At 36.3% G+C, this 72,089-nt stretch overlaps 6 protein-coding genes across 12 annotated transcripts in view; 2 read left to right on the forward strand and 4 right to left on the reverse strand.

Annotated features, from left to right (window-relative positions):
- Positions 1-15,998: 15,998 nt before the first annotated feature.
- Positions 15,999-16,481, reverse strand: LOC140860928 (uncharacterized). Its single transcript, XM_073263926.1, has one exon. It carries the CDS (start codon positions 16,479-16,481, stop codon positions 15,999-16,001), a length of 483 nt encoding a protein of 160 aa, XP_073120027.1.
- An 8,452-nt stretch (positions 16,482-24,933) lies between these two features.
- Positions 24,934-25,589, reverse strand: LOC140860929 (uncharacterized). The gene is made up of 2 exons (XM_073263927.1): positions 25,484-25,589; positions 24,934-25,361 (listed from the first exon to the last, which is right to left on the reverse strand). The coding sequence occupies exons 1-2, from the start codon at positions 25,587-25,589 to the stop codon at positions 24,934-24,936; spliced, it is 534 nt and encodes a 177-aa protein (XP_073120028.1).
- A 5,992-nt stretch (positions 25,590-31,581) lies between these two features.
- On the forward strand, positions 31,582-37,601 carry LOC140860215 (mitochondrial hydrolase YKR070W-like). Of its 3 annotated transcripts, XM_073263102.1 has the most exons (12): positions 31,582-31,674; positions 31,790-31,893; positions 32,297-32,332; positions 32,754-32,827; positions 32,917-32,957; positions 33,410-33,481; positions 33,637-33,838; positions 34,892-34,987; positions 35,579-35,646; positions 36,393-36,600; positions 36,696-36,779; positions 37,207-37,601. In XM_073263102.1, the coding sequence occupies exons 1-12, from the start codon at positions 31,589-31,591 to the stop codon at positions 37,261-37,263; spliced, it is 1,128 nt and encodes a 375-aa protein (XP_073119203.1). In that variant the 5' UTR covers positions 31,582-31,588; the 3' UTR covers positions 37,264-37,601. The 3 variants fall into 3 exon arrangements, with proteins under 3 accessions (XP_073119203.1, XP_073119201.1, XP_073119202.1); XM_073263100.1 differs by lacking the exon at positions 32,917-32,957 and having other exon boundaries at positions 33,444-33,481; XM_073263101.1 differs by lacking the exons at positions 31,582-31,674; positions 31,790-31,893; positions 32,297-32,332; positions 32,917-32,957 and adding an exon at positions 32,344-32,502 and having other exon boundaries at positions 32,698-32,827; positions 33,444-33,481.
- Positions 37,602-38,636: 1,035 nt separating this feature from the next.
- On the forward strand, positions 38,637-41,874 carry LOC140864978 (uncharacterized). 2 transcript variants are annotated; one of them, XM_073269440.1, is made up of 3 exons: positions 38,637-38,768; positions 39,510-40,445; positions 41,058-41,873. In XM_073269440.1, the coding sequence occupies exons 2-3, from the start codon at positions 39,525-39,527 to the stop codon at positions 41,577-41,579; spliced, it is 1,443 nt and encodes a 480-aa protein (XP_073125541.1). In that variant the 5' UTR covers positions 38,637-38,768; positions 39,510-39,524; the 3' UTR covers positions 41,580-41,873. The 2 variants fall into 2 exon arrangements, with proteins under 2 accessions (XP_073125541.1, XP_073125542.1); XM_073269441.1 differs by having other exon boundaries at positions 38,724-38,768; positions 39,499-40,445; positions 41,058-41,874.
- Positions 41,875-42,319: 445 nt separating this feature from the next.
- On the reverse strand, positions 42,320-45,509 carry LOC140864674 (leucine aminopeptidase). The gene is made up of 4 exons (XM_073268969.1): positions 44,433-45,509; positions 43,583-43,816; positions 43,157-43,483; positions 42,320-43,001 (listed from the first exon to the last, which is right to left on the reverse strand). Exons 1-4 carry the CDS (start codon positions 45,414-45,416, stop codon positions 42,705-42,707), a joined length of 1,842 nt encoding a protein of 613 aa, XP_073125070.1. The 5' UTR covers positions 45,417-45,509; the 3' UTR covers positions 42,320-42,704.
- Positions 45,510-69,060: 23,551 nt separating this feature from the next.
- The window catches only part of LOC140864463 (elongator complex protein 6), a 4,248-nt gene continuing 1,219 nt past the window's right edge, over positions 69,061-72,089 (reverse strand). For 2 of the 4 annotated variants that reach the window (XM_073268661.1, XM_073268659.1), the window contains exons 3-7: positions 71,675-71,960; positions 71,370-71,433; positions 70,879-71,087; positions 70,619-70,765; positions 69,061-69,402 (exon numbers count right to left, since the gene is read on the reverse strand). In XM_073268661.1, coding sequence (XP_073124762.1) covers positions 69,280-69,402; positions 70,619-70,765; positions 70,879-71,087; positions 71,370-71,433; positions 71,675-71,926 — 795 coding nt within the window. In that variant the 5' untranslated portion in view covers positions 71,927-71,960 and the 3' untranslated portion in view covers positions 69,061-69,279. Of the gene's footprint in view, positions 69,403-70,618; positions 70,766-70,878; positions 71,088-71,369; positions 71,434-71,674; positions 72,024-72,089 lie in introns of all 4 variants that reach the window. The other 2 variants (XM_073268660.1, XM_073268658.1) reach the window with 1 other exon arrangement.

A 72,089-nucleotide genomic window follows, 5' to 3' on the forward strand; every position in this document is an offset into this window, starting at 1 on the left:
GAGAAGTGTGCATTTTCAATATTTCACAGGGGTGGTTGGTGCAAATAACTCTCTCTCTCTCTCTCTATATATATATATATATATATATATATATATATATATATATATATATATATATATATATATGGGAGTTGATATTTATACTTCATTTTGTGTTATCCACACTCCACTTCATGTGTAAAATATTTGTCCAATTTACTCACAAGTGAAGTGCAAATAACAAAAAATGGAGTGTAAATGTCAATTATATATATATATATATATGTTAACGTTTTTATAAATTGTTGTTCATAGAAGTTTTACGAGATGTAAGGTATTTTATTTATTATATTTTTTTGGATAAAATAAAATATATAATAGGAGTTAAAAATATTAATATTTTTGTTATCAAAATATTTTTTTATTATCATAATTATAAAATAAGTTGAAACTGTGTAAATAACAAAAATATTGTTGTTGTGTAATAACTTTTCCTATTAAAAAAAACGATAGATACACATAACAATTCAATATCGAGTTTTTGCCGTTTTATCTAAATTAAAAATAATTTTAATATCTAGATGCTGAAAATAATGCAACCCAAATATTTTAAATTATATCACGACCTAAAGATCACATGTTGATCATTCATCGTTATCCTAAATAGGAACAAGTACTATATCCAAAAAATATCTCACCTAAGAATCGCACTTTTTTCAATCCAAAGAAATGAAAAATTCACTTTGGCTTCAACACAAATTATCAAGCGTTTGAAATTTCACAGAAAAAATCATAACTAGTGATAGAAACAATAAACGGTTTATCTTATAAAAATGTTTTTTGATACGTTTTTGGAAACTATGAAATCGAGGAAGTATTTGGGGTACGATAAGGCAATGGATATTTTTTGTTGTTTTAAAATGTTAAAATAAAATTAATATCTTGAAAAATATGTTGGAGTGACGCATTGATGGGTATACCTCATTTTAATTCGTTAATTTAATTATGATTTAATTAAATTTAAACAGGAAAAGCTCACTAAAGAAATGCTTTAGCTCTAAAAGGGCTCAATTACTTCTAAGTCCATTAATAAGTATCTTGCATTTCTCTTTATTAATTATATATTGAAGTTAAGTGAATTTTAGAATTCCAGAATCTCTTTGCTCTTTGTTATATTTTTTAGGTGATCATTGATCGTCAAAAGACTAAATAGATGACCACCCACAAAAAAAACCTATCAATTGGATATCAATTGTTGCTAGATGATCATTTGGATCATAAATTCATTCAGCTATCTGACCCCTTGATTCAACATACCACTTTAATCCCTTCTTTTCACATAGTCATACATTTTTTAGCACCTTATTTTGATATCTTGTAAGCACCTTCTTCATACCTTATTGTTATGATTGTCATACATTGAATAAGAAAACTAACAAAAAGTGAGTTATAAATCTTCGAGGTAACCCTACCAATAGGCAAGCCTTTTGAGATGGATATCTCATGAGTTTATAACTTAACATTGGTGCTCTCGTTGAGAGTCGGCGTAGCGGAAGGAGCGACCTAGGAAAGGGCTACTATCGGAATCAGCGTCGATAATTGGAAAAATTATAGGCCGAATTAAGTTGTATGGATGCATGCACTGAATATTGAAATGTGAGTGAAAGTCGTCTAGAGTAGGCCCGTCGCGGACGTCGGTTTCTCAAGAGGTCAGCAATGTTATAAGTGTCCAACGTAATGCTCGGTCTTACATTTGTTGAAATTTTCGGTGAAAGATCAATAAAAAAAACTTATAAGGATTGAAGAAATTTGTTGAACATGTATTAGCAATTAAATTGATAGAGCAATTGAGAGAAAAAAATATTAGAATTGTGGGAAAGGTTAGTGAGAAGGTGGCTTAGTTTGTTGAGAATTAGATAGCAAAATTACAATATAGCCTTGAATAGTAATTCACCATGTTATTTATGAGGGTTATATTTATAAAGTACAACAAAATACCAAATTCAATTTTTCTACCACCCTCTTGTATTATTAAATAGTAAAAGATATATTTGAAATTAATGTGTATCGACGATTTTTTTTAAAAAAAATGTTGGCAAAAAATATTTTTAAAAATTGCGTCACAATCTTTTACGATCGAAACCAACTATTCGTTTTTTTTAGAGTTATAAAAATCGAAATATAAATTAAAGAAAGTTCTAGATCAGTAGAAATTATCAGAAAATGATTTTTAAAAGGGACAGGAACCTTTAAGGGGAAGATGAAAACAAATGAATTAATCCAACCAAATAATATACAAAGTATATATATAGAAATAATATAAAGCATTTATCTAAAAAAACATGTATTTTTTAAATTTGCATGACATAAACTATTCACAATCTCGCATGTGAATAAATTTAAAACCAAATTAAATCTTAAAAGGATTAATTAATGTTTATATATAATTTTCAATTAAATTTAATCGAAAAGATTTCAAATTCACTATCACTTCAAATTGGTAGTAAATGTTGGTATCATTTGAAACATTATCTATCATTTTTTTACAACATACTAACACTATGATGAAATATAACTAACATTGCAAAAAATGAAAATATTGCAGTAAGAGCTTCAAAAATTAAAAATTAAAAATTAAAAAAACATACGAATTGCACAGAATTTTTTTCCTGCCCACCTCTAACATAATCACTATGTTCCCACATTTTACCCCATCACAAAGATATTTTTGATTATCGAATCTGATCGAATCGAATTTGATGGTGATACAATCTACATGTATATAAATCCCATCTCCCCCCCCCCCCCCCCCTCCCCCCCCCAATTTTTTTGAGACATGTATATAAATCCCCTTAATTTCATAAAGAGGGAATACAACATAAATTTACGAGAATTTAAAATGGGAGATATGGTACATCCGGAAAATACTCCCAATATATTATACAAAATATTTGTCTGAATATCTCTCATACAAAAAATATGAATAAATCGATAATTTTTTTCTGTTGATATAATATAGAATCACCCGTGTAAAAATTAAAATGTTATTTGGCCCAAAAAGATAACACTCATGTGGTTCGTGGAAAACAATGAACAGAACCAAACAAAAGAAACTTTTTATATTATTTCGTAGCATGTTCTGATGTTAGAAACCATAAATTAATTGCTTGTTCAGACGAGGTGGAATTAATAAACAATTAATAAACTGTTGAAAAAAATGAGTTGTGTACTTATTTAAAGTTGATAAATAATTCGAACAAGTTACGAACGAATTTTATATCGCGAGTAAAATTCGTAAGAAAATTATTTCTCGATAGGATGAATGAAAAATTAATTTAGTTTGAATTTTATCGATTTAAATATTTGATGAAAAACGAGATATATAATATATATTACATTATATTATATTATAATATATTTTGTAATATATGTATATAATATAATATAAGTAAACCACCCGGCCACATGGCCGAGTGATTCAAATTAGTCACACGGCCTTTTGGTCGTCTGATTGAGAAGAGGTGCACCACTTCATGTGGTGCTTGGGAAGAGTTATGTCTTTCCATCAAGACTTTTCAACATCTATAAATAAGACCCCTTATTTGCATTCAAAGCACACCATTTTCTCTTATCTCTTGTTTAATAATTCTTTTGCGAATTTTTTTAAGCTTTTAGCGCTTAAGATTCGAATTACAAGACATAAAATCTTGGTTCGGATTTTCTAAACTTTTTGCGCTTAGATTCGATCTTTAGAATTAAATTCGAGAGGTGTTTCGAATTTTAATCAAAACACTTAGATTCAAATTTTATAAGACATAAAATCTTGGGTTTGGATTTTTAAGTTGAACGAGTAAATTCGAATTCATAGCGTTCTGAACATTTCAAAGTTCGTGTGACTTTAAAATTTGTAGTGCTACTATTTTAAAGTCGATAGTCGTTGTATCTTGGGAAACGTTTTGCCAATAGCCGTAAGCACCGGGGCGGGGCAATAATGTTTTAAGGAAAAAAAGTCAAACTCTTGCCTCGACTAATTTTCCTATAGCCATTTTTGTTCACCCGCATATACTCAATATATCCCAATATTACTAGTATTTTACCCAACAATCTTAAAACATTATTTGAACCAGTTATGGCCCAAGTGCAAGAATTACAAGTGATCTTGCAAGAAATTCATGCGGAGGGAATGACTCTTAGTGACTCATTCTATGTAGCGGCCATGATCGAAAAGTTGTCTCCTGTGTGGAAAGACTTTAAGAATTATCTCAAGCATAAACGCAAAGAGATGAGTCTTGAAGACTTGATCGTGCGCCTGCGAATAGAGGAGGACAACAGGGCATCCGAAAGGAAGGCCGAAACAAGGATTGAGGCAAGGGCAAATTTGGTGGAACAAAATACCAGCAAAAAGAGAAAGCACCAAGAAAATGGTCCAAAGAAGGGAAAAGCCAAAAAGTTCAAGGGAAATTATTACAACTGTGGCAAACCCAACCAATTGGCTCGAGATTGCCAAGAAAATAAAGGTAATCGAAAGAAATCAAGGGACCAAGTGAACATCCCCGAAGACGATAAATTGTCAACTGACATGTCTGATCTCATGTTGTCTGCGGTTGTGTTTGAAGCCAATCTAGTGGATAATCCAAAATAATGGTTTATTGATACTGGAGCAACAAGACATGTATGTGCAGAAAAAGATATGTTCTCTACTTACACCCCGATTAGTGGACGTAAACTCTTTATGGGTAACTCAACTACGTCAAACATTGTGGGTCTAGGTAAAGTGGTGCTAAAACTGACATCCGGCAAAGTACTAACCCTTATTGATGTGCTGCATGTTCTGGACATTCGAAAGAACCTAGTATCTGGATCAGCACTTGTCAAAGCTGGATTTATACTAGTGTTTCATTCTAACAAGTTTGTATTGTCTAAGAATGATATGTTTGTAGGAAAAGGCTATATGGAGAAAAGCCTTTTCAAATTAAACGCGATGAATGTACTTCGTAATATTTGAAAGCAATAAAAGATATGCTTCTATTTACTTGGTTGAGTCGTGTGATTTATGGCATGATCGTTTGGGTCATGTAAATTATAATTCATTACGTAAACTAGTAAAATTAAATTTATTGCCTTAAATTGATGTTAACAAGAAACACAAATGCGAGATTTGTGTGAAAGCTAAATTAACAAAGGCCTCATTTCCATCTGTGGAAAGAAGCATGTTGCTTTTAGAATTAATTCACACCGATTTATGTGATTTAAAGTTTGTGCAAACTAGAGGTGAAAAAAAGTATTTCATTAATTTTATTGATGATTACACAAGGTATTGTTATGTATATCTGCTGCGAAGTAAAGATGAAGCTCTTGAAGTGTTTAAACACTATAAGAATGAGGTTGAAAATCGATTGAACAAACAAATAAAAATTATTCGTAGTGATAGACGTGGAGAATATGGAGCACCATTTGATCAATTCTGCTGCGAATGTGGTGTTATTCATCAAACTACTGCGCCTTATTCACCACAATCTAATGGTGTTGCTGAAAGGAAAAATTTCTCTCTTAAAGAAATGATGAACACAATGTTATTGAGTTTAGGATTACCACAGAACTTGTGGGGGGAAGAGATCCTTTCAGCCAACTACATTCTTAATAAAGTACCACACAGGAGTAAGGATGAAAATCCATACGAGTTGTGGAAAGGTCACAAGCCTTCATACAAATATTTAAAATTGTGGGGGTGCTTGGCAAAGGTGGAAGTGCCAAAACCAAAGCAAGTAAAAATTGGACCAAAACAATTGATTGCATATTTATTGGATATGCAAATAATAGTAGTGCATTTTTGGTACATAAGTCTGAAATAAGTGATGTGCACGAAGGACTATTATTGAATCAAGGAATGTTGTCTTCTTTGAAGAAAAGTTTCCTTGTAAGGAAAAGAAAGAGGTAAGTTCTAAAAAAAAAAAAGGACTTATGAAGATAAGAGTGAGTGGTCAAATCACGGAAGATCCACAAGAACTAAGACGTAGCAAAAGGATTAAACTTGCTAAATATTTTGGCCCTGATTTTCTAACATATATATTGAAGCACTATCAAGTCCTGAAGCCTCTTTTTGGAAAGAGGCAATGAACAATGAGATTGAATCCATTATGCAAAATCACACATGAGAATTGGTTGATCTTCCTCCGGGAAATAAACAATTGGAATGCAAATGGATTCTCAAACGAAAATATAAGACTGATGGATCTATTGAAAAATAAAAAGCTAGATTAGTAGTTAAAAGTTATAAACAAATGAAAGGTCTTGATTATTTTGATACATACTCGCCAGTGACTAGAATAACATCCATTCGAGTATTGATATCAATTACAACATTGCATAACTAGAAATACATCAAATGAATGTAAAAATAACATTTCTCAATGGAAAACTTGAGGAAAAAAATATATATAGAACAACCCGAAGGGTATGTGGTTCCCAGGCGTTAAGTCATTATATGGGCTTAAACAAGCACCAAAACAATGACATGATAAATTTGACAAAAATATGTTATCAAATGGTTTCAAAATTAACGAGTGTGATAAATGTATTTACATTAAAGTCACACCCGAAGAAATGTTTTAGTTTGCCTATATGTTGATGATATATGCTAATTGTGGGAAGTAATATTAACATCATCAAAGCTACTAAGAAAATGTTGACAAAGAATTTTGATATGAAAGATATGGGAGAAGTAGATGTCATTTTGGGAATTAAAGTTACCAAGACATCGAAAGGACGTGTGTTGTCGCAATCTCACTATGCGGAGAAAATATTAGAAAAATATAATGTGAATGACATGTCTTTAATTAAAATACATGTAGATCCAAATCTACATCTTGCCAAAAATAAAGGTGAACCTGTATCTAAATTAGAATATTCAAGGATAATTGGCAGTTTAATGTATATCATGAACTGCACTCGTCCGGATATTGCATATGTTGTCAACAAATTAAGTAGATTTATGAGTAATCCTAGTAATAACCATTGGAAGGCATTGATAAGGGTACTTAGATATCTAAGATACACTTTGAACTATGGATTACCTTATATGAGATATCCTGTAGTGCTAGAAGGTTATAGTGACGTAAATTGGATATCGGATACAAGGGATTCAAAATTCACAAGTGGTTACGTATTTACCATTAGTGGTGGTTCCATATCATGGAAGTCTTCTAAGCAAACTTGTATTGTTCGGTCCACAATGGAATCAGAATTCATTGCTTTGGACAAAGCAGGAGAAGAAGCAGAATGACTTCGAAATTGCTTAGAAAAAATCCTTTGTTGGAATAGGCCCGTGTCCTCAATAATAAATCATTGCGATAGTCAATATGCAATTGGAAGGGCACAAAGCAGCATGTATAATGGTAAGTCTTGACATATACATCGTAGACATAATACTATACGGCAGTTGATCTCTAATGGCATTATCTCCATTGATTATGTAAAATCAAAGGAAAATCTCGTGGATCCACTAACAAAAAGGTATACCGAGAGATCAAATGAATTGCCTATCAAGGGGAATGGGATTAAAAAACCCAAAATTAAATCTTGTAGTGGATACCCAACCTAGTTGACTGGAGATCCCAAGATCTAGGTTCAAAAGGGACAACTAAATTACAAGATTAAAGATACACCTTGGAGAAATCTCCTACCCATTCCTGTGATAACAGGTGTTGTTCGAGATAGGGGTATAAGGATAGGTCTATACCTTTAATGATTCCTAAGACATACAAACTGGTATGTTAGAGTATTGCGGAATACTCTCTTAGGAGATCACCTACGTAAGTGCGAAGTGTGGCCGCTTCAAATATGTAAAGCACTCGCGAAACCAAGCGGTGTCCAAAGCTGAAATGGACACAACAGTGAGAACCAAATGAAATGTTAGAAAGGTTATTGTGTGAGCATAATTGTCTTGGTTTACACAAAACGGCGAATAGTTCAAGGCATCACGTCCACTAATTGCCAAGTAAATCCGATTATGTTTCACTAAGAAAGGTTCAAAGCCAAAAGCTACCTATCCTAATACAATAATTTTTTGCTAGAACGCTATTTGTCAAGTCAGCATAGTCACATGCATTAATTTTTATTCATGTGGGGGATTGTTGGAAAAAATGAGTTGTGTACTCATTTAAAGTTGATAAATAATTCGAACAAGTTACGAACGAATTTTATATCGCGAGTAAAATTCGTAAGAAAATTATTTCTCGATAGGGTGAATGAGAAATTAATTTAGTTTGAATTTTATCGATTTAAATATTTGATGAAAAGCGAGATATATAATATATATTATATTATATTATATTATAATATATTTTGTAATATATGTAAATAATATAACATAAGTAAACCACCCGGCCACATGGCCGAGTGATTCAAATTAGTCACACGGCCTTTTGGTCGTGTGATTGAGAAGAGGTGCACCACTTCATGTGAAGTGGTGCTTGGGAAGAGTTATGTCTCTCCATCAAGGCTTTTCAACATCTATAAATAAGACCCCTTATTTGCATTCAAAGCACACCATTTTCTCTTATCTCTTGTTTAATAATTCTTCTGCGAATTTTTTTAAGCTTTTAGCGCTTAAGATTCGAATTACAAGACATAAAATCTTGGTTCGGATTTTTAAGCTTTTTGCGCTTAGATAGTTAGATTCGATCTTTAGAATTAAATTCGAGAGGTGTTTCGAATTTTAATCAAAACACTTAGATTCAAATTTTACAAGACATAAAATCTTGGGTTTGGATTTTTAAGTTGAACGAGTAAAATTCGAATTCATAGCGTTCTGAACATTTCAAAGTTCGTGTGACTTTAAAATTTGTAGTGCTACTATTTTAAAGTTGATAGTCGTTGTATCTTGGGAAACGTTTTGCCAATAGCCGTAAGCACCGGGGCGGGGCAATAATGTTTTAAGGAAAAAAAGTCAAACTCTTGCCTCGACTAATTTTCCTATAGCCATTTTTGTTCACCCGCATATACTCAATATATCCCAAGATTACTAGTATTTTACCCAACATAAACTAACTAGTTGTCAGTTGACATTAACTACTAGCTGACTCATTTCACCAATGATAAAAACTATATAACAAACCACAAATTTGGTCTATTTTCAGGTCCCTAATCAGTCACTTGAATAAGCAATCTCACTTCCCCATCTCAAACTTTCAATTTTTGGCAGCAATGTATAATAACACAGAAAAGAATTCAAAGAAAAAAGAAGAAAAAAACATGCTCCCACCAAGGAGAGGACAGATCAAGGAAAAAATATTCGAGGGATTGAAGGATACAATGATGTGTACCGTTAGAAAGGCTGGCTTCAAGCGTTCAAACAACACTAGCCCGCGAACCTATGAGAAGAGCTAAGGAATATATATGTAATCTTTTACTAGAATATGTGGGAAAAATTGACAATGTGGTCATTTAGTTAAGTTGATCATATGCTTCGACATTTGGACGTATGAGAAGTTAAAAATATAATATTCGTCGTGTGAATAAAGTTGTTTCTAATTTTATTTCATTCGAGTGATAATGTGGAATGTGTAATTTGGTGTTGTGTTAGCATTATTGGTGTCATCTTAGCAGATGACATATTTTGACTACTTAGATAACTAAAATTCTAACTCGGTCTCTCATGTTGAGTGACTTAATGATATGTGTGATTTTTAAGTACTTTTTCTCACGTATGTCTATTATCCTTGTCTCATGTGAATTAAAGGTCTAATTGAATTATTTGAATTACATCTAAAAGTATATTTTTCATTTGTTTATTTACGTATTCTTAACTTTTCTTTCTTTCTTTTTTTTTTTTTTTTTGAGAAAATCATGATACATATAAATCAAAGGTTTTTAGATACGTACATATTCTTGACTTGGTAATATTAATGAGTGGTAAATATGTGTGCTCATTTTGTTTTTAAAATAGGTTATAGGACTATCAACAAACTCGAAAAATCAATACAAATTAAATTGGTCGGATTAAAATTTTCATTTGATAAAATCTGATTTATTCGCAGGGGGTTCTTTCATATTCTGGTAATTGATCGTCCGACTCTTAAAACCAAAAAATATAGTAGGTAATTCATGAAAATGTTCTGTTTTTTTTAAAATAATATTTTATATCATTTTATTTCAATACTTATTTAAATATTAGTTGGGTTAACAGAAGAACTTCTAAAATCGAGGCTAGAGTTTAATTCTATATCTATAAGACGATTTTTACCACGCACTGTTGTTTATGGTTGTGGTCCCGTGGAAAACGTCTCTCAAGATACAACTCATTATATTATGCATTTACTCAGTGTCACATCCATGAACCAAGTAATCTCCCAAAATGTAAAGAGGGTCAAACAAAATAACTCCGAAATAAATTGTACAATCAAACACTTATCGTTTTAATGAAAGATAAAATATCTGTGTATTCCCAAATACCATGGGATTCGCTCCATACAACAAGCATCTAAGGGACGTTACCGAGATGGGTTGGGCGCTGCTCTATGAGTTTAAAAAGGCGGTGTTTGACTTGTCCATTCAAAGGTCTCGGGTGCTGTCTGTGTCTCCATCGAATTGGAAGTTGCCTCCGACAGGTCACTTGGGGATGGATGTCGATGCGAGTTTTAATGAAGTGGCAAATTGATGTGGTATTGGAGGAGTGGTACGAAATCATGCGGGTCAACCAATTGTCGCGTTTGGTAAATCTATCTTTTTTTTTGTGACGTGGGAACCCGCAGCCGCTACCTTCAGTGCGCACTGGATAAACCCCCAGACTAACGCAATAGCCTGCAAACTACGTTAGCCAGATAAACCACACTAGACAAGCCCTGTATAACATGCTAGTCCAGGAAGATATTGGTAGGGGGAATCGAACTCCTGATATCTGGCCAAGAGTTCACCTACTCCACTAACTTGGACACCCTCTTGGGGGCTTGGTAAATCTATCTTATTGCCGAGCTCAGTGGTGCTGGGGGAATTATTGGTGATTCAAGAGGGACTCGGGATTATTCAAGAGAGGGATTATAAACAGGTGACTATTACCTCAGATTCACTTTTGGCGATGCAAGCTGTCACTCAGCCTCATGGGAATTTTAGTTATGTGGGTCTTTGTGCTTTAGATATTAATTCTCAAATATTGGATCTCGACATTGTGTCACTTTTCCATGTTCGGAGATCAGCTAATGAGGTAGCTAATGCATTAGCGAAATTTTCTTGTTCATCCCCTACATTTTTTTGTTGGGTGTCTAGGTTTTTTTCTAATTGGCTTATAAATCTTGTAATGATTGATATTTCTTAATAAAAGTACAAGATTTTTTTTGTAAAATAAAAGAAAAAAAAAGGGGGAAAAACGCTTTTCGAATGAGATGATATAAGAAGAATTACGAAGAAATAAACAAAAACCTAAAATAATGGTATACTTGGCAGCACGTTATTAGATATTTAAATTAAAATCCATAATTTGTGTTCAAACGACGTGGAATTAATTCATAATGTGCATCAGCGTGACATCACAACGGACCCACGGCTTACATCATGCTGACATACACATCCAAATTTCAACCAATCGAGCACCTATATTAATCCCATGGCCCGGCCAATTCTTGTTCAGTTTTTCAAGCCTATTTCTTCAAGTCACTTGAAACATTCCACACTCCCTTCTAAAATTTTTCATCTCGAATTTTCTTGCCAGCCATGGATAACACAAGAAACAACACAAAGAAGAAAGGGGAAAACAACATGCTCCCACCAAAGAGGGGAAATAATATCAAGGCAAAGATACTCGCGGAGTGCAAAGAAACACTACTGAATTCAATAAGAGGTGGTTCTGAACATGCGGACAATATTAACCAAGAAAATTATGGATACTATGATGTGTCGGGTCATAATTTTTACCCAAGGTAGTTGTTTTAAAGTATTTTAAGACGAGACCTCTTTTGAAATACAGAGGTCCACCATATACTACGTATCTTGTTGTATGGATCGTTGATTGTCTACCGGGTGAAGCTCACTCAATGCTCTTAGAATGTCCCCAAGAAAGCTACGTGAAGAACTAGCACAAGTATTAATCTTGTATTTCGATTTTGTCTACTAATATCCTGCGTCTATGCAACAAAGGCTTTGGTAGCAAATAAATAATTTGTGCGTTATGCATAATATGTATGTATGTATATATAATGTTTTCTGTCTTATGTAAATTCAAGGTTTGATTCAATGCCATCTCTTCTCAATCTTTTTCTTTTTGTTATGTGTCTCAATTGAAACTCGAAATTTTGGTCCAAATCGATCGGATTAAATCCGGTTCCATGAAACCCGATTTCTTTCCTAAGGGTTTCTTTTCTAATTATTCCAGGCTATTAATTGATCCAACTTTTGACTTGATAATAAGTTCAGATGTTTTGACACTTTTTCAAAATTAATTAATTCATGTACCTACAAATAAAATTACTTATTTAGTTCTTTATCCTATAAATTTTCTAGTTTTGAAGGGCGTTGATTATTTTTATATGTCAACTAAGTCATAAGCATATCGTGCTAGTCGAAATGTTACTTGATTTCGAATATTTTTTGTTTATAATCTCGTTTTAAGACTCCTTTTAAAAAAAATTAACAGCTATATTTTTCACTAATCTATCAAAAACTAAAACCAGTTCTAATTGTCGTTTGATAAAATACTTTTCAAACTAGATCGATATTTCTCTATCGAAAAGGAGTAAAGTATCTCAATAAAAAAAAAAAAAAAAAAAAGGAGCAAAGGGTTAGTTATGCTACATCGGGAGTGCTTCTCCCCCTATTTTAATACCATTAGATTACGTGGAACCCATATATTTTTATGAAAATTGACATATGTTTTAATGATCCAATGGTACATATTTGACCACATCTTAAAGGAGAAGTACTTCATATGTAGCATATAATAATCCGTAAAGGACCCTATTGTTGTTGAAAAACGAAACGGCAACTTGCGTTAACCAAGCTCCACGTGGTAGTCAAATCATCATTTAATAATTTTAAAATATTTAAAAATTATATCATTATCATTTAAATTATTCAGACGTGCAAATGGAATACTTTTCTTTCGGCCCTTGAGTGGGGTTAAAAACACAAATGTTTTAGTTTCTTAAAAAAAAAAAAAACAAATGTATTATACTATAATAACTAGTATAGCCGCACACGCGTTGCGTATGTATGAAATAATACAATATACTTATTATATATGTTATATATAAATATTATCTTATTTTAAATAATTTTTAAAATTATGTTTTTTCATTTCTAAAATAATATAAAAATAAATTTAAAAATTATTTATCATTCTATCCTATCTATAATGGTTAGTTGAAAAAAATATGTAAATATATAAATAAAATCTATTTTACTTATGTATATAGTTTAAATAGTAATTTTGAAAAAAAAAATAAGACGGTGTCCTTTCACTAAGGTGCTCAACTGTCAGATTGACCCGTCTTGCCATACAAAATTGGTGGGTTGAGTTGACAATTTCTCAATCCGCCTAAAAGGTGGGCCGTCTCGACCCGCCTAATGGTGGGTTGCGAGTTGGCCTATTAAAACCAGGGGCGGATAGAGGGGGTGGCAGGCCTGGGCGGCCCATATTGGATATATACTTTATTTTTTAAAAAAAATCTTTTATATCTCCAACCCAAATTGATTAAGCCCAGCCCATATTTATGTATTACTTTTGATATATTCTACGAATTTTATTGATACATTGATTTTTTTCAAAAATCTTAACCACCAATTTCTATGAATTTTAATGATACATTGATTTTTCAAAAATCTTAGCCATTCCTTCATTTATTTCTGGCTCCGCCCCTGGTTAAAACCCGATAATTTACACGTGAGCCCGTCGGGTTGGCCCGCCCGCCACCTAAAATAAATGAGTTGAGTTGAGTTGAGTTGATGTTTTCTCAACCCATAGAAAGGTGGGCCGACTTGCTCCATCTCACTTAATGGTGGGTTGCGAGGGTTGTGAGGCGACCCGTCCTACTAGCTCGTTTCGACACCTCTACCAAGACCACCATTTTCCAATAAAAATATTTTCTAGGACAACATCATAAATAATAATGATAATAATATATAAAACACGTCACTCTCGTCATAGTTTCGATCTCTCCACCACAATCAATAGATATTCTAATTTTTTTAAGTAGTGTTGACAAATTTTAAAAATGAATAGTTATGAATGTTTTCTTATCAAAGATTATCTTGCTCGTGTTCATTCAGATCGACCCGAATCGAAAATTCGATTAACCGAAAATTCGATTAACCGAATCGAATTTCATCGAAAATTCGAACCGAAATCCGAACCAAATTTTACGGTTCGGTTCGGTTAAAAACCGAAATATTTTCGGTTATCAGTTTAACCGAATTTTTATTTATTTTATTTTTAATTAATTTATATTTATTTATCGAACGAAAAAAATCGAACCGAAAACCCAAAAAACTGAAAACTGAAAACCAAACCAAAAATGAATTTTTGATTTCGGTTCGGTTTGGACGAGGAATCACAAGAAATAAACCTTTATTTGGGGTTAATTTGACAGAATAAAACTTGTCTCAATATATAGGGGAAATAGCCATTTTGGTCCTATAAGTTGCATCTTTTTGGTTTTTGGTCATGTATCTATTGAAAGTAGGATAGCAGTCCTGTAACTTTACTTTTCATGCTATTTTGGTCCAATTTACACTAGAGTAAATTATTTTGACTTTGAATTGCTGACTAGGCGCTGAGTTGTTTGACATGGCATTATTTTAAATGTGTTGGCTGCCATGTAGACTAACTAATTAATTAATTTAATTAATTAACTTTCCAAATGGATTAGTAAAAAAATATGAATAATAATAATAATAATATCAAATGGATTAGTAAAAAAACATGAATAATAATAATAATAATAATAATAATAATAATAATAATAATATACATGCGGTCAAAAACATTTTCACATGGGCCACTTGGAACCATTTTATGAGATGCTGACCTAATTTGGCACAACTCAATATTAAATTGATAAAAAAATTTAAACTAATATAACCAAAATAGTGAAAATACCATCATTTCAGATTTAATCAAAGTATAATCACAAAACATCAACTTAAATTAATTCACTATTCATGTTCAAATTAACTAAATTGTCATCACAACAACTGAACTTTAAAAGATGTCTTGACACTGGTCTAAAAAGCAAAATCATAAAAATATTTCATCACAGTAATTCAAATCATTGCTCCTTGCCCAGTCCTTTCTTCTTTGACTTCTCTGTTCCATCTCTAACTCCAGATCTTGTTGAAGGAAGACTGGACAGATCCAAAAACCTCTTTCCACCTTCACTTATGATTGGTTTAAAGGTAGTACAAGATTGTGTGATACATCTCTCATTACTCGGAATGAAACAACCACCAATAAAAGGTCCAGGGGGCCTTAAATTCACCATTGAACTCCCGGTTTGGCATTCAATGTATTGCTCAAACATTGATGGCGTAGCTACTCTCAATGTTTGATCATGTTCAAACTGAGAAAAAAAATAATCAAACCAAAGCAAAACAGCACCAACATTTTAAACTAGTACCACTAACACATTAAACAGTTGTACATAGACACTTACACTTGCTCCACTACATGATGAATTGAATGCAGCCTTCTTACTTTGTTTTGTGGACTCTCCAATATTATCTCCTTCGTCTTCCCGATGTGACACTTTTCTCCTTACCTGCGACCCGAAAAAAAATATCATAGGATTATAACATGTATTACATTACATACTTGAAAGAAAATAATTTATATTACATGTAACTTTATGGGCTTTTGACTATCCAGCTCCTGTGTAAGTCGGCTCAATGGTCGATCCTTTGAAACATTCACTTCATCGAGTTGAACACGACCATTTGTGCATGATTTCTTGTTGTGGCCAGTAACACCACATTGATTGCACCTTAGTTCTCTTTTCTGTCTTTTCATCTTATTTTCTATTGAATTCACTTTCGCCTTACCCTTGTTTTTTTTTGTTCTTCTCTTGTTCACCTTCATCTCTTTCTCTCTTCCTTGCCTTTTTGGGCCTACCAACAGGTCTATCAGGGTTCGGTGGCAATGGAGGAATCATGTTAGTATGCTTCCATTCATTCCTTCCATTTACGGGCATAATAGCAAAGGCATACACCAACTTATACGTATCCAACCTGTAACAATTCTGGGTATAGTTGTAGTAGTCAAAACCTTGTGCATCGATGGCACTTAAGGCATGCCTACAAGGGATTCCGCTCAACTCCCATTTTCTACACCCATACGTCTGCTTTTCTAAATCAACAGAATATTGGGTGAGATCGAAACCAGAAATTTGATAATGATAGTCATCAGCTTTAATGGGAATATAATCTCCAATCTTCTCAAAGGTTTTATCGATAATTTTCTGGATTTTGGGACAAAAGGATCCTACCCAACGATTTTCGGCTCTATCTCTATTCGTCTGCATTCTTTTCATAAAATATTCCAATATCCTTTCCAACATACTCAATACTGGCTTGTCCCTTGTAGTAGCCCGGTTCCATTTTATAAGATTAGGTGATTTTAAACATGTTAGAAAATGACATATAATTTTAAAAGTGTCAAAACATGTTTAAGGAGTCCTTATTTGGTTAAAATAAGTGGAAAATCAGATCCAAAACGTCCGAAAATGATAGGATAGGTCCCGGGGGTCCAAAACCAGTTCGGAAGCACCCGAAAACAGTTCGGAAGAAGCGGTTCGATCGGAGCTTCCGAACTAGTTCGGAGCTTCCGATCAGTTTGGAGCTTCCGATCCCTGTCCAGTGCCAAGTGTCTTCAAGGATTGAACATGTAGCTGCAGGTGGAGATCGGAGCTTCCAATCCTACGATCGGAGCTTCCGATCGTGGCCTATAAATATGGGTTCCGAGGGTCACATTTCTCACACCATTTGCTCAGTTTCTCTCTCGGTTTCAGCCTAGTTTTAGGAGTTTTGGGGTGATTCTAGCCTTCCTAGGCTTGGTCCGGAGGTTGGCGAGGCGCTCCAGGGTTGTTGCGGAGTAGTGCCCAAGTTCTGGGGCAATCGTCATCAGCGGGCTAACGACGGACGCAGGTATAGCTTTGACTCCTTATAGTAAATAGGGAGTATGCTATAGCGCAGTTAAAGCTTTTATAATATTGTTATAATGCATGAGTATTTTGCATTGTAGTGTGGATTATAGGCTTGGACTTTAGAGCTGGTATAGCTTGCCTAGTAGAACTAAGGTACGTAAGTACAGACTGAGATAGTCAGCTGAATATACATGTTTATGTGTTGCATTATTATCCGTCATAATATGCATGATTTACTGTTCATGATTTGTATGCGGCATTTGCATACCATGTTGAGCCTGTTATCCTTTTGAGATAACCAGTTGTTTTAGGGTTGCTCAGCCCTAGGGTTGTTGTTATTATATGATCGGGTACCGTGTGACACCCACTGGACCGACGGGGCAGCGTGTATGGTTTTTACCCAGGACGGTGATAGTCCAAGATCGGGTTCAGTATGTGTGGAACCCACTGGATCTTTGGAGCAGCGTGCGCATACTCGAGGCACCTATGAACTGAGCATGATTTTCCAGATATGATCCCAGTTACCCAGATCATTCATAGTTCATGTTGCATGCATCATATAGACCTGTATATTCAATACTTTACGTACTGGGCGTTAGCGCTCACGTTCCTGCTTTTATCTCGGACACCCCATTCGATGGGGCAAGTTTTGCAGGTGGACCAGGAGCGAGATCAGTAGTTGATCGGTGACCAGGGCTTGGTAACAAGGGTCATCAGAGGATTTCTAGATTAAGATTTTATTCGGTATATATTCGATTTGGTTGTATCAAGATTTATTTATCTTGGAATTGTTCATCTTTAAGATTTTTCGCAGTTATTTCTCTGATTATGTTTAATTAAGTTAAATGCATGCTTAAGTTCTGATTAGTAGGTGATCACGGCGCGGATCACTACATTTATGGTATCAGAGCATGCATAGTAATCTTGGGAACTAGATTGTTGGAATTGAGTTTAACCTTTAATCATCGTGTAGATGGCGGGTCATGGTGACGAGAGTAGTCAAGGCAGCATAGGTGGACGCTGGGGTGATCAGGACGATCGAGAGAATCATCGGGGCCGTCATCACCATCGCCATGATGATCGAGGCGTTTCAGCATGCATAGGTTTATGCAGATGGGTCCGAAGCCTTTATTCGGAGGAGAGTCACCAGAGGATGCGGGAAACTGGCTACAACGTATGGAAGTTTGTTTCCGGGAGTTCCGATGCAATGAGGAGCAGCGGATGGAGATTCTTGATTTCCTGGTCGAAGGACGAGCTCGGAAGTGGTGGGATTCTAATTCTGCACCTTTTATTGCAGCCCGAGGAGTTGCTACCTGGGATAAGTTCCGCACGGCTTTTCATAAGCTGTATTTTCCTCCTGCTCTCCGACAGACGAAGACAAGTGAGTTGCTGGGTTTGCGGCAGGGATCAATGTCGATTGAGGAGTACCAGTTGAAGTTCTTTGAGTTGTTGCCTTATTGCCCTCAGATTTCCGATAGTTCAGAGGCGAAGTATAATCTGTTCCTCCAAGGCCTTAATCCGAAGATTCATGACCGAGTTGCTGTGGGAGATGACATGACTTACGAGGGTTTAGTGAGTCGATGTCACCAGGTAGAGGACAACATTCAACGCAACAGGTCATTCATCTCGTCAAGACCCACGAGTTCTTTGGGTCCCCGTACTCAGTCGTTTAAGAAATCCGGATCTTCTTCATCTACAGGATCTGGTGAGACTCGTCAGTCGGGCAAGAAAAAGTTGCAGTGTGATCATTGTGGGAGAGATCATCCCACTGAGAATTGTAGAGCCGCTGCTGGAGCTGGTTTCATCTGTGGAAGTGTTGATCACTTCAAGAGAGATTGTCCCAAGCGTAGCGGACAGAGTGGACAAGCATCTAGGATGGGATCTCAGGTGAGTAGACAGTCTGAGGCATCAGTGCAGCAGAGGACCTAGAGTAGGCATCATGGAGATGGTCAACAGTCTCGGATGCAGGGTCAGATTTATGCTTTGCAGGGATCTCAGACGCAGTCAGAAAAGAATGATGACACTCAGAATGATTTTGACGGATGATGTATTTGAGTATTCCATTTGATAATTCTGTTTTGTGATAACAGAATGTTAATAAGTTGTATTCTGACAATCATGTGGATTTATGATTTGGGAATTTTCTAAATTTAAAGTATTTTCTGATCAATATTCAACTGTGTTGAATTAGTTGATATTTGCATAACCAAGGATTAGAGTTGTGCTAGTTTTCAGATGATCAGTTCTAGGATTTTTCCTTTGATTCAAAAAGTCAGTGATTTGATATAGTGCCAGAGTTGACTTGTTTCCTCAGATACTCAGGCTAATTTTGGTAGTCATGATAAAGTGGGATAGTGAGTTTTTATACACTATAATCATTGGTTTGGTATGATTTTTATTAAACCTAGCTAATGTTTTCTGAAAATGATAAACCCATATTAAATAGGTTAACTAAACTCACACACCACCCTACTATTAACAATCCCATTCTCTATCCTACTCATTTATTCCAAAAATGCCCCTTTGCCCTAACAAAAAATCAATCTAAAATCATGTCGTCTCCTTCTCTTCAAACGTTGATCAAAGAAAACCCACATTAGTTTTTATTCTCTCTACGTTTAATTGCAGAAATGAGGTAAATCATGATCAAAACCTCGAAATGTTTGGCATATGGCGTCACAAAACGAATTTTGTTTGGATGTTTTATTTTTTTGGCAGTTGATAAAATTTCAGAAATTGGAGGAAGCTCGCTGTGTGGGTTTTTTTTTTATCTTGAAAATTATTTTTGACTACATTCGTTTTTAATATTGTAGTAGGAACGAAAATTTGTAAGAAGATCTGCCTGAATCTTTCGCAAATATGTGTTTGCCGTGTAATTTAGTTATATCTTTGTTAAATAATTCTTTGTTATCCTATATGAATCTGTTATTTTTTTGGGTAAATAGAACGGAAATTATTAGAACCGGATGAAGAACACTTCTTCGTTGGAATCTTCTTTTGAATACAGCCTTTTCTTCTCCGATCCGTGTCGTTAGTTCCAGGTGGATTTGAAGCCATAATCGTTCAAGCCACAAATAAAAGGATTTTGTGTTTTTTTTTAAGATAAAAAAAGGATTCTGTGTTATCGACGAAGAAAAGAAAAAAAAAATTTAAGCGAGGGTATATTGGTCCATAATTTATTAACAACAAATTTATCTCACTTTTAAAAATTACACCAAACTCAATATTATTTATCACACATTTTGTATATCCTTCTTTATCCAACAACTAATCATTTCAGTTATTAATAATCCAATTATCCCATCACATATACCAAACGTAGCCTCAGTGTTTGAGTAATTGTTTATTGATGATGGATTTTCATCATACTTTTAGGCTGTGTTTGGTTACCTTGATAGGACAATTGATGGATTGATAATTTGATGGATTATTAAGGGATAACGTAAATATTAATTAATATAATATGTTGTTTGGTATGAATGATAAAGTTAAATAAATAATATGTATCCTTGTTTGCTAACATGGATAACCCATGAGATATATATTAATAATAGGATATTTTCCAAAAATGCCCTCACCTACCGTGGGCAACCTTTCTACCACACAAGTAAAGATGAGGTTTATCCCGCAACCACCAATGATGGGAAACTTCCCATCTTCAGAGTCATTATCGTTCAGCAGAACACAAGAAACAAAATCCTCCCGAAGGTATTTCATATTGTAAAATCATTTGGTTCTACATTGGCTACGTTGATCTCATATTTTATTAAAGAATTTGATGTAAGCTTTAATATAATTTGCACACGGTGTTGGAAATTATCAGTTATACGAGATCCCAACCTCTGTAATCGTTGGTAATTTATGTATTTTTTGTGTCGTAATTCTGTGCAGTATATGTTTAAAATAAATTTCTTGCGTTCTCGGTATAAATTTGTGTTCATTAATTTGTTTAGCTTTCCATTTTTTTGAACGAATCCCCAATGTATAGGTTCGAGGTGATGTACTGATATCCATGGGTGTGAATGTCATAATCCACAATTTATGGTTATGGAATCATCATTTTTGCATCTTCATAAAATTTTTAGCTCCTATCACATGCCACCATATGAGCGTGTCCATATTCGAAATGATTGACATCTTCACTAATGTTTCTTGAACACATATAAGCCACATCTCTGGAGGCACATTATTCCCTGAACATTTGTTTTTGTAATTGAATTTGATACCATTCTTGTATATTGAAAGTGTAGTATTATTGTGATTTTGCAGATTCAAATACACATAAGTGGAGCAGTGATCGGAAATGGTGATGTCTTCACTTCCCAGATACAACCAATTTTCGTTGAGATTTAGTTCTTGTATGCAAATTAATTTTCTCTTTTGTTTTGTATCTGTCAGGGCAAAACATATGTAGTTTTCAAGGGACGAAACCCTGGAATTTATAATAGTTGGCCGGAAGCAGAAGACGAAGTTGTCGGATTCAAATACGCGTTGCACAGCTCTTATCCTACTAGAGAAGAAGCAGTGAAGGCTTATGCTAACCACATGGCGAAGCGTCAATCAAGGCAATCCCCTTGTACTCCCCACAACGAAGGATCTAGTTCAACGGCAACTTCAACGTCGGGTCAAACCAATGAATCAAACACCTTGAGGCAACTTATCGACGCACAGATACAGTTGGCACATGAGCAAAGGCAACATGCCTTAAGGGTTGCAGAAATATATGACGGAATTGAGAAAAAGTTGCGGTTATTTAGCTTCAAAGACGATGATAATTAATGTATGCTATTCAAATATGCTACTTTGGCCACCACATATGTTATATTTTGTGTAGTTTTTCCTAAACAAGGAGTGTAGTACCTCTGTTATCTCATGTTACCAGACATGTGTGGGCAAGACATTTGTGTAGCTAACTGTACGTTTGTGATCTATTATAAAGATCTTGTTTGTTGTATGATTTTGATTTCATTTCAGCCTATATTATCATATACCATGCTACAAACCAATTTACATGTTCCACTACCGTGTTCTACTTTTTAAAATTTTGCAATGTAAATCACTTAATTTTTTTACACTATCACTTACTTTTCTAAACTTACTTTATGATTATATTTTGTTAGAACATATTAATTAATCTTCACAATTTTATATTACTTATCATTCTCATTTGTCTGTCAACATGGCCCATGTTTCTGCTACGATATTGGACTCCTTATTTCATGAATTAAACTTCTGAAGAGTTGTGAGATCTTTCCAACCACAATATATTTTTTACTTCATGGTATATTTGATGCAAAACCACCAACATCTTGTCATAATAACTCAACTCATTGTAGCAAAAACTATTTTCATCACTCGTTCAAGCAACTTTGGTGGTTGATCTCATTAATGAGGAGACCCATCTGTAATATATATATCTACATTGCTCGAGCAATATATCCCTTCATAAACGCACCCTTATTATTCAAAGGAAATATGAGCAATTCTGTAGGATCCTCCTCCAAACCATCATCAACCAACGACACTGTCTCCATACCCACTGAAATATTTCTTATATCAAGTAGTGATTCTGAGGATGAATATGTAGAAGTTGTGCAGCTATCTTCCGAAGATGAGGCGGATGATCCACCATCAACTAATACGAATGATGGTATTCCCGTGCAAAATGTGGTTGACGTTGTCGCCCATGACAAGGCCATTGTTACCGACAAAGTAGATGGAGAAGGAGAGAAAACATTAGCTATCGATGCAGAAGCTCTTCGTAACGACCCGACGGTAGTCATCATTGATGATACCACTAGTGACTCGGATTACCCACGCAGCTCGCAGTCATCGAACTCACTATCTTAATATGGGTATATTAGTATGGTTTGGTGATTGTCCCTACTATTTTGTACCACATTGATTATGTTTTGCATCCCGCAAATGATGTCTAAAGTATTTCCGTTGTAAGTAAGTTGTGGTTAACTTTTTGGCATATGTATGTTGGTTGTAGGGAACATATGAAAGTCGGTAGACGACAAAAATGTACAATCACCACTAAACCATTTTCTAGTGTTAAACTTATGTTGATGCATAATGATATGGTTTTCTATTACAAACAAAATCTCTCTGTTTGTATCATTTCTCCAGCGATCTGGAGATGCCATCTTACCATCGAATACATAGTTCAGAAAGTACCTATAATCATTTGGTATATTTGCAGAAACTAACATTTGACTAACACATCAACAAAACAGGAACATGTTTATACACCATCCAACAAAATACATGAATGACAAAATTCCAACTTCAAGAATGCCATCAATACCAACACATGAAATTAATCCCAATTGAAGAAATCGTAGACGACATAATAATTGAAAATACATTAACAAAAACTTTCATTACATCCAAGAATAGGTCATAGTATGGTTGTTTGTATCACCAACAGATAAATTTACAATAGCCCAATATAATAGAATACCACGCACATCAAAACTACATTAGGGGAGAAAATAACTAAACCGTTGGGTGGCTATGCCTTCAAAAATATCTTGGATGGGGATTCTGTTCAAAATATGATACCAATCAGGAATCCTTACTGATCCTTCAGCAACCTGTTCACCAATCGTATTCTTCCCGGTTCAGACAATCGTTGGAATAGTGCCAAGTCATTGTGATTGTTGAATAACAATGATGCCACAACAATCTTCTCGTCATTTGTGAATTTATGTATACCCTCCAATGCCTCGAAGACCTTGTCTTGAGCAACTGAAATCTTATCTTTAGCACCGAGCGTCACCACCAACTCCCCTAACGTATCTTTCGTGATATGAGCCAAGTTGTTAATCGCATCGATAATGGAATCATCATCAGTAACTGGCTGCTTTCGTTTCCTCATTTTTGAAGTGGCGCATGCTGTTGGTTTGGAGGCTGGAGATTCAGTTTCACCTACTGAATCATCAAAAACAGTTGGAATGTACGAATTTGGAATTTCCATATTGACGACATCAGTTGGTTCCAATGCTAAAACCTCCTGGAGTGCACGATGGTAGCCCTTTGAATGATCACCCGCTGCTCGTTCGTACCCAAAAATCTCACACCAATCGTCGTAAAGCGTCCACTGCTTGTGCCTCAGTGACTTCAATGTCGGATCTGCCTGCGTGTATTATTGAATAAATTATAGGTAACCTATCAACAATGCAGATTATTTCTAAAGGGTCGAGAGTACCTTAACGATCGACTCCCAGGTTTCGTCAGTAGCATCGATCGTATGATTGGTGTCGTTCCATCCAACTCCACTCCGACTTAATATAGTCACCAACGAACTGTAGGCTTTCTTCCATACATGCATCTTCGAGTTTATATGGGGACTTCCACGTAACGTACAACCAGGAATTGACTTATGCAATGCTTGCTCTAGTAAAGATAAATAACCTGCTCTAAATCCATTCTCACTTCTCCAACCCTTTGTCACCAAGTCCTTTAGAGATTGGATCAAACATTCTTCTTCTTTTGTACTCCAACTACGTCTTGTCTTCTCAGCTTTCTTGAGTAGACTGATCCCACTTGCCGAGCTCGTGCCAATGTCCATCACCAACTGTATATAATACATTCAAGAAAACACACAAATGTGTCAACTTGGTCAATGCATGTTTAGACGAAGTGATTGAAAAATATTTAGCATCAGTAACTTAAACATTCATAGATAACGGAAGAAACAAAGTCACTTCAATAACTTCGGCAGCTAAACATGGTCTTGAGAACAAATACATGGTAAAATAGTACTCAACGTCACACAAAGTAATGAAACCATAAAAAATACAAGGAAAGCTTAATTATTGGTGTTTCACATTGACAGTGCAAGTTGCTCTCTCCAATCATCCCACAACTCAGAAGATTGCACTGTACTGATGAAGCCAGTTTGGGATTCATCAGCCACACAAGCATATTCTTTGCCAACTTCTTCTAACGGGTCATCTGGCATTTGAGATCTGATAAAATTATGTAACAAAATACAAGCGAGAATAATCTGGTTTTGCACGCTCAAAGGGTAGAAAGAGGGACTTCGCAGTATTGCCCATCTTTTCTTCAATAGACCAAACGCTCTTTCAATTACATTTCGAGCCTGGGCATGCCGCCAATTAAATAATTCCTTGTAATTTTCTGGTCCACCCTCACGATGACCCCATGCATCCCTGTGATACCTTACTCGTCGATACGGAGTTAAAAATCCCTCGACGTTTGCATATCCATTATCACAGAGATAGTAACAACCTACAGGAAATTGAAAATCAACCTATAATTTTTCAAATGTGAAGAAGAATTTTTCTGATTTAAATTAATGAATTATCTACAAAAACATAACACAATTTTATAATTTATAATTGTGAAATTACCTACTGGAACCTTAAAAGAATCAACCTCTTGCGTCAATGCATTTCGAAGAACTCGAGCATCTGCTGCAGAGCCTTCCCACCCAGTCAAGGCGTAAATGAAGTTCATATTCTAATCGCATACTCCAAGGACATTCACAGCTAATATTCCTTTTCTAGTCCTATACTTTGCTTTATCTCGTGTAGAGACATGAACCGGAATATGTGTTCCATCCAATGCACCAAGACACCCCTACAATTAGTTGAAAAAATAACAGGTTGCAGATAACAGAAATATGGACTGATATGCATTAGGGTAATCCAAATTCAGAACAAAGCTTTACCTTGAACCATTTACATGTGTCGTTGGTGCAGTTTACATCAACCGCGGTTGGTTTGATAAGCAGAAGAAGATATAACTTCAGAACGGAGTGCAACACTTCATGAAAATAAGCGCTAATGGTTTGACCGCTACGTCTATAATCGTGGCCCACAACACGGTTTTTTTTTATGGTGCGCCAAAATAGACAAGAACATCGCTACTTTCTCCTCCACTGTTACATATCTTGAATCTGCTACACCCCCTATGGTACTTACAAGGTAACAAAGTCTTCCAAATGCGTTTCGAGTCATTCTTAAGTTTATTAAACATTGAACATCTCCAGCATCAATAATCCTACGCAAATGACTGATTTCACTAGGGATCTTATTGACCATATTGTATGATAGAGCATCTCTTCGAATGGTACGACGTCTTTTTCTCAACCTCCTCTTCGTAGGTGTATTAGAAGACATATCAACAACATATTCCGACAAAGCAGTTGTTGTACGACGAGAAATATTAGAAGTTTCCTACGTCTATTATCCATCTTGCAACAAATCTCAATAATCCAAAAATATTTCGTGTAAGGCACCAGCCAAGTCGTTGAAATCAATTAAACCGAAATACATACAAAGAACATAAGGATCACAAGATAACACATTCATTCACATTCACATAGAATAAAAAAAAAATGGATGTCTCAAATTGAAAAGGACGAGCAAACAGCACATAGTAACACGATCTAACAGTTTGGCCAAAATTATTATTAATAACAATGGAGATGCGTAAGAATGCGTAAGTAACAGAACTAGATGAGAATGCCCAAAAACAAGAAATGCCCAAATCAATGAAAGAAATGCAGAAATAAGTCACAAATGGTTGGAGAAGTAATAGAATGGGTATAAACATGTAAATCAGTAGCTCAACCAAACAGATACCTCCGAAGAGCAGAGTTTTAGTTGCCAGTCGAAGACTAAAACATGAGAGAATTGCAGATTGTAAATCGAAGAACAAAGCAGCTCTTCTTACCATCGAAGCGGGAACAAGAGGGAATAGAGGACGAAGACTGCGTGTTGAATTAAATGCTAGGGCAAAGGGTAGAAAGGTAAAATATGATGTAATAAAAAGTACTGTTGAATTGTGAGTCAATTAATACCGTTTCCAAGGCATTGACAACAATACCATAAATTCCTTCATGAATAGTGGAATAATGTCGGGCCCTTGGTATAAGCAGATTTTGTTTAAAATGGTACCAAACATTTGATTACTCCGCTATCCCAAGCTAATCTGCCCTACCAAATTGGCCCTTAGTGATGCATTATACCAGGTGCTGAGGACTGTGCTGGATTGTTCAAAGACGGGATAGGAAGCGCGACCTACGCCGGTGTTTTCTGGGAGGTTTATTCCAGATAGGCTATTGGGGGAGGCTACCTGAGTCTTGATATTTTGCACAGTTATAGCAAGGGGTATAATTACCAAAAAGAATATTCTTATGAATTTTATATTGGTACTGGATTAGTGCCAAGATAATTGAAAGTTATCGTCTGACTTTATCAGAGATACAGATTTTAGTTTTCGTTGACAGAATGGTTTTGGAAAGGATTCTTTGACAAGAGTACATTCTGGATGGAAAGTTTTCGCAGGTGGTACTGGGGGAGAACCAGGAAATTTGATTAGTATAGTCTGACCTTAGCAGAGTTTTAGATAGTGATCGAGGATATGATCAGCATGGTGATTTGGGTTTTTTATTAAGTGATTGTAAGACTTATTTGGGTGGTTTTCCCATGAGATTAGAGATATGATTTTGAGTTGTCAAGTGATTACAATTTTTCATCAGGACACAGTGATGATTGATAATGAGAGAATAAAGAACTTGTTGTTCTTATTCAAGTCCATATCGGTACTTAAGATGTATTTCGAGGACGAAATTATCTTAAGTGGGGGAGAATGTAGTAGCCCGATTCCATTTTACAAGATTAGGTGATTTTAAACATGTTAGAAAATGACATATAATTTTAAAAGTGTCAAAACATGTTTAAGGAGTCCTTATTTGGTTAAAATAAGTGGAAAATCAGATCCGGAACGTCCAAAAATGGTAGGGTAGGTCCCGGGGGTCCAAAACCAGTTCGGAAGCACCCGAAAATAGTTCCGAAGAAGCGGTTCGATCGGAGCTTCCGAACCAGTTCGGAGCTTCCGATCAGTTCGGAGCTTCCGATCCCCGTTCGGAGCTTCCGATCCCTGTCCAGTGCCAAGTGTCTTCAAGGATTGAACACGTAGCTGCAGGTGGAGATCGGAGCTTCCGATCCTACGATCGGAGCTTCCGATCGTGGCCTATAAATATGGGTTCCGAGGGTCACATTTCTCACACCATTTGCTCAGTTTCTCTCTCGGTTTCAGCCTAGTTTTAGGAGTTTTGGGGTGATTCTAGACTTCCTAGGCTTGGTCCGGAGGTTGGCGAGGCGCTCCAGGGTTGCTGCGGAGTGGTGCCCAAGTTCTGGGGCAATCGTCATCAGTGGGCTGACGACGGACGCAGGTATAGCTTTGACTCCTTATAGTAAATAGGGATTATGCTATAGCGCAGTTAAGGCTTTTAGAATATTGTTATAATGCATGAGTATTTTGCATTGTAGTGCGGATTATAGGCTTGGAATTTAGAGCTGGTATAGCTTGCCTAGTAGAACTAAGGTACGTAAGTATAGACTGAGATAGCCAGCTGAATATACATGTTTATGTGTTGCATTATTATCCGTCATAATATGCATGATTTACTGTTCATGATTTGTATGCGGCATTTGCATACCATGTTGAGCCTGTTATCCTTTTGAGATAACCAGTTGTTCTAGGGTCGCTCAGCCCTAGGGTTGTTGTTATTATACGATCGGGTACCGTGTGACACCCACTGGACTGACGGGGAAGCGTGTACGGTTTTTACCCAGGAAGGTGATAGTCCAAGATCGGGTTCAGTATGCGTGGCACCCACTGGATCTTCGAAGCAGCGTGCGCATACTGGAGGCGCCTATGAACTGAGCATGATTTTCCAGATATGATCCCAGTTACCCAGATCATTCATAGTTCATGTTGCATGCATCATATAGACCTGTATATTCAATACTTTAAGTACTGGGCGTTAGCGCTCACGTCCCTGCTTTTATCTCGGACACCCCATTCGACGGGGCAGGTTTTGCAGGTGGACCAGGAGCAAGATCAGTAGTTGATCGGTGACCAGGGCTTGGTAACAAGGGTCATCAGAGGATTTCTAGATTAAGATTTTATTCGGTATATATTCGATTTGGTTGTATCAAGATTTATTTATCTTGGAATTGTTCATCTTTAATATTTTTCGCTGTTATTTCTCTGATTATGTTTAATTAAGTTAAATGCATGCTTAAGTTCTGATTAGTAGGTGATCACGACGCGGGTCACTACATCCCTAGCCTCTAAAATGTTGCTATTGAAAGATTCACAACCATTATTTAGAAGCATGTCACACCTAGAGAAGTCACTAAAATGTGACATGCTCCACTGGGTTAGTGGTTTATCATTCAGTCATTCTGCTGCCTTTTCATCAATCTCTTTCAATTCATTCATCCTCCTCCCAAACTCATTTACTGTTGTTGCCTTGGCACAATTCCACAGAGCCATTTTAAACGCCTCGCCCCGAAACCCAGCACTTTTAAAATTAGAATGAAGATGTCTAACACAAAACCTATGGTCAGCATTGGGTAAAAACTTCATTAAAAGCCTGAATTAAACCCTTCTGTTTATCTGACATGAAAGTCCACTCATAATCTTTTTCTATCTTCAAATCCAGCTTCAATAAGCATAGAAACCATTCCCATGTCTTCCTAGACTCAGCACTAACAACAACAAAGGCAATTGGGAAATTGTTATTGTTAGGGTCAACACCTACCGCAAACAATAATACTCCCCCATGAGGGCCTTTGAGATGACAACCATCAACCCCAACAAAAGGCCTACAACCTGCTAAATATCCAGCTTTCAAAGCATATAAACACAAATAGAATCTGTCAAATCGATTTTTGCCACTAGAGTCATCTGTCCCTATAATAACCGTACTCCCCGGATTAGTTCTTTTAATTTCATCTACAAAGTCCCAAATTAAAGCGTATTGGTCTTCTGCAGCACCTTCAACTTTTGAAATAGCTTTTTTTTTTAGCCTTATAAGCTTGCCAGTTAGAAACATGACATCTTATATCCTCAATTACATCTAACCTAAAACCTTTAATGCTTCTGCTGGGGTCAGATCTAAATTTGTTAACATACTTTGTAGACAACCAGCTGGACTTTAAATTTTTCACCCGGTAACTTGCTGCACAACTGTGGTTAGACACATAATCTCTAATTTGAAATGTGCACTCATCATTAAGCTTCAATGCATGAAGCTTCCACCCACAATCTTTTTTCGCACACTTAGCATAAACTCTAATTTTGTCATTTTTAATGATGTTTAGGCTCCTACTTTTTATTGCATGTGAATGAATGGCTTGCCTCAACTCTTTTTTGGTGCTAAACAACATGTCTAACTTGAAGGTTGGATTGTATTGGTCTGCCACACCAAAAATCTGAAAATTATGTTGATATTGTTCATCATTTGATCCATTTATACTTCTCAGTTCCTCCTCACCATAAACTACATCATCCTCACTAGACTCTTTATCCCCAACTTTATCAAGCACTGGTTGTGACGCTTGTTCTTGTCTAAACCACTCACTCTCACTATCCACATTTTTTTTGAAAAGTTCATCATCATTTTCATCGAGATCATCACCATAATAACTTTCGGTAAAATCATCACTTTCATCATCACTATGATCATCTCCCACATTTGTAACACTGTGATCTTTTTCATCCACCTCATCGCACTCATCAGCTAACATCCCCTGGTTCCCATCACTATTTCCTTTTTTTATCTGTATGATAACACATGAATAACACTCTCATCAAAGTTGAAAACGTCAACAACAATAAATAAGATGACAACAATTAAACAATGAACTACTTTACATCAGAAGAAAGCAAAGGTATTGAAACCCAAAATATTCCTCCCAGTACCACTAGTTGACCCACCGAAATTCAATTTTTTTGGGACCAAAATTCCATTATTCAAATTAAATGGTCAACATTTTTGGGAGCACAATGTCTAACCTAACATTATCACAAAAACTAAACCTCTAAACCAAAAAAAATCCTTAGACACGTAAATGGAAAAAAAAAAATACATACACCAAACTAGCCGTATTCATCTACAGGTTGAATCATCATTTCCTTTTGGATAATATTCTTTGAAAAGCTTTTGGTTTCTATGAATTTCAATCAATTTTGGTCATCGATCAAGTGTTCATGGGTGGATTAGAATTTGGGACTTGAAAAATGAGGATTTCAAAATTTAGGGCTACCGTCTCTGGGATGTTTTTGACCGCATGTATATGATATTATTATTATTATTATTATTATTATTATTATTCATGTTTTTTTACTAATCCATTTGGAAAGTTAATTAATTAAATTAATTAATTAGTTAGTCTACATGGCAGCCAACAAATTTAAAATAATGTCATGTCAAACAACTCAGCCGCCTGATCAGCAATTCAAAGTCAAAATAATTTACTTTAGTGTAAATTGGACCAAAATAACATGAAAAGTAAAGTTACAGGACTGTTGTCCAATTTCAATAGATACAGGACAAAAAACAAAAAAGATGCAACGTACAGATCATACTGGCTATTTCCCCCGATATATATATATATATTTATATTTATTTATTTATTTATTTATAAAAGCAAAAAATGAGGTTCCGATTCCGGCAACCGATATCGACGAGTTTCCTCCGGCCGCCTCGAGCTTCGGCGCCGCTTCATTCAACCTCCGCACAGTTCAGTAATTTTTTTCAGACTTCCAAAGAGTGATCATCGTTATTCGTGTGAGTGTTATTTATCTAAATTTTGCATTTTTCGACTCATTTTGAATGCGTTTTTTTTTTCTTTCAGTAATTCATTTGGGATAGCATTTGATATAGATGGAGTCATACTTAGAGGTGGAACTCCAATTGGAAATTCACAAAGAGCTCTCAAAAGATTGTATGATGATTCCGGTAATTTCATTCCCTGATGAGCAAATTTGTTGATTTATATTTTATACTGAGAATTGTGTGTGAATGTTCACGTGCTGCATTGAATTTGTGCACGTCAATACTTAGTCACCTCGCGGATGGTTTGGCTTTCAATAATTTCTAACTGATAAATTTTTAAATTTGCATTGGAAAACATTTTTGAAGTGCCATAGATGAGAAATATTGGATTTAACGTGATATGTTGTTGCTTAAAATTTATTTGGTTCAAACTGAGCTAGATATTTTAAATTTTAAAATGTGGTTGTGCATTTGGATGTAATTGGGTTTGCTGCAATTGTAGTGTGAGAAGTTAATGCAGTAGTTTGATCTTGAAGGTTGAAGAACATTGAACTATCTGATATAGGGCTTGTTTGATCACTCGCAGGTGCTTTAAAGATCCCTTTTCTGTTCTTGACAAATGGTTCGTACTCAAATTCTTCCTTTCTCTCCACTTTTCAGCTGTTTGGACCTGTGGCTATTCGTTCTGCTTTCTTGGAATAGAAGTTGAGATCTCCAGTTGTTAAATGAAAGTGCATTTGGATAATGTTGCATTTACATGATAACATTTTCAGATTTATATTTTCTTTGCCGGTAAATTGTTGTTCATATATCTCTACTTACGATAGCATGCATTTCCTTCTAGGGAGTATAATCTTCTGTAATATTTTAAAGATTTTTATGCTTAAGGATTTTAGTGCATGATTCATTTTCATTGCGTCTGAGCATCCTGAAGTTATTTTTGTTGTAATTTGTTACCAATAATTTCATCGGTATATGTCTTGATAGGCAAAACACTGGTAATAAAACCCTGGAGGAATTAATACATCCATGTGTGTCCATAGGTGGTGGTATTCCTGAACCCAGAAGAGCTTTGGAGTTGAGTGATCTTTTAGGAGTTAAAATTTTACCTTCTCAGGTATACTGTAGTACCTTATCAAGTTACCATTTAACATTTGGCCAGTATATGTTGTGTGAAAGAGTTATGCGCCTTTGTGCTGTGTGTAGGTGCTGCTTGGCCACTCACCATTTAGAAATTTGCTAAACAGGTATTGTATTCATCTGAGATTCATAGTTTAACTTTTACTTGACTTCCATCTTTTATCTCCCTGATTTGCCCTTAAATTTTTATGTCGAATCTTTTCACACTATCATGTTCAAACATTTTCATCATATTTATTTCTCAAAAGCAACATTGGATCTTTCCATTGGCATTAATCTTTTCCTGCTTGCTAGATATTCAAAGGCGAGAACAGTATATCTCTTTGCTTTTTTTCATTTTTCTGCATAAGACAGTCATGCGGTGATTAACTTTCTGCTCATCATTTTTGACCAAATGAATACGAAGTCACCAGAGTTAGCGAAGAATAGTAGAATTCTCAAATTACAGTTCGCCATTGGATCAATTATTTTGAAGATAAACTAAGATAGATTTTGAATGTGGCACTTGTTTCCAAGGGAACTGATCAACCATTTAACTGAATCCATAATTTTTTTCTAAATTTGAAAATGAATTCATTGTGGCTACTGGAAAGGGGGAACCTGCTGCAGTGATGTCCGAGTATGGTTTCAAGTAAGTTCAGAATCTGTTAATGCGCTCCATTGCCTAATTTTGAGATTACAAGTAAGCCCGAAGTGATAAGCCTTCCCAAACATCCCCCCCTCCTCTTTCTGACTGTTTAAAGCTTTCCTTCTCTCCGCTTAGTCCTCAGTTATATCTTTGTACAGGAGAGTTGTCTCACTCGATGAGTATTCATCAAACTTTGATAACATTGATCTTGTAGCCCAGTACAAGAGGTGGACAACTAAGCATGAATCGGAATGTGATAAAAACTCCAAAAAGATAGTCTCAAGGACTTATGTGTTATCCACCAAAGTGAAAGCTGCATTTGTTGTTAGTGATCCAGTTGATTGGGGAAGGGATATTCAGGTAATTTTTTTTATTCTTCTAGTGGCCAGCATGTCAACATAAACAAAAAAATCAAATACTACCGTTTCTGGAAAAAAAATCTATTTTCTCTGATTCAGCAATTGATTTTTTGTTCTCTGGGTTGAATATTAATTTTTATTGGAAATGAATGATCAGGAAACTTTATCCAAGTATCATGACCTGTAAAGTAGGTCTGAAACATCGTACCTCTGTAAGAGCTTTCTTTAGCAAATGGAAATTATGTGAAAGTGTCAGAAAGGAATGTCAATCAGTCGCATACTGGTAGATTACACTTGAAATTTCAGAAGTTGTTAAATTGAAATGAGTATTAGCTGGTTGATTGGGGATGTTGGATTTTGCTCCGGGTTGATCTGCACTAGACCAATGTAAGTTGGTAGAACAGGCTTAGCTGTTGCCGTAAATGCTTGGATGCACTGAAGTTAATTTCTTTTTCCGAATTTTAAAATTATCTCTATTGATACACTTTATCATAATCTTTTGTCCGTTTTGTATTTGCAATGATGCATTACCGATTGAATGTGTTCCAATTAGTTGAAAATGAAATCCACTGTGAATCAAGAAAGTATCCTCCAGGTTACTGGTTTACTTCCTAATCAGTGTCAAATACAACCGAAGATAGGGAATATAGACATTACAAACTAGGGAACAATTTATTTAGACCGAGGACTTTGAAAAATTGAACTTCCAGAGCTTTTCTATTGCAGCATGGGGAAATTTGGGCTGGTTGGTAGTGAGAAAGGATGAGAAAATATTTTGGGTGGCTAAGGAATGAAAAAGGAAATGTGACTCAGGAAGCCATCTACTCTCCAGGGAACTAAACTCCCTACTTTCGCATGCATATGTTGCATTTAAATTACATCAATATTCATTGTTCACTATAATGCAAATCACCAGTAATTTTTGGATATTGGTAGGATGAATTAAATTCATAAACGTCTGTGTGTCTTGTTGCCTCTTCTCATGGGATTAATTTGTTGCTCTCATTACAACACAGCATATTTGAAAAGAATAAGTAATAACTGATAAATTTAGGTACTGTGTGATATTTTGACTTCTGGAGGTCTTCCTGGACAGCAGAATGAGCATCAGCCACCTTTATATTTCGCTGCTGATGATCTAGAATACCAGGTTTGTGAATGTTTCTTCGCATAAATGATGAGAATAAATTTACCGAAACAACTTAGATGTTTTCATGTTTTTTAGGGAATGTTGAGACATTTCAACCTTGATTGTCAAAGTGACTTGAAATACAGATATCTCTTACACAGCTGATCATAATATTTTGTAAGGGTTAATATATTAATCCTATCCAGATTCATGACGGTAGCATAAAGCCTGCATGAGGATGATTTAATTTGTAAACTGTCCTCTGGATCAACGCCATAGCTTCTTTGTTGACCTCTAGGTAGGCATCATTTAGCTTTTGAAGTGAGTTAGGTTCAAGTCTCATTTCTAACATGGTATCAGAGCCCAGACCCTCCGTGTGTGTTGGACCGCCCATAATTGGGCTGCCTATAATTAGGCCACCCGTTAATATCTCCACGCTCCAGATGTTCATTCTTGGGCGTGTGGGGGGTGTGTTAGAATATTGTCCCACATCGGTAGGATACAATTCCTGGGAGCCCTTAATATAGACAAGAACAACCCTCACCTCTTGAGCTAGCTTTTGAGGTGAGTTAGGTCCAAGTCTCATTTCTAACACTTGTCTACTTCTGACAGGCAGCATTTCCTCATGAACGTCTTGGCATGGGCGCATTCAGAATTGCTCTTGAAAGTGTCTTCAACAGGTACCTGCGATTGTCGTTCTATTAAACTTGTGATAACTACACTAGAGCCTTTATTAGAAAATGTACTAGGTTTTTCTGCTTTATCTATTCAATCCCATCACTCTCCCATCCCACTAGGCACTCAACCATAGACCAACCAACCTAAAAGTGTTGATCTACTAATAGGATGACTAATTAGTGAAAGGATCAAGTTTTGTGGTCAATCTCATCACTTAGAGGCATAAAAATCTGCCTAACTTCTTCGGGAAGGGGTTGGCCTCTCTCATCTAATCGTGGGAATTTCATTTATGCTCTGCAAAGGTGTTCTGGTATTAAGTAAAACAAGAGGCAGATAAAAAAATCTAAAGAAAAAGCAGCATGCCTGGGTGGAACTTCAAACTAGTTCTCAAATTTGAGAACCTTATTAGTTCCATTTGCGTGAAAAGTTTTTGTGTGATCTTCATGGAGGATTATTGTTTGAAAATTTCTATTTAGAAACTGATTCTAAGTGTCATGGATTTTCATTCCTATATCACTCTTTTTTTTATGTTTACAGTCATCAGTCTGTTGAATAAATGGCAGAAAAATTCTTCTTCTTTCGCTAAAATATAAATATTCTGTTGTGTTAGACATTCATTGATGCTGTTATCATAATCTCTGTTGTTATAATATTCTCAATTTGTTCTGTAAGCACATTGTAGAGCAGCCAGATCGAGATTCTTGTGCAATTTATAGTTTGCTTCTTTTTCACTTGCTGTGTTTTGCAGAATTCATGAAAAACCTTTGCAGTATACCTCTTTTGGGAAGCCAAATCCATCCGTTTACAGACATGCAGAAATGATGTTGGGATACCTTCTACAATTTTCGTCTCCTAGTAATAATGCCATGACAAATGCGGATGTCGGGTCACATTCCTTGAAAACTCTCTATATGATCGGTGACAATCCTTTGGTTGATGTCAAAGGAGCAGTGCAGGTTTGTATCTCTTGGCATGATTGTTAAAATCGGTTACTTATGTGTGTAGCATCTACAACAGTTCTAATAGAGGTATCTTTTATGTTTTTCCTCAGGCAGGGCATCCGTGGTTTTCGATTTTGACTAGGACAGGCGTTTTTCGGCAGAAAGAGAACCATGCGTTACATCCAGCTGACATGGTAAGTTTAATCTTGCTTTTGTTTCTTTTTCTTGCCCAGTTCAGCATAGGGGTGCAGGTGTTCACATAGATCAATTAGTTACAAACCCAGCTGTTTAGTCGGCCATATCTGCCATTAGCGTGTTTTAGTTATTCCCACTCAATTCCTAAATAAATTTGTGTCAAGACACAAAAAGATAGATTTCGCTGCAAAATGATTGAACTTGAAAATTAGAAAGTATAACACAATACGCGAGTTTGCATTTCTGCATTGATACAATGTATATGCAGCACTCTCGCACACAGCTTCTTTGTACAACTGGTGCGAGCATATTATGAATCAAAACCAACCCAACTTTAAACTGGACGTGAAATAATGGATTGGGTTTTGGTGAGTTTATCGTTCTGCATTTGTAGTAATTTTATTTTGTGTATGCAAACTGGTGCAGGTTGTTGATACCGTGGAAGAGGCAGTGGACTTCATACTGAAAAGGGAGAATGCTTAACAGTCCGATTATCAATCTTTTATAGACGACGATAGAAGTGTTACTGGTTGCGCCAAAATATCTGCATTAACTCTGTCATGCTCATGACCACCAAGATCCAAAGTTTGGGATGGAAACTATACTAAAGAAGAAGAAGAAGAAACAATGTTAGCCCATCGGTCCTCTGTAGATTTCTTTGATTCATTTCAATTTCCTTTACTAATTGGGAATGATACATTAGGGTATGGGTTAAGTTTGAATGTTTGATATTGAAACTTGAGTAAAGAATAGGTTATAGGCAAGAGAATGTACCAATTTATTAATTGAATCCATCATTCTAATGACAAAATTACTTGTTGATTCAAGTCAGAACATAAAACATTATAATATCTATTATTGAAATTCATCATATAAATTCCGGACTGAAGAAGCACTAGCATAAAATCTGACAAAAAATCATATAAGCTTTGTGTGAAGATCCGAGGTTCTCCTTCTAGGAACAACAATCATTAATTATGTATATTTAAAAAAAATGGTTTGTATTTTCGGATTTGTACTGAACCTGATTAGTGTCAGAAAATGTAAATATCTCTCGACAAACACCGAACATTTTTCAAAAAGACATTAACCATTTGGGATTAATACAAAGATAAACAAAAAAATTTTTAAATTTACCCAAAATATTCATGTAGTTACAAGGAAATATTAAAAAATGTATGTATAATTTATTAAAATAAAATAAAAAACATTTATTCACAAACAACGATTTTTTTTAAAAAAAAATTAACAAAATATTAATCATTTGGGATTAGCACAAAGATAACAAAATTAAATAAACTTACCCAAAAAATTCCATTTTCACGAGAATGTATGTACATCAGTACATGTATACAGTGAATTTTTTGGATAATAGGCATATTTGTTATAATCTCAAGTATTAATTTTTTTTTAAAACAAATAAAAATAAAAATTTGAACAAGTCAAAACAAGATAGGCCGACGAACAAACCGTCTCAACTCGCCAATAGGTGGAACGGCCCAATGGGCTGATCCATCCGTCTTTTGATTGTTTGAGAAATTATCAGTGCCAAAAAATCCACCTATTCTATCTACCTATTTTGACATCTCGGTTTATGTTGGATATATATTTGTTTATGTTTTTATTTAGTTTGTTATGTATATATTTTATACTTCCTTGTAAATAGTATATTTTACCTGGATAATGAAATAAAAAATGTCAAATTAAACCGAAAATCGAGAATTCGGTAATATATTTTTTGGTTGTTTGAAGAGTTTCAGTCCAATAAAAAGCTCAAATTTCCTTTCTTATATGGGCCAGAAAGCCCATTTAGAATAATTGAGGCCCAATCTCATTAATTCGTTGGTCAAGGAGCCGGGTCGGGTCAGTTGTTTGATAATTTGACCCTGTCCATTTCTGTTCAGTGTGATCGTTTGAAGAAACTCCCAGGTGTCCCATTTGTTTCCTTTCTCCTGAATATTCCATTCAAAATCCGCTTGATTTCTCAGGTAATCCAATCCTCACTTTGTTGATTATAATGCTTAATAACGTCGAAAAATCTATGCTTTTCCGTTCGATATTCTTGAATCACGATATCTCGATGTTATCTGATGTTGGCATTGCGATGATATATGGTTATAACATTGTTCCGTTCCATGATTTTCGATTCATTGGCGCTGAAATTCTTCCGATTTTAGCTTGTTTTCTTCACCAGATCCAAGCATATGATGTGATTTGAATTTCAAGTCTTTGTATTTGTGTTGGAGTTGTTTCTTTGCTTGAAAATTTTACATTTTTTTTTGTTTATGTTCCTCATCCCTGAGCATGTATAGATTTTCACCATGTTCCAGTGATTGATTTTGATGCATTGATCGATATTTTTTTGGGAGTATAATTAATGTGGAATATTGTTTTGTTTGGAGATTTACATGGTTAATCGGGTGATCTGACAGGGAACAGGAAGAAAGGAAAGAAGTTGAAATTTACGCTTATGAATGACATTTGATGTTATTTCTTTGATCAGTTGTAGCTTTGGAACCTTGAATTGTTAAAGTTTTAGTAGCTTAGTGTATGATAATAACAAGATGGCGAATTATATTTCCGTGAAGCAATGGTCAAATTAATTTTATTTGCAATAAATCCTGGGAATGAGGATTAATTGAGCGCTCTGCTATTGGATGTTAGTGTGAATTCGATGTTTTCTGGTCTTTGTTTTAAATCCTTAACTTATGGCAGTAGGCATTTTACAGTTGTTTTATTGCGCTATGAATCCACCTGTTGATGACAATGAGTTAGAACCAGAGAAACTTGAAGAAGAAAAGGAGGGAGGTCCTTCGGTTCACTGTGATCTTTACGATGCCGATATAGTTTATAAGATAGCTCAGGAATTGCTTCCTGGATTGGCCTCAGCATGTATTGACAACACAACTGGTGGCCTCTTGAAAAGCCCAGCTTCAGTGGCTGTTGATATAAGAAGAGAAATGGTGGATTATCTTATCCAGCGAAGTGAAAATTTCTTGGCTGAGTCTGCCCTAGAAGGTGGTGTGAATGAAGAAATATCTGAAAACCCATATGATATTCTCTCTGATTTGATTGACGATTTTTCAAGTTCTAAAAGGAACTTTTTCAGCAGAGTTTCAGGATGGCTACTGAGTGAAAAAAGAGAAGATTGGATAGATGATCTAGTGCAAGAGATGGAAATAAATGGTTTTTGGCTGTTGAATAGGAGAGAATCGGTTGCACAGACTCTCTTGAGGAATGTTGATTTCAAAAACAAATATCACTGTGGAAAGAGCTTTAAATCTCTGGATGATCAAGAAGTGCATAAATTGCACTGCAGTTTTAGGACTATGACCTGCACAAATGAAGGGTGCAATTCTAGATTTAGTGCAGCTCAGATAGACCATCATGATTCCATCTGTCCTTTCAAAATACTTCCATGTGAGCAAAACTGCTCTGATAGGATCATGAGGCGCCAGATGGACAGGCATTGTATTACCATATGTCCCATGAAACTTGTCAAATGTCCTTTTTATTCAGTGGGATGCCATTCTACTATTCCTCAATGCACTATAGACCAACATCGATCTGAGGGTCTCCATTCTCACGTGCTTTACATTCTTGAAGCTCTTCATGGTGAAGGATTAACAGAGACTTTGAAGGAAAGGGCAGACGATGTAGTAAAGGTAAGCTCCAAAAGAGTGTTGGTTATTCCTTGATGTCCATTGACAGGTAAGGACCATGCAAAATGCTGGAGAGTAATTTCACTCATCATTAATTCTATTTATCGTCTTTACTCTTGCCTAATTCTGATGAGTCCTTAAGTTCTAGTTGATGATATTTGCTAAATGCAGCAAACATTCGTGGAAACACAATTAAATGAGGTAATGACAACAAACAAAAAATCTAATGTTTGTCACGAGTATTTTTTGTTGAAAGTTATTGGCCCTGGTTGATTTAGTCTCTCTTTTTTCTTTTTCTTTTTCTTTTTTTCTTTTTATAATTTTTCCTAGGCCCTTATTTTGTGCTATTAGCCCTCAATGTTTTACATGGGTTGGCGTATAGATGGGTTCTTATGTGGTAATTTCTTGATATTGCATAAATTATCTTCCCACGATTTTTATCTTTTCCAGAACATAGGTTTAAACAAATGACCAGTAGGAAAATATCATGATTCACTTTAAGGGTATGCCTTGCCTTCTGGCTAAAGCTTTAAACTCACGAGCCCAGTTCCTGAATTTTTTTCGCATGGTTTAATTTACTGAAACTCGGTTTTCTTGCCTCCTACCTGGTGACAGCTATCATCTCCTGAACAACTAGCATCAGCTCGTGATGCAAGAGCTTTAACAATTTCTGTCAAAGATCTTGATACAAAGCTCGGGCCTTTAAAAGTTAAAGAAAATGCAAATCACTCTGAAGAGTTGGCAGATTCAACTGACGAGATGGAGAGCCCCAGCTTACCTATCCAAAATGATGGTTTAGGGGAGTTCACGAAGAAAGAAGAAAAGCAGAACATGTCACCCACCAAAGGTAGTGACCATGATGACTCCTGCCAGGAGGAGACATCAGTGGACTCACCACCTTCTAAGGTAAGTGCCCAAATTGAGTCAAAACTTGGGCAGGAAAACTTGAATGAGTCGCCCCATCAAAGAAAAGAGGACATACACTCACCAACCGAAGTTGAAGAGCAGGTGAGGAAATCATCCATAGCAGCAGCGGTTGATCCAGATAAAGAGGAACATGCTACACTACCAATCACGAAAGAAGAGCTCTCAGAATCAATTCTTGAGAGGGAAAAGCATAACGAGTCAGGTAACTAGAATGAAGGATTTGATTAAATGACACTATCCAGAAGAGTTTTTTGGTTTCTCTGATAGAAAAGTTGTGATCATGTATGGGAAAAGGGTATAATACTTTTTTTTTTTTTTTTTTTTCCGCTCGGCCGAGCTTATATTTAAATTGCTGGATGATTTGCATTAGGAAAAAGACTGCAGCTCTAACATGCATGTCTCCTCATTTGGTTTATGGACCTGGGCTTAAGCTTGCAGGTTCAGTTTTCAGTTTTCCGTTGTCACCTATTTAATGAGAGGAATCCATTGATACAATTTAAGCTAGCTTATTGATTGTTATGATGCTTATGTATTGTATCGTTCATTGGTTACTCTTTAAATTAGAATCATATATCATGATTCATGAGACTGAAGCAAAATCATAAAGGTACTTACTCGATCATGCTAGAAATTTCGGGGAAAAAAACCAGGTTTGCACGCGAAGAAACAATGTCAAATAGCATAACTTTGAACATCTAACTTCTTGTATAGATAGTATAGCATAGATTTGAATCTGACAAAGTAGAGGGTTTATTGTTATGGAGTTCCAAAATGTTGATTCTTGCCTAGTTCATTCATAGGTTACATCTAGCGTGGATTATGAATCTTTGAAAAAAACAGTGGAGGACTCATTCCATTATATCGAAATAACGACTGATTTTTTGAATTCAATTTGAATAATTCGATGATCCAGTCAAAAAAAAAAACAGTTAAATCGTTTATTCGGATAGATCGAGTTAAAGATGTTCCAACACAATATAGAAAACAACAAAAGATTTTCTTTTTCCGAAACACCAGAGAAAGAACATTTTTCTTTCAACCACTCTAAAAGAAAGGAGATACAACCTGCAAATTACAAATCAGCCACCAACATTGTATTTTAAGCAATAAGTTATCAAAATCTAAACCGCATCTAAAATGTATCCAAGTGCAACGCAGATGCTTCTCACCGGTAAAGCCGAAGTATCGGCTCAAAGTGGATCAGAAAAGTTAAATGTGCAATCCACCCACATTAAGCATAGATACTACCCAAAGATGATGGCCATTTGCAAGAGTCATCCAAAACATTAATTGTCAGAGGAAGGTGCTTAAGCCTACACAACTACACCAACCTTTCTACATGTGTTTGGCCAAAATTGCCTCCACGACACCCTGAGCTATGGGGTGATAACAAGCACATGCTTCTGAGAAAACCCTCTTCGCGAATATCTTCTCCTCTTCTTTTCCGGGACCTTGGACGAGTGCAGCATACAGTGGCCGCAGGTACTTCATCCTTCCAACTTCTTTAAGTGTTTTCTCGGCCTCACCATAGTAATTACTGCACCTGGACAAAATGGCGAGCTGGAGAAATGCTACCTTGACCTCGTAATCTTTCGATTCTGCGAGCTTATAGCGCGCATCCAAAGCCGACACCTGTGATACAAGCAATGTCATAAAGTTAGTTAAGTTATATCAGTTTTACAATAATACATCTAATTATTTGGATCAAGTTCAAAAGCATCGCGTCTAACAAACAAGTGGCTCCTAGTAACAAGCAAAACATTTGAAGAAGTTGAAATATATAGTACCTGTGAAGCTTCTACGAATTTAGGTAAATTTTCGAGGTAAAGCTCCCATTCTTGTCCACCCCAATCAGCAACTTCATCTTCATTTGGCATCCTACCTAGCTTAAACTCATTAGCCAGAGACACAATCTTTTTGTAGATGTCGGAAGCAGGCTCCATTGCATCTGGAGGTATGCCAGTGCCCTCAGTCCATACTTCTAAATCGATATGATCTTCTATATCAGGAATGTTCACTTTGAGGAAATCAAGAAACGTATCAGTGTCAATAGATTGGAACTTGAAGGTCGCAATATACTTTTTCAAGAACTCGTCAAAAGCAGGCCTTCCAATCTGTACATATCAGACAAAACGTACACCGATTAAAGCCCTTTTTGAAGGTATAGATGAACATAATCTAAAAAAGAAGGGAACATTCGTAAATAAGCATACTTGTCTCTCAATGCGCCACAAAAACTGGAATCCTTTCTCATAGGGAACTTGAGAATATATATTATCAGGGTCAACTCCTTCCTGATTAGTTTTCAGTTTTGTGAATTCCATGTTGTCCTTAAACCTGTCCATTTCCTCAACAAGCCCTCTCCATCCAATCCCAATATTCAAAACAGCCCTCTCCTTTCCTTGCACGGCCTCAACTATTCGCCGCTCTGCATATGTGGTGAAACCCTACAATCTCCAAACATAACAGAGGATGAGAGTATGGCTAAAATGAACCTAATCTTCATTTAATCAGAAGAGATTGTACAGCTTCACTAATTTTCTCTCATGGAAAAGCTGTCTCAGAAACTTTTATGGAGAACCACTAGCAGGATTAACAAAATAGCGAAGTGACTATCTTTTCAAGGAACTATATCAAAACACTAAAGATAGATAAATCCTGGGTATGAGATGCAGGTGCAACTGCGACTTTGAAATTAGTAACATATAACAGTTAACTCGTCTTATACTCACAAAAAACTTCCAGAAAGAAGGAAACTTTCCATAAAAGTTAAGAAAAACCAAACCACTTACCATAATCGGCCCATAAGAAGGAAAAAAAAAAGACTGACTGGCAAACTGTTACAGGTGGTTAATGTACTGTCATTTAGGAAAAAAGCCTAACGTCAAAGGTGACACAATCTTTATACAGTGGCAACAGGACATTACTAAATCTTTTTACAAAAATGCAATGGAGACACATATCTTCTGAATAGCTGCATACATGATTCACGAACAGGCATGAACTAACACAATAGTTGAACTAATAAAGTCAACATGGATGTAATTTAAGCAAGTTTTTCACCTCATTCAACCAAAAGTGATCATTAGACTTGTTGGTAATCAAATTCCCAGTCCAACTATGAGCAAGCTCATGTGCCACAACCTGGGCACCCGTAGCATCACCTTTAATCACTGTGGGAGTCAAAAACACCATCCTTGGATTCTCCATCCCTCCATAGGGAAAACTAGGAGGCAAAACCAACAAATCAAACCTCTCCCACTCGTAAGGCCCAAACAACCCTTCTCCGACCTTAATCATCTCCTCTGTGCCCGCAAATTCCCTGGCTGCCGCATCCAAAACACCGGGGACAGATTCAGAATACACCCTAGTCCTCGGCCCCACCTCCCGAAAACCCAACTCTCCAACCGCAAATGCAAACAGGTAAGGGGGCACTGACTGCTCCATCACAAACTCTTCAACAATCCTCCCATCCCCGCACCATACTGAATCATCGCACAATCCCAGACACTCCCCCGCAACCGGGTTCCTCCTGTCTACGTGCTTCGCAGCCATCACAGCCGACAAATAATGGGGGATGTTCAATTTCGTGGAATATGTGATCCGGGCAGCCGGCGTATCTTGGCAGGGGAAAATGGACCTGGCGTGAATGGACTGGCATTGGGTGTAGACAAAGGGAAAAGCTTTGTTAAACGTCTGTGGAGGGGAAAGCCACTGAAGAGCCGTGGAGGAAGGAGAAGTTTTCGAGATGACCAAGAATTGAGAGTGGTTCGCTAGCGTCACAATCAACGATTGCCCCAGAACGGCGTCGGGCGAGGCCGGGTGGACGGAGAAGGGGAGTGGGGCGAGTGTTTGCCAATCAAGAACCGCGGAGATGGAGAGGGAACGGGTGTCTAGGGCGAAGGGGCCGGAGTGAGGGGCGGAAAGGGAGAAGAGTGCAGCGGAGACGATGGTGGAAGAAGGGAAGTCGAAGTAGAAGGAGAGTGAGATGTGGGTCGTCAGTGGGTGAGTGGAGTCTGTGTAAGAGTGTGGATCTATGGGTGCCATTTTTATTCCGGTGCGGCGGCGGTGGCGGCGGAGAGAGAAATTAGTTGGAAAGAAAGGAGAAATTAAGGGTGGAAAGAAAGAGTGGATCAGCAGTTGAACTGAAAATAAATAAATTTGGAGGGAGAGGAATAAACCAAAACTCTATTCAATATTATTATTATTAACCTAAAGATGAAGCAATTCATAATTGTTTTGGGAGTAAAACTCATTTTAATATATGAATTATTGATAAAATGTTAATTTGATATATAAATTAACTTAAGATGAAGTAATTCATAACTGTATTTGGAGTAAAACTCATTTTTAATATATGAATTATTGATAAAATGTTAATTTGATTTATAAATTATTAAAAATGATTTAATTGATATATTATCCAACTAAAAATCAATTTTATCATTTAGTAAAATTACTTTTAAGTCTAATTATTTTTACTAAATTCAATTAAGTGTATATTTTATTTTAAATTAATTTTTATTGATTAAAATTTTAAAAATAAATTTATATTAATTTTAAAATTATTAGAAATAAGTATCTTACTATTTTTATAATATAATTATATTTTACTCATTAATAAATTAATTATTCAAATATAATATAATTTTAAAATATTAGTAAATATATAATAAAATGATATTTTTCCTATCTATATTAAATAGTTATCCGCTTTTTTGAAAACAATTGATATGCAAATTATATATTAATAAATCCACACTTAATAAATAAAAAATATATATGACTAAAATATACCGATAAAATATAAAAAACTAAATATTTATTTATTTATGTTTAAATTTAAACATGAGTAAAAAAAATAGTAAAATACAAACGTACAAATTATTAAATCAAGTGTATAAATTTTTGGTAATTAGAACTAGGGGTGCAAACGAGCCGAGCTACTCGTGTGCAGCTTGTAAGTAGCTCGGTCAAAGCTCGACTCGAGCTCGAGTAGCTCGAGCATACAATCGAGCTCGATCTTGAGCTTCAAATATATGTGTTTGAGTATCTCGCAAGCTACTCGATAACACATATAAATATAAAATATAATATAAATATATATATAAATATAATGTATATAATATTTTATTTATTTATTTATTCATATATTTTTTTATTTATATATAATTTTCGAGCTCGAGCTCGAGCACAAAATTAACTATTCGATCGAGCTCGAGCTCAAGCTCGAGTAGTATGCTACTTGGGCTCGACTCGGCTCGATTGCACCCTAATTATAACCACGTAAATCGAGATAATAATTACGATTTTTTTCTATTTGATTTGTTTTTTCATGATATAAATCTTTAATGTTGAACATTTTTTTGAATTTTCAACATAACAATACTAGATTTTGAAAAACTAAAATGATGATTATTGTTTTTCAACCGTTTAAAACAAAGATCAACGGCTCCGGTTATATATATTATTTTATTATATTTTCATCAATATATTACAATATTTTTTTATAATTTGACTTGAGAATTATTTATCATGATATAATTTTAAATAAATATGATATTTTTAAAATTAATCAATAAATAACTTTGAATATAAAATTATGTACATAATAAAATTTTATTAATTGCGTGTGCAAAATATAGACCGAGTAATTTTCTGACGATAACAAAAATAAAAGATTTGGTGTTCTGTTTCATATAACATATTTGTGCAAAATAAAAATTGTGAAAATTTCAAGTTTACAACTACTTCATCAAAAAATAGCCTAGCATCGAAAACAGTTTTTCTATAGTAACTGTTTGCGTGTGTTGTGTGGTAGTCAGTGGAGATTACAGAAATGACGCGTGTATTCGTGTGTTAACCGGGTACTGGCAGAAAATTGATCCGTTTTAGATTGTTGGGGCTTTATAGTATGTAGATATAGATATATATTTTAATATTGTCTATATTCCGATATTTACTAAGTTATATCTATATTTATATAAATATAAAAACAAAAAATTATATTAAAAAGAAAAGTTGAATTTTTCAGCATAAAGATTTATTCTAAAAACTTTTTTGTTTAAATAAAAAGAGATTTTTGTTTACTAAAGAAATGATGGGAAAAAAGTACAAAAAAGTGATCACGATTTCAAATTTTAAACAAAATAAATAAACTTACAGTGATACAGCGCTGCGAAACAATTATCAGTTAAGAACAAAATTTATTTTTTTATCACGAAAAAGACTGTTTAATTTTTTTTAAAATTTTATCGTATTTTTATTTTTATATTTATTTTAAAATGTTTATATTAAATAGTAATCACTAACAATATCATTTTTTAATATCTGTTGTGTATGTGTATAATTGATAGGCAAAACACCAGCTATTAGAATTTTTTTTATCATGAAAAATAATATTTTAATTTTTTTAAAAAAAATTCACTCGTATTTTACTATATTTTAAAATTTTTGGATAAAACATCTTATCACTTATAATATAATATTTGTTTTATTTTGGATATTACCTTTAACTATGAGTTTAAATTCAACAATATCTTTATTTTTATCTATACAATATTTTTACTACTTTTAGAAAAACTTTAGGCGGGAAAATGGTATTTTGCTTTTTTTAGTATACTTTTTTGTTTTTATATAGATACTAGTATTTCTACCTATGCGATGCACAGTATGTTATTTTTATGTAATTATTGACATAATATGAGCGCTTGAATAAATAATTAAAATATAAATAAATTAAGGTTGAAATGGATTAAATGATTTGAAATCTACGGATATAAATATATCTTCATTGCTTAACTTTTAAAAAAATTCAACTTGAAATTTATTACACCACAATTGAAGTCATCACAACAGATTTCAAATCCTTAGATTATTGGAATCAATTTAAATTCATTGTTGTTGGAGTGGTGTTTGACAGAGTTTAAAACTTTTGTAAATTTATTTGGAAATTTTTTAAGAAAATAGTTTTAAGCAAATGAAATAAGTTATTTAACATCTTCTAATATGTTTATATATATATATTGTTCACCCCTATTTTTTTTTTATAAATATCTTATTTTAATATTTTAGTTTTTCATATTATATTTGTATTAAAAAAATTTGTTATTTTCTAAGGGATTTATTTACCCAATAATTATAAATTTGATTCATGCAATATTTGTATTCTATACAAAAGAAAAATATAATTTTTTTAAATTTTAAAATAAATTTTAAAATTTCAAAGTTGAAATATAAAAATATAAAATATAAAAATAAATATAATAAAATATAGATACATAATATTTTAATAATATAAGTTACATTAAACTTTTTACAATTAGTATAAAATGTTTTTTATATTAACAAAAAATTAATATATAAATTATATAAAATTAAATAAACAAAAAAATTATAAGTATTATAATGAAAACAATTTAAAATTAAATCGTATATTTATCTATATTTTAAAAAACTTTAATCAAATAATATATCACTCAAATCAAAATAATATTTTCTTGAATATCCTATATAATCTCTATCTATAGATTTAAATTCAATCATATCTTATTTGAATTTTTAAATTTGATGATAATGCCTTCACTATTTTCGAAAATAATTTTTCGGTTGAAAATACTATAATTTATATTTTAGAAATATTTTCATCTTATATATATAAACAAAAATTAATTTTTTTATCACAAAAAAATTTATTTTTAATTTAGTTTAACTTCAAGAATATTTTTATATATATTTTAAAATTTTATATTAAATAATATATCGCTCATAACATTATATTTTTTTGAATATTTTTGTTGTGTATATCTACATATGCATATAGACAAACCAATCATCCTATTAAAATAATATTAAATTTTATTTGATAAAAAAATAATATTTTAATTTTTTTCAATCGTATTTTTATGTATATTTATAATTTCTAGATTAAATAGAATATCACTAATTTTTATTAAACTTTTTTTTAATAATGAAAGTTTTTATCAAACTTTTATTAATTTTTTTAAAAAAAAATCTGTCGGATTTTTATAAAAAGAGGAAAAAGTTAAATTTTGTAGAAAGACTATTTTGATTTTTGTTTTTAATTCAATCATATTTTTTACTTATATTTTCAAAATTTTAGTTTAAATATTTGCATATGAGTTTTATTTTTTTATATATAAAAATTGTTAAAGGTATAACAAATATCATGTACAATGATATCTAAAATATCAATATCTTGAAATTTTGCTATGTTATCGCGATATTTTGTATCTAATTTATCATGATATTTTTTTATATTAAATTCCTATATAATTTTTTGTGTTGTAAAATTTGGTGTACAAATTTCGTTTTATTAGACAAAACAACTAACACTAAGAGCAAAAATTAAATTTTGTTTGATCAAAACAAAATATGTTTTAATTTTTTAAAATTAAATTGTATTTTTATCTATATTTTAAAATTTTTAGATCAAATATTTTATAATTTATAATATCATCTTATTTTTTGAATATTCAATATTTTCTCTATCTATAATTTTAAATTAAATAATATATTATTTTTTTTTAATTTTATGATATCTTTACTATTTTTGAAAATATCTTTTGGGCGTGAAAATTTGTTTTATTTCTATTTATGTGACTTTTTTGTTTATATATATGTATATATATATATTATATATATATATATATATATAGATACAAAACAACCACATTATTAAAAACAAAAATAAAATTTTGTTTGATCACTATAAATAGTACTTTAATTTTTTTTAAATTAAATCAGATTTTTATATATATTTTGAAATTTTTAAATCAAATATTTTATCAATCATAATATTATTTTTTTAATCTTCAATATTATCTCTATCTATACTTTTAAATTTAACTATATTTTATTTTCAAATTTAATGATTAATGATAATGTTTTTACTATTTTTATAAATTACTTTTGGACGGAAAAATATTTTTAGCAAACTTTTCTGCTTTTATATAGATATATAGATTAATAATATTATTTTTTAATCTTTGTTGTGTATATACATAATTGCTAGTCAAAACACCGGCTATTAGAAAAAATTTCAATTTTGTTGAATCAAGAAAAATAACATTTTAATTTTTTAAAAAAAAAATCACTCGTATTTTAACTATATTTTAAAATTTTTGGATAACATATTTTATCACTTGTAATATAATATTTGTTTTATTTTTAATATTATCTTTACCTAGTTTAAATTTCAACAATATCTTTATTTTTATCTTTGCAACATTTTACTAATTTTAGAATAAACTTTAGGCGGGAAAATGTTTGTTTTTCTTTTTTTAGCATATTTTCTTGTTTTTATATATATATTGATATATAGATTTCATGTTAGTTAGGATAATTTCAAGCCACCCAAAAATGGATTCAATTGAAATGCATTCTACTTTATATAATTAATGTGTAAATAAGTAGTGTGTAGATTTAAGATTTGATCTATTGTTTCATTATTAACAATTAAATAGAATCGAAATCCATTGATTTGAAATATTTTCGTCCACACGCAACCTATAAGAACTTGAGCCAAACATTAAATAAAACAATGATTATTAATCAATCAATGTGTTATATTTTTACACCAAACGGTAAAATCATTAAAGTTGGTAGTGAATCTCTGCCGTATAAACGATGGAACATCACTCAGTTGGACTTGTCACTCGTGCATAAATAAAATAAAATAATAGTACGTATGGAGATACAGATAGGGAAAATTATAGAGGCAAATAGACTAATTTTGCAGCTGAGAAAGCTACAGATCAAGAAAAAAATTTTGAAGAGGGGAACAAAAATCTTCAGGCCCTGCGAAAATTTGAGAATCTTTGGAGCCTATTGCGGAAACGATTCCTACTCTCTTATTGATTCTGTTTAATACTAAAAGATATTTATTTGATATTTATAATGAATATAACATCAAATATGGTGGACGAATTGTTTCACATGAAACAAAATCCACTGCAACTAGTAATGTTATTTCTAAACTTACTAAAGCACAACTTTTATTAAGGTAATGGACGAAACGTCCAAGAGGATCCTCAAGTTCTAGTCAGGAATCTGAGAATTATTTTACCACTACTTTTGATTTTAGTGATAAAGATGAGGAAAAACTTTGATATTTGAGATGGTGATCGCAATAAACACAAATATATATAATTTTTTCTATAATGACAAAAGAAATTCTAGCTTGTCTGGTTTCAACAGTGGCAGTGGAGTAAGCATTTAGTATTGGAGAAAATACATTGGACGAAATACGTTCTAGCTTAAGGTCAAAAAAATTGGATGTTCAATTTTTGCTCAATGATTGGTCAAAAATCGCTACTCGAACACAACACATTCAAAGTGATGATGAAGAAAACCAAGATGATACTGGAGGAACATCCGAAACTACGACGGAAGGAAATGCGAGTGAAGTCGAATAAAATATAATATGTTTGTAGTATAAGATGTTGAAATGCTAATATATTGTTTATTTAATAAATATAATAGATTTTTATTATGGAGATATGTAATATTTGATTGAGTTTATTTAAAAATATGTCTTATTAAAAAAATTTAAAAAATAATTGAAGTTGCACACTTGCACCTTCGAATTTAATTCGAAGGTGCAGCGCCCCAGCGCTGCAAACTTCTTCTTGAATTTTTTAAAAAATTGCAATGCTTGGTCCAGAACCGGTGGTTAATTGGACCCGGACTGGAACCGTCGGTTCACCAAACCGGACGGGAATCGGCCATGGGCAGGACGATTAAGGGTTGGTAAAATACCAACTCAGATCCGGCTCATGGCCAAGTCTACCGTGGGGGCGGGACGGTTCCTTTTTTTTTAAAAAAAGACTGCGATTATTTTTAAAAAATGAGATACGGCGGTGCGGTACAAGGCACAGCAATCGGTTCGAGCGATTTTTGAAAAAAATTGATCAGCCCTACCAAATACACCACTTTTGTAGTAGCCCGTACCCAAAATCAGTAATTAAGAAATTAATCATAATTACTTGGAAAGAGTTCGGAAGCTCCGAAGGTGAGTTCGGAAGCTCCAAACAGGATCGGAAGCTCCGATGAGCGATCGGAGGCACCGATGATATTACGTCATTCATGACGTGTGGTTGGATCGGAAGCTCCGATCAGGTTCGGAAGCTCCGATCACCCCTATCCGAAGTCAACAAGTGATATTTTGACACGTGGCAGATCATGATCTTCGGAAGCTCCGATGGCAGGATCGGACGTTCCGATCGAGGATCGGAGGCTCCGATCGTTGTCTATAAATAGAAGGCCGAGAATTCATTTTCAATTGCCAATTCCGGATTTTCTCTCTTCTCTAGTCGTATTCGAGTTGTTCTAGCCTTCCTAGGCTTGACCCGGGAGTCGTCGAGGCGTTCGATAGTCGTAGCGGGGTTGTGCCCAAGTTCTGGAGGCATCGACATCAAAGGGCTAACGACGGACGAAGGTATAGCTTTTGCTTCCTATAAATATTTAGGAGTATGCAATAGCTTAGTTAAGGCTTTTAGAGCACTTTAATGATAGTAGTATCATTTGGCAGTGTAGAGCAGACTATAGGCGTGGACCTAGAGTTGGTAGAGCTTGCACTGATTTGAGGTACGGAAGTACTGTTCGAGATATCCTGACTGAGTATGCATGTATTATGTGACTGCATGATTTATATGTCATTGATTTATGCTGCATTCATTTGCATACTGAGCTATCTCCTTCGAGATGTCTGTTAGTAGGGTTTTTCCCAATCCGGTTAGTGGTTGGACTTTCATCGATTTGGGTCCGGCATATCCACTGGTATTATGGTATGGGAGCCACCTCCTGAAGCGACGGCACATCGTGCTACATACCAGCGCCCGGTCTGTCTCTGTTATCTGATCTTTGACCTTGAGTTTATAGGGAGTTCACTTTGCATGCATGTATACTCATACTCTCTTACTGACCGTTTTATGCTCACGTCTCGTACTCTGTGTTTCTGGACACCCTATTCATGGGGCAGGTTTGCGATTGGACGAGGCGGGTGGATCTAAGAGGGGTTAGGCAGTTGTTGGCCAGTTGGAGCTTCGCCTAGGTTTTATTCTGTTGTTAATAGATTGATTCAGCTGTTCGATTTGGTTGTATAATATTTGGATATTTACAGATTCCTTGCCTTGAAATTGTATATTGTTTATGGTTTCCGCAGTTTTATTCTGATATCTGTTTAATTAAGTTAATTGCATGCCTAAGTTTTGTTTAGTAGGTGATCCAGGTAAGAGTCACTATATTTATGGTATCAGAGCATGCAAAATATTCTTGGGATTTAGATTCTACATTAATTTTGTAGATGACAGATCGTGACGACCAGAGTTCTCATGGCAGTATTGGTGGGCATTGGGGTGATGCCGACCGGGAGCCTCGTCGGGAACGCCGCCATCGTCATCGAGATAAGGACCGTTTTAGTATACGTCGATTCTTGCAGACAGGGCCTAAGCCCTTGGTTGGAGGTGAGTCTCCGGAGGATGCGGAGAACTGGTTAGACCGCATGGAAACGACTTTTCAGACTTTTCAATGCACCGAGGAGCAGAAGATGGAGACCCTTGGTTATCTTCTGAATGGACGTGCGCGCAGGTGGTGGAGGTTTACTTCTGTACCTTTTGTTGCGGCGAGAGGAGTGGCCACCTGGGCCGAGTTCCGCACAGCTTTTTAGAAGCTGTATTTTCCTCCTGCACTCCATCAGTCGAAGGCGGGCGAGCTACTGAGTCTGCGACAGGGAGCCATGTCTATTGATGAGTATCAGCAGAAGTTCTTTGATCTGCTATCCTATTTCCCCGAGATTGCTGACAGCTCTGGGATGAAGTATAATCTGTTCTTTCAGGGCCTTAACCCTGAGATCCATGACCGTGTGGCGGTTGGCGACGACATGTTCTACGAGGGTTTGGTGAGCCGTTGTCACCAGGCAGAGGACAGCATTCGACGGAACAGGTCTTTCTCTCAGTCGAGACCTGCTAGTTCTTTGGGTCCCCGTGCCCAATCTTTCAAGAAGTCTGGATCTACTTCTTCCTCTGGTTCTGGAGGTGTTGTCCGTTTCGGTAAGAAGGACAAGTGTGATCACTGTGGGAAGAACCATCCGACCGACCATTGCCGTAGAGCTTCTGGAGCTTGCTTCCGTTGTGGAGAGACTGGTCATATCCGAAGGGATTGTCCACTATCTGGGGGAGGCGGTTCTGGTTCTGGTTCAGGATCTGGTTCTCAGGCCACCGTTTAGCAGAGGTCGCAGGGACAGCCTGCTGGGAGTTCTCATTTGAGGTCACGAGCTTTTGGCCAGGTGTTTGCCCTGAGACATGATCAGGCAGTGGAGGAGAATGAGAGAGTCATCGCAGGTACATTTCTACTTTATGGTATATCTGCTCTTGTACTTATTGACACTGGTGCATCTCATTCCTTTATTTCTGCACGTTTTGTTAAGAGGCATAAGTTACCATGCATTGCACTAGACGTAGTGATGTCTGTTTCTACTCCGACGGGCCAATCTGCTTTGGCTAAGCGTCTAGTGATGGGTTGCCCTTTAGAGTTCGAAGGGAACATTCTGTTAGCGAATCTCATGGTCCTGGAGATGGATGATTTTGATTGTATTCTGGGGATAGATATGTTGACTACCTATCGAGCTTCAGTGGACTGCTACCAGAGATTAGTACGCTTTTATCCGGTTGAGAGTGATAGCTGGTTTTTCTATGGAGAGGGAGCGCGACCCCCGATGCCTTTGGTATCAGCTTTGAGAGCCTGTCGAGCTCTAGAGTCTGGCGGGGAAGGCTACCTTATCTATGCAGTAGATTTGTCCGCTGAGAGTATTGGGATAGATTGTACTCCTATTGTGGATGAATTCCCAGATGTATTTCCTGATGAGATTCCGGGTTTTCCTCCTGTTAGAAAAGTCGAGTTTGGCATAGAGTTGATGCCGGGTACTTCGCCTATTTCTCGAGCACCGTATCATCTGGCTCCGTCAGAGATGCGTGAGTTGAAGAATCAGCTACAGGATCTTTTGGACAAGGGATACATTCGTCCAAGTGTATCTCCTTGGGGAGCTCCTGTTCTCTTCGTGAAGAAGAAGGATGAGTCTATGCGGCTGTGCATTAACTATCGGCAGCTGAATCGAGTTACTGTGAAGAACAAGTATCCTTTGCCTCGTATTGATGACTTGTTTGATCAGCTGCAGGGCACTTCAGTTTACTCCAAGATTGACTTGAGATCTGGGTATCATCAGTTGAGGGTCCGTGATCAGGACGTAGCCAAGACTGCATTCCGTACTCGCTATGGGCATTACGAGTTTCTAGTGATGCCATTTGGTTTGACTAATGCGCCGGCTATATTCATGGACCTGATGAACCGTGTTTTCAGGGAGTATTTGGACAAGTTTGTCGTGGTCTTCATTGAAGACATCTTGGTGTATTCGCGTAATACGTAAGAGCATGTTTCTCACTTGCGGTTGGTACTGCAGACTCTTCGGGATGAGCAGTTGTACGCCAAGCTGAGCAAGTGTGAGTTCTAGATGGATCGAGTGGTCTTTCTTGGCCATATCATATCCAGAGAGGGGATTTCTGTTGATCCAAGCAAGATTGAAGCGGTACTTAATTGGTCGCGTCCAACGACGGTTGCTGAGATCCGTAGTTTTCTGGGTCTAGCAGGGTATTATCGTCGCTTCATTCTGAACTTCTCTCAGTTAGCTCGACCTTTGACGCAGCTTACCCGCAAGGGTGTGGATTTCGAGTGGTCCTCCGAGTGTGAGGAGAATTTCTGTGAGCTTCGACGGCGGTTGACTTCTGCGCCGGTGTTGGCATTACCGTCAGGATCTGGAGGGTATGTGGTGTACACTGATGCTTCTCTTCATGGTTTAGGTTGTGTCCTGACTCAGAATGGGCATGTGATTGCATACGCTTCTAGACAGCTGAAGCTTCACGAGGACAACTACCCAGTCCATGATTTGGAGTTAGCAGCCATTGTGTTCGCTTTGAAGATCTGGCGTCATTATCTGTATGGCGAGAAATTTGAGATCTTCACCGACCATAAGAGTCTCAAGTATTTGTTCACTCAGGCGGAGTTGAACATGAGGCAGAGACGTTGGATGGACTTGCTTAAGGACTATGATTGCGAGATTAAGTACCATCCGGAAGCTGCTAATCTCACCGCTGATGCCTTGAGTCGCAAGGTGTGACTATCCGCACTTCAAACTTGTTCGATGTCTAGTGCGATCAGTGACTATTGTACTTCGGGATATACCTTCAAGCATAAGAAAGGTATGCAGAGTATCCAGATGTTTGCGATATTATCTGAGCCAGCTTTGTATTCGCGGATTCGAGATGCTCAGATGTCGATTCAAAGACCCAGCATTTAGCTCGTCTAGCTAACGAGGGTAGCTCGTCTGGATTTCACTATCAATCAGATGGCTTTCTGTGTTTGTCTGGTAGGCTTGTGATTCTGCAGGATGTAGAGTTGCGAGAGAAGATTTTGTCTCAGGCGCATCGCACTAAGTTGAGTATTCATCTTGGGAGCAACAAGATGTACAAGGATCTACGTACTCGTTTCTGGTGGAAGGGAATGAAACGCAGTGTTTATCAGTTTGTTTCGAGATGTTTGGTGTGTCAACAGGTCAAGGCAGAGCACCGACGACCTGGAGGATTGCTTCACAGTCTGCCTATTCTTGAATGGAAATGGGAGTTTATCACAATGGATTTTGTGACCCATTTGCCGGTATCCCCGAGGAACTGTGATGCTATCTGGGTTATGGTGGACCGATTCACCAAGCCAGCGCATTTCATTGCCTATAGCCGGGAGTACAATGTGGATCGTATGGCTCGGTTGTCATTCAGGAGATCGTTCGACTTCATGGAGTGCCTATGAGCATTCTTAGCGATCGGGACCCCAGGTTTACTTCTAGATTCTGGGGGAGTATTCAGCGTGCGATGGGTACTACTCTCAGTTTGAGTACTGCCTATCATCCGGAGACTGATGGTCAGTCAGAGTGCACTATCCGTACTTTGGAGGATATGCTTAGAGCGTGCGTCATGGATTTTGGTTCAGCCTGGCAGGATCATTTGCCATTGATCGAGTTCGCGTACAACAGCAGCTATCATACTAGTATTGGGATGGCACCTTTTGAGGCGTTGTACGGGCGACGTTGTCGTACTCCACTCTTCTGGGAATAAGTGGGGGAGAGACAGGCTAAGAGACTGGACTTTATCCAGCAGGCGATAGACATTGTTGATCAGATCAAAAAACGGATTAAGACTGCACAAGATCGTCAAGCCAGCTATGCTAACACTAAGCGTAGGCCTTTGCAGTTCGAAGTCGGGGAGAAAGTGTTTCTGAGAGTGTCACTTTTTCGCAAAATTCTCAGATTTGGCCTTAAGGGCAAGTTGTCTTCCAGATTTATCGGTCGGTTTGAGATCTTGGAGAGCATTGGCGATTTGGCTTATCGACTAGCTTTGCCACCGCATCTTTCCAGTATTCACGACGTGTTCCACGTATCTCTGTTGCGACGGTATGTGGCGGATGAGTCTCATATTCTGCAGCGGTCTGAGGTTCAGGTGAGCAAGGATTTGACCTATGTTGAGAAACCTATTCGTATCCTGGATTATAAGGATAAGGTTTTGCGGAACAAAGTCATTCCTCTGGTTTTAGTTCAGTGGCAGTGCCGAGGCACTGAAGAAGCTACTTGGGAGCTTGAGGACAGGATGCGTGAAGATCATCTTGAGTTGTTTTAATTTCGGTTTGAGTTGTAAACTCTGTAAACGTTTGATTTGAATAAAGAATGTTTCTGATTTCTGTTTTACATTCAGTACTTAAGATCTGTTTTTGAGGACGAAACATCTTAAGTTGGGGAGAATGTAATAGCCCGTACCCAAAATCAGTAATTAAGGAATTAATCATAATTACTTGGGAAGAGTTCGAAAGCTCCGAAGGTGAGTTCGAAAGCTCCGAACAGGATCGGAAGCTCCAATGAGCGATCGGAGGCACCGATGATATTACGTCATCCATGACGTGTGGTTGGATCGGAAGCTCTGATCACCCCTATCCGAAGTCAACAAGTGATATTTTGACACGTGGCAGATCAGGATCTTCGGAAGCTCCGATGGCAGGATCGGACGTTCCGATCGAGGTTCGGACGTTCCGATCGTTGTCTATAAATAGAAGGCCGAGAATTCATTTTCAATTGCCAATTCCGGATTTCCTCTCTACTCTAGTCGTATTCGAGTTGTTCTAGCCTTCCTAGGCTTGACCCGGGAGTCGTCGAGGCGTTCGATAGTCGTAGAGGAGTTGTGCCCAAGTTCTGGAGGCATCGACATCAAAGGGCTAACGACGGACGAAGGTATAGCTTTTGCTTCCTATAAATATTTAGGAGTATGCAATAGCTTAGTTAAGGCTTTTAGAGCACTTTAATGATAGTAGTATCATTTGGCAGTGTAGAGCAGACTATAGGCGTGGACCTAGAATTGGTAGAGCTTGCACTGATTTGAGGTACGGAAGTACTGTTCGAGATATCCTGACTGAGTATACATGTATTATGTGACTGCATGGTTTATATGTCATTGATTTATGCTGCATTCATTTGCATACTGAGCTATCTCCTTCGAGATGTCTGTTAGTAGGGTTTTTCCCAATCCGGTTAGTGGTTGGACTTTCATCGATTTGGGTTCGGTATATCCACTGGTATTATGGTATGGGAGCCACCTCCTGAAGCGACGACACACCGTGCTACATACCAGGGCCCGGTCTGTCTCTGTTATCTGATCTTTGACCTCGAGTTTATAGGGAGTTCACTTTGCATGCATGTATACTCATACTCTCGTACTGACCGTTTTATGCTCACGTCTCGTACTCTGTGTTTTTGGACACCCTATGCCATGGGGCAGGTTTGCGATTGGACGAGGCGGGTGGATCCAAGAGGGGTTAGGCAGTTGTTGGCCAGCTAGAGCGTCGCCTAGGTTTTATTCTGTTGTTATTAGATTGATTCAGCTGTTCGATCTGGTTGTATAATATTTGGATATTTACAGATTCCTTGCCTTGGGATTGTATATTGTTTATGGTTTCCGCAGTTTTATTCTGATATCCGTTTAATTAAGTTAATTGCATGCCTAAGTTCTGTTTAGTAGGTGATCCAGGTAAGGGTCACTACATTTATGGTATCAGAGCATGCAAAATATTCTTGGGATTTAGATTCTACATTAATTTTGTAGATGGCAGATCGTGTCGACCAGAGTTCTCATGGCAGTATTGGTGGGCGTTGGGGTGATGCCGACCGGGAGCCTCGTCGGGAACGCCGCCATCGTCATCGAGATGAGGACCGTTTCAGTATACGTCGATTCTTGCAGACAGGGCCTAAGCCCTTGGTTGAAGGTAAGTCTCCGGAGGATGCGGAGAACTGGTTAGACCGCATGGAGATGACTTTTCAGACTTTCCAATGCACCGAGGAGCAAAAGATAGAGACCCTTGGTTATCTTCTGGATGGACGTGCGCGCAGGTAGTGAAGGTTTACTTCTGCACCTTTTGTTGCGGCGAGAGGAGTGGCCACATGGGCCGAGTTCCGCACAGCTTTTAAAAAGCTATATTTTCCTCCTGCACTCCGTCAGTCAAAGGCGGGCGAGCTACTGAGTCTGCGACAGGGAGCCATGTCTATTGATGAGTATCAGCAGAAGTTCTTTGATCTGCTATCCTATTTTCCCGAGATTGCTGACAGCTCTGGGATGAAGTATAATCTATTCCTTCAGGGCCTTAACCCTAAGATCCATGACCGTGTGGCGGTTGGCGACGACATGTCCTACGAGGGTTTGGTGAGCCGTTGTCACCAGGCAGAGGACAGCATTCGACGGAACAGGTCTTTCTCTCAGTCGAGACCTGCTAGTTCTTTGGGTCCCCGTGCCCAATCTTTCAAGAAGTCTGGATCTACTTCTTCCTCTGGTTCTAGAGGTGTTGTCCGTTTCGGTAAGAAGGACAAGTGTGATCACTGTGGGAACCATCCGACCGACCGTTGTCGTAGAGCTTCTGGAGCTTGCTTCCGTTGTGAAGATACTGGTCATATCCGAAGGGATTGTCCACTATCTGGGGGAGGCGGTTCTGGTTCTGGTTCAGGATCTGGTTCTCAGGCCACCGTTTAGCAGAGGTCGCAGGGACAGCTTGCTAGGAGTTCTCATTTGAGGCCACGAGCTTCTGGCCAGGTGTTTGCCCTGAGACATGATCAGGCAGTGGAGGAGAATGAGAGAGTCATCGCAGGTACATTTCTGCTTTATGATATACCTGCTCTTGTACTTATTGACACTGGTGCATCTCATTCCTTCATTTCTGCACGTTTTGTTAAGAGGCATAAGTTACCATGCATTGCACTAGACGTAGTGATGTCTGTTTCTACTCCGACGGGCCAATCTGCTTTGGCTAAGCGTCTAGTTATGGGTTGCCCTTTAGAGTTCGAAGGGAACATTCTGTTAGTCAATCTCATGGTCATGGAGATGGATGATTTTGATTGTATTCTGGGGATAGATATGCTGACTACCTATCGAGCTTCAGTGGACTGCTACCAGAGATTAGTACGCTTTTATCCGGTTGAGGGTGATAGCTGGTTTTTCTATGGAGAGGGAGCGCGACCCCCGATGCCTTTGGTATCAGTTTTGAGATCCTGTCGAGCTCTAGAGTCTGGCGAGGAAGGCTACCTTATATATGCAGTAGATTTGTCCGCTGAGAGTATTGGGATAGAGAGTATTCCTGTTGTGGATGAATTCCCAGATGTATTTCCTGATGAGATTCCGGGTTTTCCTCCTATTAGGGAAGTCGAGTTTGGTATAGAGTTGATGCCGGGTACTTCGCCTATTTCTCGAGCACCGTATCGTCTGGCTCCGTCAGAGATGCGTGAGTTGAAGAATCAGCTACATGATCTTTTGGACAAGGGATACATTCATCCTAGTGTATCTCCTTGGGGAGCTCCTGTTCTCTTCGTGAAGAAGAAGGATGGGTCTATGCGGCTATGCATTGACTATCGGCAGCTGAATCGAGTTACTGTGAAGAACAAGTATCCTTTGCCTCGTATTGATGACTTCTTTGATCAGCTGCAGGGCACTTCAGTTTACTCCAAGATTGACTTGAGATCTGGGTATCATCAGTTGAGGGTCCGTGATCAGGACGTAGCCAAGACTGCATTCCGTACTCGCTATGGGCATTACGAGTTTCTAGTGATGCCATTTGGTTTGACTAATGCGCCGGCTATATTCATGGACCTGATGAACCGTGTTTTCAGGGAGTATTTGGACAAGTTTGTCATGGTCTTCATTGACGAAATCTTGGTGTATTCGCGTAATACGAAAGAGCATGTTTCTCACTTGCGGTTGGTACTGCAGACTCTTCGGGATGAGCAGTTGTACGCCAAGCTGAGCAAGTGTGAGTTCTGGATGGATCGAGTGGTCTTTCTTGGCCATATCATATCCAGAGAGGGGATTTCTGTTGATCCAAGCAAGATTGAAGCGGTACTTAATTGGTCGCGTCCAACGACGGTTGCTGAGATCCGTAGTTTTCTGGGTCTAGCAGGGTATTATCGTCGCTTCATTCTGAACTTCTCTCAGTTAGCTTGACTTTTGACGCAGCTTACCCGCAAGGGTATGGATTTCGAGTGGTCCTCCGAGTGTGAGGAGAATTTCTGTGAGCTTCGACGGCGGTTGATTTCTGCGCCGGTGTTGGCATTACCGTCAGGATCTGGAGGGTATGTGGTGTACACTAATGCTTCTCTTCAGGGTTTAGGTTGTGTCCTGACTCAGAATGAGCATGTGATTGCATACGCTTCTAGACAGCTGAAGCTTCACGAGGACAACTACCCAGTCCATGATTTGGAGTTAGCAGCCATTGTGTTCGCTTTGAAGATCTGGCGTCATTATCTGTATGGCGAGAAATTTGAGATCTTCACCGACCATAAGAGTCTCAAGTATTTGTTCACTCAGGCAGAGTTGAACATGAGGCAGAGACATTGGATGGACTTGCTTAAGGACTATGATTGCGAGATTAAGTACCATCCGGTAGCTGCTAATCTCACCGTTGATGCCTTGAGTCGCAAGGTGTGACTATCCGCACTTCAGACTTGTTCGATGTCTAGTGCGATCAGTGACTGTTGTACTTCGGGATATACCTTCAAGCATAAGAAAGGTATGCAGAGTATCCAGATGTTTGCGATATTATCTGAGCCAGCTTTGTATTTGCGGATTCGAGATGCTCAGATGTCTGATTCGAAGACCCAGCATTTAGCTCGTCTAGCTAACGAGGGTAGATCGTCTGGATTTCACTATCAATCAGATGGCTTTCTTTGTTTGTCTGGTAGGCTTGTGATTCTGCAGGATGTAGAGTTGCGAGAGAAGATTTTGTCTCAGGCGCATCGCACTAAGTTGAGTATTCATCTTGGGAGCAACAAGATGTACAAGGATCTACGTACTCGTTTCTGGTGGAAGGAAATGAAACACAGTGTTTATCAGTTTGTTTCGAGATGTTTGGTGTGTCAACAGGTCAAGGCAGAGCACCGACGACCTGGAGGATTGCTTCACAAACTGCCTATTCCTGAATGGAAATGAGAGTTTATCACAATGTATTTTGTGACCCATTTGCCGGTATCCCCGAGGAACTGTGATGCTATCTGGGTTATGGTGGACCGACTCACCAAGCCAGTGCATTTCATTGCCTATAGCCGGGAGTACAATGTGGATCGTATGGCTCGGTTGTACATTCAGGAGATCGTTCGACTTCATGGAGTGCCTATGAGCATTGTCAGCGATCGGGACCCCAGATTTACTTCTAGATTCTGGGGGAGTATTCAGCGTGCGATGGGTACTACTCTCAGTTTGAGTACTGCCTATCATCCGAAGACTGATGGTCAGTCAGAGTGCACTATCCGTACTTTGGAGGATATGCTTAGAGCGTGCTTCATGGATTTTGGTTCAGCCTGGCAGGATCATTTGCCATTGATCGAGTTCGCGTACAACAGCAGCTATCATACTAATATTGGGATGGCACCTTTTGAGGCGTTGTACGGGCGACGTTGTCGTACTCCACTCTTCTGGAAATAAGTGGGGGAGAGACAGGCTGAGGGACCGGAGTTTATCCAGCAGGCGATAGACATTGTTGATCAGATCAAGAAATGGATTAAGACTGCACAAGATCGTCAAGCTATGCTAACACTAAGCGTAGGCCTTTGCAGTTCGAATTCGGGGAGAAAGTGTTTCTGAGAGTGTCACCTTTTTGCAAAATTCTCAGATTTGGCCTTAAGGGCAAGTTGTCTCCTAGATTTATCGGTCCGTTTGAGATCTTGGAGAGCATTGGTGATTTGGCTTATCGACTAGCTTTGCCACCGCATCTTTCCAGTATTCACGACGTGTTCCACGTATCTCTGTTGCGACGGTATTTGGCGGATGAGTCTCATATTCTGCAGCGGTCTGAGGTTCAGGTAAGCAAGGATTTGACCTATGTTGAGAAACCTATTCGTATCTTGGATTATAAGGATAAGGTTTTGCGGAACAAAGTCATTCCTCTTGTTTTAGTTCAGTGGCAGTGCCGAGGCACTGAAGAAGCTACTTGGGAGCTTGAGGACAGGATGCGTGAAGACCATCTTGAGTTGTTTTAATTTCGGTTTGAGTTGTAAACTCTGTAAACGTTTGATTTGAATAAAGAATGTTTCTGATTTCTGTTTTACATTCAGTACTTAAGATCTTCGAGGACGAAACATCTTAAGTGGGGGAGAATGTAGTAGCCCGTACCCAAAATCAGTAATTAAGGAATTAATCATAATTACTTGGGAAGAGTTCGAAAGCTCCGAAGGTGAGTTCGGAAGCTCCGAACAGGATCGGAAGCTCCGATGAGCGATCGGAGGCACCGATGATATTACGTCATCCATGACGTATGGTTGGATCGGAAGCTCCGATCACCCCTATCCGAAGTCAACAAGTGATATTTTGACACGTGGCAGAACAGGATCTTCGGAAGCTCCGATGGCAGGATTGAACGTTCCGATCGAGGTTCGGACGTTCCGATCGTTGTCTATAAATAGAAGATCGAGAATTCATTTTCAATTGCCAATTCCGGATTTTCTCTCTACTGTAGTCGTATTCGAGTTGTTCTAGCCTTCCTAGGCTTGACTCGGGAGTCGTCGAGGCGTTCGATAGTCGTAGCGGAGTTGTGCCCAAGTTCTGGAGGCATCGACATCAAAGGGCTAACGACGGACAAAGGTATAGCTTTTGCTTCCTATAAATATTTAGGAGTATGCAATAGCTTAGTTAAGGCTTTTAGAGCACTTTAATGATAGTAGTATCATTTGGCAGTGTAGAGCAGACTATAGGCGTGGACCTAGAGTTGGTAGAGCTTGCACTGATTTGAGGTACGGAAGTACTGTTCGAGATATCCTGACTGAGTATGCATGTATTATGTGACTGCATGGTTTATATGTCATTGATTTATGCTGCATTCATTTGCATACTGAGCTATCTCCTTCGAGATGTCTGTTAGTAGGGTTTTTCCCTATCCGGTTAGTGGTTGGACTTCCATCGATTTGGGTCCGGCATATCCACTGGTATTATGGTATGGGAGCCACCTCCTGAAGCGACGGCACAACGTGCTACATACCAGGGCCCGGTCTGTCTCTGTTATCTGATCTTTGACCTCGAGTTTATATGGAGTTCACTTTGCATGCATGTATACTCATACTCTCGTACTGACCGTTTTATGCTCACGTCTCGTACTCTGTGTTTCTGGACACCCTATTCCATGGGGCAGGTTTGCGATTGGACGAGGCGGGTGGATCCAAGAGGAGTTAGGCAGTTGTTGGCCAGCTGGAGCTTCGCCTAGGTTTTATTCTGTTGTTATTAGATTGATTCAGCTGTTCGATCTGGTTGTATAATATTTGGATATTTACAGATTTTTTTGCCTTGGAATTGTATATTGTTTATGGTTTCCGCAGTTTTATTCTGATATCCATTTAATTAAGTTAATTGCATGCCTAAGTTCTGTTTAGTAGGTGATCCAGGTAAGGGTCACTACAACTTTATTATGTGATTAATATCTATTATACTTTATGAGTAAATATCTAGTCAGATATATCTTATATCTTTGAAATCAGTTAAGTCGAATATTTAGATTGAAAAATAATATTTTTGATTTAAAAAATTATATTATTACAAGTTCGGTTGATTCGAAGAATTGTATATATTTTTTTCATTTGATAATTGGGGATTATACGATTTTTTTATTATCAAAATTAACAAAAAAAAAGTATAAAATGACAAAAGTAATGTAAATATTAATATGTATACAAAAAATATTTTTAAATTTATCATAAATGTTAAACATATGTTAAAATAAAAATATTTTTAATTTTAATTTATAAAAAATTGATAAATTATGTATGAAAAACGAGCAGAGGGTATATTGAGAATTTAATAAAAAGGATAATACGGAGAAGTAAGATATCAACATAAGACCGTTTGGATTCAAAAGTTATTGGCTTAAAAAAACACTTACATACGTCCAGCTTTTTAAAGTGCTTTTATTATTTAAAAAAAAAAAACAAAAGCAGTTTTAGTGTTTGGATAAATGCTAAAAATGTCATTTTTTAAATTAAAACATAAGTAGATGCCAAAAAGCCAAAATTTTTGGCTTTTAAAAAAATCACTTATTTGGGCTTAAATAAGTGTTTTTTTAAAAAACAGCTATTGTAACCAAACACATAAGTTTTTAAGAAAATCATATTTTTTTATAAAATAAGTGATTTTTCTAAACTATTTACTATTCTCAAACGGGATCCTTATCTTTCTAAAATATCAATTAATTTTTAATCTTCAATATTATCTTTATCTATATTTTTATCTATATTTAATTTTTTTTTTACCTGTGTCACTTCTAATATATATTTTCTTTTGAATGTTCGATATTATTCTCTTATTTCTATATGTAATTTTAACTTATATCATATCTTTATTTATAATTTTAAATTTTTAGATTAAATTAGATAGCTAAACTTTTGAATATTTGATGTATCGTGTGCCGGTCTTGAAAATAACACGAAACAAATTTTCGATTAATATGATTAATTTGCTTCCGACTACCACAAGATATGAGAGTAATGCTTCAGGTAAAATGAAACATGTACAATAATTAGTATACCATAAAAAATTGATACAAAAATTTTAAAGTAATAATAAATGTACAACCAAATTTGTACAAGACATCCGAGACCATAAAAAATCGACATAAACATTTTATTTATCAAATCTCATGATACATTCAAAACAAAATCTCACGAGATAACATCAAAATATCACTACATATACAATAGCAAAAACTCACGATATAATTGTTGTAAATATCGTTGTATAAGATAATTGATTGTAACTCTAGCATTATTCAAAATTATATTTATCAAATCTCATGATCACAAAATCTAACGATTATATTTTTTTTAAAAAAAATCTGAAGATATAATTATAGTAAATATGGTGTACGTTTTACAAAATATTGGTGGTAATTCAAGAAGATACGATAACTAAGAATAAAAAAAAGTTTCCATGTGCCACGATAAGTTTCCTCTGCATATCCTACACACGCGAGCTAGACAAATCCAATTCCTACAAATATAAATCTTCCTCATTATCACTTATTAATAACTATATATATAAATCCAAAATCCACAAAGTAGTGTGCTCGTAGGAAACTCTTGTATGTACCCCAACCACGAACAGTTTTTGATTATGGTTTCTGTTTCCTCCCTACCACCAACCAATATGTTATCGTCAGATTCGTGGGAAGAAATTCCCTAGCGTTGCGGGTTTGATACTCGTTTGTGGGGTATGCTCTGGAGATTGGGCCATGTGCTCCCTCCTTCAGGTCCCTGCTGTGCACATCCCTCGATTTACCCTCCGCATGAGCCCATTGGCTCATGTGGAATGGAGTCCCCTTCGGGATCAACCCTTTTTTAAAAAAAATAAAAATAAAAAATATATGTTATCGTCAGATTGACTAGCGGTATATATCGACAATGGGAGATGATCACATGAGTACCAACAACTTCAAAGGTGCATGGCTGGAAAGCCATCAAGGACATTCACGCACCACACTGTGTGGAGTTGGACAAGCCCAAGGGGATTTTCGCTAACGGGGTTTTATACTGGATGAGGAGTTACGCAGCACCTGATCGGAAACCATCAGCTCTCCTGTGCTTGGACTTGTACAAGGATCGAAACATTCTTTACGGTTGCATGCCCCCATGGGATCCATAGACATTTGATCGCCTGGTCCCTTGATGATTTGAATGGAGATGTGTATCTGAGATTTCAACTTTGTGAGGGATATCAAAGTCCACGCCGATGCATGCCCTTTTTCTCTCTTGAACTTTGTTTGAAATATTAGTTGATTCAAACTTTATTTGAACGACCTAGTTAATTGTTATTTACAAAATCAACATATATATGAAACAATACACTTAATTTGCGCTCGTATTTGCCTGCTATATGCATGCTCATTCCGCACTATTCTCACAAAAAGGACCACTGCTTACATGAATGCATGATTTTTATTAATTGCATAAGCATGTGGTGGAAAAATGTATAAAATTTGTGATATTAAATTTGTGGAAATCAATTTGTTGCTTGCAAAGAAAGAATTTAAAGGCGTGTTTGAATTTTTTTTTTTTTTTACCAAAATCAGTTGTTGAACTATATATCCATGGAATAGACTAAAAATATCCCTTTCATAGATTTTTATTTTTTTAACCAAAAACTCTTAGAATAATACACCACTTTCATAGATATGTTTTTGCTTGCTATATATGCATGCTATGATTATCTCAAATTTGTTAAACACATCTTACACCATAAAAAATCGATACAAAAATTTTATTTATCAAATCTCATGATACATTCAAAACAAAATCTCATGATATAATTAACTTCAAAATACCACAATATAATAGCAAAAAAGTCACGATATAATTGTTGTAAATATCGTTGTACGAGGTAATTGGTTATAACTCTATCATTATTCAAAATTAGTATCTCATCCGTGTATTGCACAGTGTGTTATTTTATATATTTAACGATTAAATATATAGGTAATAAGTATAATCGTTTGAATAATTTTTTAAAAATATTGATACAATATAATGAATATATTTAAAATTTTAATAATATCACAGATTTGTAACTTTTAAAAAATATATGATTTTTTGGGTATAAAGTTATATATACCGATCAATACGTATCGAAATCTCAGTATATCGTAAAATTTTTGTATAACTGATATGCTAATTATATGTACCAAAATTTTCGATAAACCAATTTCGATATATCAAAATGTTTGGTACGGTATCAGTATAAAAAAAATTTATTCTGTATTTTTCGATATGACATACATTTTTGGATAAGAATCAACGGCGTAGACTTGTTTATAGACACATGGTGGCGAGGAGATGCCATATTTAGGCAACAACTGGTTGCTTGCGTCCCCTTATTTTGTTTTTAAGCAATATGTTTATAATAATGGTTTCAACACCAGAAGATCTATACCTGATATATGTATAACCATTAGATGACATGAATCCCACCTGCTTCGAGGTGGGATGCATCCCATCCCAACAAGGCCTCCATCTCGCATCCAGTGTATTGGATGGGGGCAAACCGAGAGTACGGTGTAGCACTACAAAAGCCTGTAATAATCAAGCATCCGTCTAATTATCATCTGTTTGGATGCATCAATTAATCCAATCTTACAGTGACTATTCATATCTGCCTCCTTGAAAAAATGCACCATGGTAAAGATTATATACTTCCAACTTTTCTAAACCTATGAGCGTGAATGATGCCAACAGTAATCTGAAAAGATTACAAAAGCTGGTGATCATATTGGCTTTTACTTGGCAACTACCTATTCAAGTCCGGCTTCCGGGATAGAAGTATTCAGCACCGCTATCTTTGATTCTGAACTGGAAATTAGAAACCTTGTTCCTTGGCTTGCCAGAGATATCTCCAACTCCTTTGCTTAAAACAGTCAACTGTCATCGTACAAAATTAAGCTCCATTAATGAAAAATTAAGTATAAAGTGGTGACTTCAACCAATCACGCAGATTATCACAAAGTGGAATTACAGTACAACCTGTAAATTTTCAGAAAAGATTTACGTACAACCACCGATTTGAAGGAAAGGCTAGAGTGATCGAGTTGACAACATCCCAAGTCAAAAAAAACTTTTGCTTGAACATCCAAAATTAATGTTTTAAGTCTAAGTTGGCTGGAGAAGATGGGTTTAAAGAATCTGAGCGGAGTGGAAGGATGTTAGTTTGTGATCAGCAATTGTAACAAGCATTAATCAGGATTAAACCGAATACTCACATCCAAGGATGGAAGTGGAACCCAATCAATAAAAACCCTCCAATGACAAGAAGAAACTCAATTTTATTGATCTCTACAAAAATTATAAAGTTTCAATGCTGAAACTCGATTTTATTGATCTCTAAATGTCAATTATAGGCCTCAAGATCTTCCAACCACAATCCTAAAATTTTGAAATTCTACAACATAAAACTAAACCTACTAGTTGCGACCTAGACCCCAAAACTCATTCAAAAAATTTTAAGATAATTGGAGGTAGGTTTTCCATCATAACGCATAAGTCTCTTGCACTTGCAAAACTAAAAAAAAATATAACCTCTACCAAAGTGGGGTGAAGATTGTGTTAAAAAGTTAATCCTCCCTAATTAGCACCAAAATAATTTTGAAGAAATTCACTATTAATTTTCTTTATTTTAAATATCTCCTCGTCTGTATAAGACTCATTCAAATGTAATAGCAATTATAACATCTAATTCTGTATTCAAAACATTTGAGGGTATGATAACATTTTACGGGGCTTTTAGTTATATGGGCTTGGTCATTTTTTTTAAAATATTTGACCAAGCATCCAGAACAAAATCTTCCACATTTCACTGTGGTTCGCCGAATGTCGTGCTTGGTATATCCATAGGAGTTAGGGGCATATCAGAAGAAAGAAAGTCAGAAACGCGTTAATGCATTTTTTTTTCTGTTTCTCACATCATTACTATCTGAGTTAACCATGTAAACTGAGTAAATGTGAGAACGACTAACAGTCAAACGTTAAAACTGAAACGACTTTTCTAAGGTACTGACTTCAGTGTTTGTCTTCCACCAAGTAACTGCAGTATATACTTCCTCATGTAAAAAGAAACATTACAAGAATTGGACAAACATACCTGTCCATGAACATCACTTGCTAGACCTGTAGCTAAAGGTTCGGCTCTTATTACTTCATCTGCCAGGTATTCCAATTGTAAAAGTAGTGTGGGTCTATTCACCGTGGAGTACACATCCTCGTGGGTAAGTGTAACAAAAGAACAACCCTAATTATTTAAGAACAAAATATTGAAAAAATATTTTCTATTTTCGTCAGCATCAAACGTAATAGTTAAAAACTATACTATGAAGAGATAGACCACGAAGTACACTGACTTACAAATTGAGTAGTTAAACTGTAACAATAATGCACAAATTTTAGGGCAAGATTCAATGAGCCATCGGCATCAATTTCCAACAGAGAGACATCATCAATCATTATGGTTATGTTCCGCAAGCCTTCAGACGTTGAACAAACTTCTACTGCTTTGTGAACCTTTCCATACAGCTCAATAAGTAAATCCTCGCTCATTTTCCCTTCGTCTCTATCTAATAACAGCAGCAACAAAAAAAAATTTCATCATTACAATTCAGGAAGAAACACACTTAATTAACTTTGGTCGGGGAAATTTCAATATAGTTTGTGGGATGACTTGCATTTATAGAAACCTTATATGATATTCACACTTTTTCACATGAGATGCAGCACCATCTCATCCCAAATTGAGAGGCAGTGAATACGTTGACTAAAACACAGTGTGGTAAAACATATTTAACACACACACACACACCCACCAAAAGCATCGTAATGAAACTCCATTACGTTCTCACCTAGACGCTGCACATCAAAGAAGAACAATCTTTTCTTCTCCCTTTGGACGACTAAGTTACATCCCTGTCAAACCAATGACTTCATTTGCTTCAGAACTACGAAAACAAGATATCTTAATTACTCACTAAACGTGATTTTTTTAAAAAAAAAAAATTTATTTGCTAAACAAATGCAAATTCACCAACATTTTTTTCACATCGATCAGTTCGTTGTCCAAACTCCAACGAACTAATCTCAGTATCACTAAATCCAAGCCTATGAAAAAGTAAACATCTGAATTGAGCAGCAAAGAGGGAAAATGTACCATTTTGCGAAGGATACGGTCGTAGTGAGAGAATGGCTGGGAGAAGGAGAGGAAAATAACCACATCAGTGGATTGCGACGCTAGGTAACGCTTCAGTAAGTGGTGGAGCACGAATGCTCCGCTGGTACCCACGCAATCCTCCACGACAATCAATCTACCGTCTCCACCGCCGGAGAACACAGCGCAACCTTTCGAATTGTATGTGAAGCCCAATGCCTCTTCTAGAAGGTTCGACGGTAGGCTATTCGTCATGGGTAACACAATCGAACGCTGATTTTCGTTCTTGCTAATTTAGGGCAAATTTGGGGGATTTAGGTCAGGTTTTGCCTTGTTTCAGTTGTGAGTTGCCCTAATTTTATTTGGTGCATTGAAGTTAAAGTTATGCAAAACGAAAATAAATAATTACTTTCTACAA

The sequence above is a fragment of the Henckelia pumila genome, chromosome 4, assembly GCF_033568475.1.
Source record: "Henckelia pumila isolate YLH828 chromosome 4, ASM3356847v2, whole genome shotgun sequence".
In the NCBI taxonomy this organism is placed as follows: Eukaryota; Viridiplantae; Streptophyta; class Magnoliopsida; order Lamiales; family Gesneriaceae; genus Henckelia; species Henckelia pumila.

Bases quoted from the DNA above. Each gene is read 5' to 3' on its own strand.
- LOC140860928 (XM_073263926.1), bottom strand. From the start codon at position 16,481: ATGCAGACGAATAGAGATAGAGCCGAAAATCGTTGGGTAGGATCCTTT.
- LOC140860929 (XM_073263927.1), bottom strand. From the start codon at position 25,589: ATGAACTTCATTTACGCCTTGACTGGGTGGGAAGGCTCTGCAGCAGAT. The intron at 25,362-25,483 runs GTAATTTCACAA...AATTTCCTGTAG, and splicing joins TTCTTTTAAGGTTCCAGTAG to GTTGTTACTATCTCTGTGAT.
- LOC140860215 (XM_073263102.1), top strand. From the start codon at position 31,589: ATGAGGTTCCGATTCCGGCAACCGATATCGACGAGTTTCCTCCGGCCG. The intron at 31,675-31,789 runs GTTCAGTAATTT...TTTTTCTTTCAG, and splicing joins CTTCATTCAACCTCCGCACA to TAATTCATTTGGGATAGCAT. The intron at 33,482-33,636 runs GTAAGTTCAGAA...ATCTTTGTACAG, and splicing joins ATGTCCGAGTATGGTTTCAA to GAGAGTTGTCTCACTCGATG.
- LOC140864978 (XM_073269440.1), top strand. From the start codon at position 39,525: ATGAATCCACCTGTTGATGACAATGAGTTAGAACCAGAGAAACTTGAA. The intron at 40,446-41,057 runs GTAAGCTCCAAA...ACCTGGTGACAG, and splicing joins GGGCAGACGATGTAGTAAAG to CTATCATCTCCTGAACAACT.
- LOC140864674 (XM_073268969.1), bottom strand. From the start codon at position 45,416: ATGGCACCCATAGATCCACACTCTTACACAGACTCCACTCACCCACTG. The intron at 43,817-44,432 runs GTGAAAAACTTG...TGGAGATTGTAG, and splicing joins ATCACTTTTGGTTGAATGAG to GGTTTCACCACATATGCAGA. The intron at 43,002-43,156 runs GTACTATATATT...CTTGTATCACAG, and splicing joins AATTCGTAGAAGCTTCACAG to GTGTCGGCTTTGGATGCGCG.